This window comes from Oryzias latipes, chromosome 8, assembly GCF_053564925.1.
Source record: "Oryzias latipes strain Hd-rR chromosome 8, Olatipes_Hd-rR_3.1".
Classification (NCBI taxonomy): domain Eukaryota; kingdom Metazoa; phylum Chordata; class Actinopteri; order Beloniformes; family Adrianichthyidae; genus Oryzias; species Oryzias latipes.
Window position 1 is genome coordinate 17,170,470 of NC_136244.1, and position 72,089 is coordinate 17,242,558.

Sequence of the window (72,089 nt, forward strand, 5' to 3'; positions counted from 1 at the left end):
ATAACAAGGAAAGAATTCTTGCTTGTCGTCAATCAGATACTGAAGGAGCCACTCGAGAGAAACTCCTCAGGAAACAGGTGCTGAGTCAGAGAGGAGAGGAATGTCAGGAGAACGGGGAGGGTTGCGTGTCTGGGTGTAAGTTGGTCAGAGACAGAGAGCGTGCTGAACATATGTGAGAGTGTGTGAGTAATGCTGAGTTGGAGTCAAGGAGCTCTGGAGAGAACAAGGGGAGGAGACTCTCTGGGGATTGCGTGCGGACATCAAATATTTACCTGTAACAAAAAGAAAGGGGAAGGTGTAGAAGGCAGAAAGGGAGAGGAAAAAAAAGGCGGTGGTTAACAGGGGTGGGCGGGGAACCAAAGCCTGAAGCATGAGCTTCGCACGCAACTTAACAATACTACCTTTATGAAGACTCTATTGCATTAGTCAGTGAGCACACACACGCATATTCACCTGAGATATCAAACACGAGCACACGTACACACGTGGAATTTAACAGGAACAGATCACTGAATGTCAGGATGATAGATATTAGATATAAGAGATATTTGTGTTAAAAAGGGGTGGGGGGGCTGATAACAGACACTTACACACCCCATACATGCAAGAGCAAGACTTTCTTTTTTGACAGAAGTGGTAAAAGGGGATGTTTACACTCTTAAAACACTTCTATTTTTTTGGTTTCTTTTTGGAGCTAATATTTTAGGTTATAGTGGTTTCATTTTGACCATATCTATAATTTTTCAAATCACCCAGAATAAAGTTTTTAACTTCTTCTGTGTTTGGTTAAAGACAACTCAACTTGGATTATATTTATGTACCATTCCAGATCTTCACAATACTCTCCCTGCTCATTTTTCATTGTAATGAGGCTACATATTCTGAAAAGAAAAAAAAAAATGTGGGTCAGGGGATGTTGTGAAAAACAGCAAAGAGTCCAGATACCTTCTGGATCGCCTTCCAAGTCTCTCTTTTGTGGTCAGCATCTAAATCACCACTTCTCTTCATCTCAAGGCTGGTTTATCTGCACAGAGAATGAAGAGGCTGGAATCACCTGGGCTGGTTCAGAGGTGATTTTTTAAAGGTTTTTTGCTCTCACGTCTGTCTTTTTTCAAACCAACCCTTTCCTGATTTTGAAAAACATTTTAAGCAACTAAACTGTTTTTGAAATAATTTTCTGATAATAATAATAGGCATGTATGCTAAAGAATTATGCGCCCAAACAACCTTATTTGCTTTTACATTCCTCTTTGTAATTTGCTGTATGACCTGTCCATCAAATCTCTGACTGACCTGAAAATGGCAAAGATTTTGGGATTGAACCCAGGACACCTGCGGTCAGCACAAAATGTGTACTATAAATAATCTGGCCGCCCCAACCCTTCTGTTTGTGTGAGTGGGGAGAGAGAGAGTAACACACACGGATGAGGGCTCTTCTTATGCGAGTGTCTGGAGTCAGAGCGCAGGTACAATAGGCTCCATTGTTCAGCTGGCAGGCCCCTGCGTGCCGGCTCTCCCTCCATACCTGAGCTCAGAGACAGGTGTATTTCTCCTAGTCACGCATAGCCCTGCTGCACTCATGGCTCCCAGCACAGTGCTTTCCGCCAAGACTGCAGTCACACAGTCAGAAAAATATCTCAATTATAAAATTAACAGTTTGTGCATTTTTTTTAAGGTTGGCTTCCTTTTTGCACTCTACAATTTTTGCAAGATTGTAAAACAAACAAAAAATAGTTTTAGGTTTTAATGCTTTAAGCAAAAATTATTAATAACTTTATGTTCTATTTTCCGCTCAAAGAGCATCCGTGCATAAGCACTTTTGTCAACCTCATGTCAAGAAGACTTGACTTGAGTATTTAACCATTATTTTTTCTCCTATCCTCCAATTTTAAGTTTGGATTTTAATTTTTGACCTATTACCTAAATCCTCTAAAAAGAGTAATTTACATATTTCTTAACTAAATTAGTATCCTTTCTTAATTTATACAGCAACCGTTTTGATTTTTGTACCAATTACTTTCTTGAAGTCCAATTTTGCTGAGACCTTCACATCTGATGTTCAAAGTGTGAATCCTATAAATGCAAACACTATTTAAGCCAGAGAAATCGATGAGCCTCCCACTATTTCCTTTTTTTAAAAACACATTTTCTCTGTACAACCCGAATAAAAATGAGACAATAAGTTAGTTGCAATGTTATAGAAGTAAAACTCTATTCTATCCATCTTCCAAACCTTCTTAATCCCTTTTGAGGATTGATGGTTTCTGGAGCCTTTCCCAATAAGAAACAACCCCACACACTTACATTCACATATAGGGACAATTTAGAACCATCAATAAACCTATGAAGCATAGTTTTGGACTGTGGGAGGTCGCCCGATTGCCTTGAGAGAACCCCTTCATGCACAAAGAGAAGATCACCAGATTGAAAGTTCCCAACCTGGATTACAAACAGGACCTTCTTGTAATGAGGCGAGTGTGTTAACCATGACTCCACCATGCAGTCCACTAAACTCCTAAGTGAGAAAAATGTTTTGGGTAAGCATGAAACTTTTACATCATCATGCAAGATGAGAAAGAGCAAGAAAGAAAGGAAGATGCCCAAGAAAAATGGAAGACAATTTAGCAAAGTCGTCATGGTTACCACAATTCAAATAGCTAGTTTGAGGGTGGGAGTGATGTAACTGATTACATGGTTTTCTTTGAAAAGTTCACCTCTCCACAGATCTGACTCCCTGAGGTGTTGGAAGTCATCCAGCCCTATCAGCCTTATAGCACAAGAGGATTACCTCTTTATCCCGTGTGCTTTCATAGAAAAGAAGTGCATGCCGCATTATGCCTTATTATGTAAAACAGCTACAAGCCGTTTATCCTGGTTTTCAAATGAGAAATCTTCACCCAAGCCACTCCAAAACCTTGCCCTGACCCCTGTTTAGCTTCACTTAATGGTTCCCACAGCAAAGCCAAAAAAAAAACAGATGGGACTCAGTGTGTTGGCTGTAAATGAAATTACACCTCCTGCCAACACGGACTCTAACCTCAGGTTTCCTGGATCATATTTACCAAATTAATTTGTTGGCGGATGTAGAAGTAATAACACTAATGGAAAGTGGGGAACTGGGAGAATAAGGAGGGGTAACCAGGATCATTGTTCTGGGTAAAATACCAGAGATTCTCGTTGGCTCACCAACTCTTTGTAAAATCAATAAAATCTTGCTCAAAGTCTTAAAATGATCAAGAAATGGTGAATCTGCATTCATGCAACTTTTTTGTATTTTGGTCTTATGGGCTCTTGTTCTTTATCCTGTCACTGAAGCTTGGGCACTCAGACCCACATAAGGAAACATTTGTTCCCAGTCTGGGTGAATGGAGCCTTGTGTTGGATGTAGTCAAAGAGATACAAGGGGATAGGACATCCAAACAGTCCAACACAAGAGCTCTGCTCTGAAACCCCTCTCTGTCTGAGCTGAACCAGTAATGCGCTCTAGCTTTAATCACTCAGAGCACATATTGAAGATATGACTGACTCGATTGTCTGTGTTTTTTTTGTTTTTTTTTCATGTGGCAGTCGTAGATGTCATTCCTTTTCCATAATTGAGTTAAGCAAAAACAACTTTTTTGTTGTTGTCTAATTTGGAGGATATTCTGAAAACCCTGTTACCAAAACTCCTTTGTGGACAATGAACCTTTTTTTTCCCCTGGATTTGGGATGCATTCCTCTTTTACATCCCATCTGTTTAAGCTGCCTTCAGAAAAGTTGCGTGGTCTCTGGATATGATTACGCTCGCAACACCAGTCTGGAAAACATTTGCGTGCACATTAGCACATACCAGCTTGCTCTTTAAGGGTATAAGTGGGCAAACACATTCACATACACACACTCAAATTCCTTATACAAATTACATTTTAAAAAAATCTGACTTTGTCATTTTATTGTTGTGTTTAAGATTGACGGCTGCACATTAAACCATTTATCTCACGGTTTTAGATGAAAAACCACATAATTACACTTATAAGGCAACTCAGTCTGTTGATGTTTTTTTTATTCCAGTCTTTTTTTTTTTAAACCCAACATAATTTATAAACAAGTAAATTGAAGTTTGACACAAAATTTTCTTTCTTGCTTGCTTTTTAGACGTAAACGGAGGAGAAAACCCTTCACACCGCAGTTGTGGCTTAGGAATGCGAGACAGGAATGCTGTTGAGTTACTAGAAAGGGGGTTTGATCACTCAAAACAATGTCTTTGTGTTTTCATTTCCAGCTCTAGTCACGCAATGCCGTGTGCACAAACCTCCAGCAACTTTTCAAGCCCTGCACACGAGAAAAAACAACAAGTAACAGCAATTGACAGCATGACGTGCAAATCAGGTGTGCCCGAACTGGAATTTAGCCAAAGGAAGACTGGGAAAAATAAAGTGGAATTTTTTTTTTCTCCCCCTCATGTGGATGTACTTAAGTGGCTGGATTTATGTTATTATTAAACTTAAAAAACTTTGAAGGTTTATGGAAATCTGTGATCCCATCTTCGATCCCCTGAAAACGTTTCGATAAGGTTTGAATAAGAAAGTTGGATAAAAAAGACAAGAGATTCATTCATGGGAAGCTGATTCAAGACATTGCTATCTCTGTATCTCTGTGCAGCAGCAGATGATTATTACTCATACACCCTGCTCACACACTGCTCACACGCAACCTGAAATCAATCTGACAGATGACAAGCAGTTACCACACCATTACAAATTGTTTATTTCTTGACTAAATAAATTAATGTTTAATGACAATTAAAACCCAAGTCAGCAAACATGGAAAACGCATAAAATAAAATAAAAATTTTAAGGAAGCTTTTTGGGATCAATATAGAATTTAACAAAAAGGCAACAACTCTTTTTTATTTCTCAAGATGAGCAAACAAACTTGTTTATATTGTCTTTTTTTCTTTTTTTCTGTCATTGACTTTATTTTCTGATGAATCGTAATATTTAATAGCCACAACTGAACAGTATGACAAAGAGAAAGTAAAGATTCTTATGTTGGAGTGATAAAGGAAGCAAAGTAAACAACGCAGATGACTAAGGGAGCTGAACCCTGAAATAATCACAAAATTCTTACTGATGAGAATGTAAATGATGGGCCAGATGAAATAAACACTATGGCCACTGTATGTCCGAATTCCCTCCCTATACTGTCTAATCACTAAAAATCATTATAGTGCAGATAGTGTGGATTCTAAAAGCAATTGGACATGCTCTCTACTTTATTATCTATTTATTTATTATTTTATGTGGCAAATATGACATAACCTAAATCCTGAAGTAGTAACTTAAGCTTTTTATGAATGTACTCTGAAGATGAAAACTTGGATGGTTTATAAAAACTAAAATTAAAATAACTTTTTTAACATAAAGAAATTCTTCAATGCAATAATGCAATGTGGTCTGTTTTTGCCAATCAATGCACACTGTTTTTAACAGGGACTTTTGGGTAATTTCTAGGGTAATAGGTTTTATGGATTGTAGATTTGCTCAGCCCTACAAAATGGCAAACACACTTTATAGTGCACTAAGTAGTGAGTAGTGAAATAATTCAAACACAACCAACAGCCCTTTGAGGGTTAAAGATGAGGCTTGCGTGAGTAGTGTCATAATATGGGAATGTTTTGGTTTCTTTGTAGTCAAACATGGATGAATGGGAATGAACTGATAGCCTTTCTTGTTTTATAGTGATGGTATTTATTTATTTATTTGTGTTTTACACTTCTGCACAACTCCATAATTTCTAGCTTGAAATCACTTTTTATGGGAATTAATAATAATGCCATTCCATATTTTTGATACAATTTGAAAATATATATTTTGTTTTTCCTTCATTCAACATCCACAATTTCGCTCTATTGCGTTTTGACTACAACTACCGTCATGCCTTGCGCGCTCGCTTCTGCTGAAGGCAGCATGTGTTTGACTGCCCCGTTCAAAGTATGGCTCAGTGAGGCTGCGGCTCTTCTCCGAGGAGGATCACAGCTGCGGAGGCGTCTGTGGAGCAGCAGCGGAGCTCAAACCGGCATCTCAAACTCCCTCCAGACCGGAAACGTTCACCTTGATGGATCTGCCTAATTAACTCCTCTGGGGATTATTATTGATGCTCATTCAAAGAGTTTCATTAGTTCAAGGTTTTCAGTGCAGACTGCGCGGAGAACAACATATATCTATTTCCCCCTTACTCTAATCAAGATGGCATCAGCTGATGGATTCAAACCTCTATTTAAGGATTGCCGTCTATATAATGAAGGGATTATCAGGTCTGGGAGTATGGATGTCCCACGGGATTCCTGGGATCCACGCGTGGTCAAGCGGTGTCCTGCAGACACAGGGATCATCTCTGTTTTATTAGGCTTCACTTCTGGTGTCTGTGTTCCTGTGGATTTTGGCTCGACAAACGGAAAACCAACATTATTCTGGAATATATTTTCTAAACTGCGCTCCAGTGGATGTCCAGGGATTTAATTCTTTCTAATCTAGCAGGTATGTTTTAAATCTAGTCTTTTTCAGGCTGTAATCATTTATTTGTTCCTAAGTGATGGTCTATTCCAGATTGTGTGTAAAAAAAAAAAAAAAAAAGAGAGATGTTTGTTTTGCCCTAAAGTTTTTAATCTTGACCAAATTGCACTTGACCTTCAATTCAGGCTCCTCACCTGCTCCAACACCTCACTTTTTAGAGTAATCACTGCTCATTCACAGAAGTCGGCTCTGTCTCCTTTTAAATGTACCCTTCATGAACTGCCACCATGCACCTGCAGTGCCAGGTGGCTACAACACATCTCACAGAGCAATGACCTGTCAGGGGTTCTGAAAGACCCCCCCCCCCCCCCCCAAAAAAAAAAGAAAAAAAAAAGAAGGCACAGTGTGGATACAGTCTCCAGAAAAAGCAGCGTGTTGTCCTGCCACCTCCCTTACACTGCCTCTATTCAGCTGGCAGTGAGTAGGTCTGAACTTCTGTGCCCCCTTGGATTCTGCATAGCTCGGTCCTGCAGGCAGATCACATAAAGATAGTTCTGCTTTTACAGGTGCATGACACGGTAACATTTGCAATCTATATATGGTTAGCGGCGGTGACGTCTCTCCCAGGTATGCTGCTTAGTGACATAAACGCATCTCTATTTTTTATTGCTGCCGAACGGAATTCCATCTGTGAGTTGGAGTATGGCTCAGATCATATACGAATCAGAGCAGAGGCTTAAACTCATCTACCCCCCCACCCCCTCTGAACCCTCTATTAAAAATCTTCTCCAAACAAGACCTCCTTTCTCCCCTGAAGAGGGACCCTCTGTCTAATGCCAAGTGACTCTCATGGCCAGCATTGATGGTGGGACACTTGCTTCACAAAAGGAGCTGAAGTGTCAAATAAACTCGGTCAGAGCACCCGACACACAAGAATTCCTTTATCTGGCACCCTGCGAGGCAGACAAAGACAGACTTTGTGTCAGCGAGCAGGCCTTGACTAAACACAGGGGCTTTTTTTTTTCTTCTCACAACTTTTGCCTCATCTTCCTCTTTTTCCTTTGTTGCCTAAATGTCCGAGAAATATCAGGCCTGCTGGTGGGGGTCAGCTCACCTTGCATCTGTCCAGCACGTGGCCTACATCACCATCCGGATGGACTATCCATCGGGATGAATGACAATGGTGAGGCAGGAGGGAGCTCCTTGACAGATTTGAGTGTGTGGCCCTGCTGTCATGTGATCCGCCTGTTCTGAACCGCAGCAGAAGCGTGCGCACACCGGGGTCAATGCTTGCAACTGCGGTTTCATTTCGGTTTTGGAAAACCTGTCTCCTCCATCATTGTACCTTAGATTCTGAACTTTTACATTTAATTTTGTCATCTGCACATGGCAGACATTGCTTTTTTTGTTTGTTTTTCTCATCACACACATTTGTAAAATGTATTGTCATACATTTTTTTTTAAATATTGGTGACTCCTGTGACCTGAAGCAGGCGTGCTCAGACAGCATTTGTCCCCGCCACAGTGCTTTGGATAAACAGATAAAGTTGCAGTGGTCAAGTGTGTTAATGATGTGTTTATGAGCTTAAGCTGAGTGGTGATTTATTTTATCTTAGTCAAAAGCGCAGACCGTGCCCCTGACTTTGATGGAGCTCGTGGGGTGAGAGCGCCGTGACCCCGTGGTGAACCAAACTTTTTCACGATTATTTCTGACCGCTGAAAAATGGTCCATTAACAATGCCAATTTTTTTTTTTTTGGGTTGAAAATGCCTCTTGCATTACCTCATCTCTGGTAAAGAGCTCAAGTTGCAAGAAATGCCCCTCCATCATTCCTGTTCGGCATCTAACGACCTCCTTTTAGAAATATCAGACCTAATGAAAAATAAATGTCTCCTGCACATGCTTGCATGTAGAACACCATTTACACTCAGCTTGAGACTGTTTAGAGTGGGCTCTAAAGTTTGCCTAAACAGGAGAACTGTCATTTATTAGTAGTGCAGGAACAATGGGGAGCTTGTCTCCAGGGTGGTGGGGGCCAGAGGGGGCCGATGGAGCCAGGGGAGGGTGGCCTGAGATTGGGCAGCAGCCTCTGACCAAGAACAAGCCCCTGTCTGATGAAGAGAACTGCTGACCCTTCCTGAGTAAAATGGCACCTTTGTTTCGAGGTGTATGTGTTTGTGCCTCCAGTGTGTTTTGCGTGTGAGAAAGCGGGAAGGAGAACAGTTCTCAAATGTTCTCCTTCAACTTGTGATTTCTCTCAACGTTGTGCTTTCTTCACACATCATCCAGATCATCCAAGTCAAATGCAATATGAGTTTAACCCTTTTTTAAAAAATTTTATTTGACATTTTAAGCAACGTAAATATCGTAAAGTGCATGCTTTTTTTTTTTAAAGTGATGCTGTGCCAGTGATGCACAAAACCTCAGTCTTCTCTGAAGCTGGGATGCCAGGCTCCTGCTTTAGACTAATTAGCCTTTTAGTGCAGCTTTCTGGCTTGTTGCCATGGTTGTAGCAGTGTGGTTCAATCTTCCTGCAGGTCTGCAAACAGTTGGCTCTTTTCTAAAGATACCCACAAGGGAGAGATGCTTTGTTAAACTGATTGGTGAGGACACCGAAAAAAAAAAGAAAAAAGAAAAAAGGTGGGGGTGGGGATTGGGGCAAATGCGTGTGAGTAATAGAAGCAGATTGCTGATTTCCTACTGAGAAACCACATCATAAGAGGGTGAGTGTGTATATTTGGATCGAGGGGGGGGGTCTTACCCTGCTTTGGGAGCCATAAGGAAACAGGAGGCACATGGCCTGGGTTTCAGGGAGTTTTGAAGGAAGTTGTGAACATGCGTGAACGTTTTTAGGCTAAGTCCTGTGGGTCGAACTCTCAAAACGAGTCCACTTCTGTAAAGCTTTCCCTTGAAGCATGCATTCAGAAACACTCGGCCCATTATTATTTTATTAAAAAACCTGAAAAAGTCTGTAGCTTGATTATTGTGTCCATCTATAAGCCATCACATGTGAAGACATTAAAAGAGTTCCTTGACATTCACCAGAAACCCAAAACTCCCAATATTTGTGCATTCAGAATTTTCTTCAGCTTCCTCATGCTTCCTCCGACAGCACAATCACTCTGCAAAACTGAATAGATGTGATGCAAAAAATATTCCAACAAAACAGATTAAAAAAAACCTTTTGTGCAGGAAAACTACTAGCTTTTTATAGAATTATATCAGAACACAAAGAGAATGCATCTCACTGATCATGTGTTGTTAAAGCGACTAGGAGGGCAAAGGCAAAGCCTAGATTTTGCTTTAAATTCCACCCATCTTTTAAAATTTCCTTTCAACCTGATCTTACTTTGTCTCTCCTTGCTCCTATTTGGAGGGAAAATTCCTCCCTTTTGTGCCGGGCTTCCAACTAACGTCACTTTCCTCCAATACTGTCAGGCATTGGGCCATTACTTTGACGAGTTTGGGTCATTATGGGAACCTCCCTGCATTTCAGCTACTTACACCTACATAAGTAAGCCATCCTCATTCACTTCACCCTGCAATTCATCCTCCCTTTTATTTTGCTCTTAGTGGGGAGGATAAAGAAGACATTTTCCGTGTGTAGAGGAGCATGAAATTTCCAATGCGACCTCCCTGGGACACGGCGGACCACCAAGCTTCTCATACCTCCGTTTATGTGCGTTAAATCTTTTCCTTACAACGGACAGCTGTTCTTTTCTAAAAGTACTTTTTCTAGTGCTTGTCTGTTTTTAATTTGTTTGTTTAGATGGGGTTTCACACATAAAAATGGTGATGGAGGTTGATTGTTTACAATCAGGGCTTGTTCCTGCTTTCTGAACGGTACAATAAAAGGATCATGTTACATTAAACCTTTAAAGTAGGGAACTGGGAGGGAGGTGCTGGTCCTAAACAAGCCTTTGTGTTCTGCTGTCAAGCTTTATTTTAGATGAGCACATACAACACACTACCACCATGTTTTCAAATGAAATTTAGCAAGGATTTGATCTATCTTCTATGTCTTTTATATAATTCTATAGAAATATTTAGGGGCAAAAGTAGAAGATCTCCTTTTTCTTTGGCTGCACAAAACTCTTTCTAACTCATTTCTTAAGCTCTGCTGCCCCTTAGTGGAAAACCAGATGTAGCAGCAGTGTGACACTTGATCTGCACTTCCCTTCTTGGCCTTTCGAGAAGGGGAGGCGCTGTTGAGAAGTTTAGAGGAGGTCAATATGTAGTCAACAGAGGAGATTCACTGTCGTTAAAGAATCCAAGAAAAAATGAATTTGTGATGGATTTTTTTTATTCTTTGAAAGAAAGTTGTACTTTTAATTCCAGAATGGTCGAGTTGAATGTTTTTGATTAAAATTAAAAGATACTTTATGATAAACTGTTTAAGAATTATTATAAAAAATGAAAAACACCAAACTCTTTAAAATAAATTACCCTATTAATTTATTATTTTACCCTATTAATTTATTATTAGGCTGCACAGTGGCGCAGTGGTTAGCGCTCTTGCCTCACAGCAAGAAGGACCCCAGTTCAAGTCCCAGCTGGGGGACCTGAAAATCCCAACATCAATAGGGGACCTTGCTGTGTGGAGTTTGCATGTTCTCCCCGTGCATGCGTGGGTTCTCTCCGGGATCTCCAGCCTCTTCCCACCATCCAAAAACATGCTTCATAGGTTAATTGGCAACTCTAAATTGTCCATAGGTGTGAGTGTGAGAGTGAATGGGGACATTCTACCCTAGGACAGACTGGCGACCTGTCCAGGGCATCCCCTGCCTTTGCCCACAAGTGGCCGGGATAGGCTCCGGCGGCCCCGTGACCCCCGAAAGGGACTAAACGGAATAGGAAATGAATGAATTTATTATTTGTTTCTAAATTAAAATAAACCCCATATAGTGCATCATTTTGTCATGGAGGAACATAATATTACTATGACCCCAATAACAGGAAATACAAACATAAACTCTAGCATTAGTACTTAATGACCACTAAATGGATAAATTCTAATATTGTAGATGTATTTTCATCACATTATATTATAGCAAAGTGGCTGATAGTGTAAAGGTGTGTAAGTTTAGTCCTTCCTTTCAGCAAAAACAACAACAACAATAACATAAGTTTTAACATAGGTTTTAAGTAAGGCAGATAACAAAGTTTTAAAGATTATCCTATCTCTTAAAGCTGTGATTTACTTTTGCCTTCATTTAAAAATCAAGAATTCTTGAAACTGAAAAATCTAACTGATTTGGCTGGTCAGTTCATGTCACACAGTTTGTGTTTTCAAACTTGAGCTTGGGGCGGTCATGGTGCAGCGGTAGGGCGGTCGACCCAAGATCGTAATATTGCAGGTTCAAGTCCCGCCTTGCATGCCCATGAGTCGATGCGTCCTTGGGAAAGAAACTGAACCCCACCTTGCCTCTGGCAGCGGAGCCGCCACCAGTGTGTGAATGTGTGTGTGACTGGGCAAATGGGTCTGTGACTGTAAAGTGCTTTGGCCCTTGTAGGTAGAAAAGCACTATAGAAGTATACGCCATTTACCATTTACGCCATTTATTCAACTCAACACTAGAGACCGCAGTGGAATTCCTTTGAAGGAGCTTACTTGACTTCTTCAATATCGCCACCCAGTGCAAGGAAAAAAAATAAACAAAATCATTTCCCCTGTGTTAGGCGTTCACTTGCTTAATAGATTCCTAAATAATCCCTGAAAAAACTGTAGCGTCTGCAAAATAAACACTTTCATGTCTTGAAGAACTAATGTAGACAAAACTGACTGAGTCTGCAGCATAAAAAACAGACCGTATGTGTGTATGTATTTTTTTATATATATATATATATATATATATATATATATATATATATATATATATATATATATATATATATATATATATATATATATATATATATATATATATATATATATATATATAAGGGATCTGTTGTAGCCACTCCTACAGCTTGCGCATTACTGCTCAGAGTGCTCCAATTACCACAGGCACCACTGTCGCCTTCACTTTCCAGGCTTTCTCCAGTTCTTCTCTGAGTTCCTGGTATTTCTCCAGTTCCTCATGTTCCTTCTTCCTGATGTTCCCATCGCTTGGCACTGCCACATCCACCACAACGGCTTTCTTCTGTTCTTTAATGGACTATATAAATGGACTATATATTTATATGTATATCATTGTCTCAATTTGTAGTTCTTTGAAGGAGCGTCTTTTACTGAAGCCAAAGTTATTGGCTGTTCAAGCAATAACAAAACCAGGAAAGATCACTTGAATTTAGGTCCTGTAGTTGTCACACACACCCCTAGGGGAAGACAGTGAGCAGCTGCCACAGTCAGGCTCTGCAACATGTTTGTAGTTAAACCCCCAAACCAACCCATCATGTCAAACAGGGAGGCTTTAGGTCCAATTTGTCTTTGGAATGACCTAACCGTGGTTTCAATCTCACAATCTCCAAGTCTTAGGGCAGACACTCTGCCACTATACCATTGAGCTGTTCAAGGTGTCAAAGGTCATTTTAATTAAAGTTAGTAAGTTTAAGGATGTGTTATTGTTCACGGAGAAAGTTCATTCATTCAAATAATAAAAAAGCAGATATTTTAAAACCAGTATTTCACATAATTGACTTGATCTTCAGGGTTTATAAAATATATTTTTTTAGGTTTATATAATCTTTTAGGAACATTTTAAGTATTTATTTTACTTTACTTTTAGTTTTAATTGTGTGATGAGCATTGAACAACTGAATTTCTCCCAAGGCTGATGAAAAAAATATCCTCAAGTAGGCATGTATTTTTCGATATTGACCACTAGATGGCAATGTGGTAACACGAACCATGGCCTTCCCCGATGGCTTTCTCCTCATGGAACTGAAGGCACCCTTACAGTAAACCTGTGATCTATGGACAAATGGATGTAGATTGATATTATTACCTTCTTATTGCCCCTCATTCTAGCTCATCTCCCTTTGAAGATCAAAGTGTGTTCCGACACTGATAAACCTGAGTGAACTTCAATAAAACCAACTGCTCATTTTGCACGTTTTTTTAATTTTTTTATTAGACCTTTTTGATCAGTGTTTCTGGTAAAGTAGCAGAGCAAAGTTGTGACACATTTTTAGATTAAACTACAAAAATAAATTCATCTTTGGACAATGTTGTAGATGTAAATTCATGTTTAAAAGCAGAATCAACTCACGGCAGCAGTCAGACTGGTAGTTGTTTGGCTGATTCATGAAACAGATATGCAACTACCGAATGTTTTTTCTTTTTAATGGCTTTGAGACTTTGTTAGCTTTTTTCCATGTCTGTGCGTTCATTGAATGACAGAAACATAGATAAAGCTGGCTGGGCAAAGGCACGGGTGTGGCAGCAAATGATTGGATGACGGCAAAAGAACCAGCAGAATGCTCTTTAAACGTATAAATTCCCACAGGTGATCTTTTTAATTTTTATTCCAGAAATATTATTGACACTTTAGGGAAGAACTGAGGTCTAATCCTTTATTTCCTCAGGGATTGTACACACTCCACCTTTCAAAATAAATCTTTTTCCTTTCAGCAACTCTGTCAGGGTAGGATGCAGTTATTCAGGTTTCTGCCAGTTGAGATTAGAAAAGAAACGAACTTTGTGAAAAGACGTTTCATTTGAGTCAGTCTGTAACTTCTTGAAAACCCAATGTCAGTTCACACACATTTCTAAAATGCACGTACTGAGGCCTTCATTGTTCTAGTTGTGCTACATTCATGCACCACCGTGGGACACATTTTTTACTTTTGCAAATGTAGGTAATTTATTTCACTTTAGTGTATTGACAACTATGTTTAGCCAGTCACAGAGGTTTATTTTGTAAAAAAAAAAAAAAAAAAGGCATCTCTGACCTATTTTCTGTTTTTTACTGAATATTTTATGTAAGTCTATGATTGCCAAATGGCAGATTGTGCTCATCAGACTAACTCACTGCTCCAACTGCTTCTGGTCACTTCAAAACTACACATTGGATCAGTAAAACCCCTTTTAGTTTCCTTGAGAGGCTGCTGTCAGTTAACTGAGTTAAATCTGACCAGGCCTTTTCCTGGCAGCCAGGCTGGAACTGTAATGGCTCACACAATCCCTGTTTTTCCTCGGATTGTTTATTGCAGACATTTTTTTGGAGACAACCCTAGCTGCAGCTTTAGTGCAGATAGGCAGAAGAAAGTCTTTAGTTTTTTGAGTGCATACATGTCCCGTCAATGGCACAGGTAAGCCTCTGTCTACTACTCTAGTTAATCATTGATGCTGCTTGATTCTGTACTTTTAAGTTGAGCAAGATTTAAAGAAAAAAATGTGTTGATTAGTTATTATTTTTGCAGTGGTGGTCTGTACTTTAATAACCTCTTTGCAGGTGTGCACTTAATACAGCAAGTCTTTCTCTGAAACTATCCCTGCAGCTGAAATGAACAGGGTGCTGCTTTCAACAGCAATTCCTTTACAAGCCATTCTTACAGGACACTTTTTCATCTTTACAACAGGCCACCTTCACAGTAACCAGGTAGCTTAGGCAACAGTCCAATTGCAAAACAGTGAATACTCATCTACTCGCTGTTCATCTGCTGCTAGGAGCAGCTGCAGTTTAAAGATGCAAAGAGGTCATTTGCAGTGTGAAATGTAAGGTTTTTTTTAGGCATACATGTTCGTCCACAAACAGCTGGACGAGCTGTGTGTTTTTTTTCTTCATTTATCCCTACAGTAAATATGAACCTTTCTATTTACCTTATTACTTTTTTGGCTTCTTTCAACCAAATCCTTGCATCCATCGTAGGGTTGATGATGCATCTGTTCCACTCTGCATTTATGACTAATAAAGTCAAAGCCATGTTTTCTAATACCTTATGTCACTCTGATGCTGGAGAAAGCCATGTGCCCTCAGTGACAAGAAACACAGGTGAGACTAGGCCTTTCCAGCCCTCCCACATCTGTGGCGCCATGTAGCAGACCTACTGGCCTGAGCTCTGGTTTGGTCTGTGCGGAGAACAGATTGCAAAGCCATTTTGGAAAATGTGAGTGAGGTGGTCTGGGACCCTGGTGGCTACAGATGGCAAACTCTCCTCCAACTAGCTTATCGACTTTAATGACGTGAGAGCAATGGCTGGTGCCCGTGCCCCCTGGGTTTCTGCGTCCTTCATACCCCGCAAGGGTCGCAGGAACAACAGCAAACCAATAAAGTTCCACATGGCAGGGATGAATTGAACTCCCATTCTACCTACTCACTAACCTACAGGCGGATCAAAGCGAGCGCCTCTGCTTTATCAAAACATTATGCCTTAAAGCTGTTTGTGGTATTTAGGGACAGTTTTAAGAAGGCCGCGGGTTTCAAGCACTAAAGAGGAGACACTTGACAGGTACATTTAATGCATTCAATTCTAATTAAAAGTAAACTCCATGTTTGGAGGACACATTGGAATTATAGAAGCAGTCTTGTTCTGGTAAAAGAAGACAGATTTTGAGTGTAGTTGTGTAATATTTCTCTTCAGTGGAGTGACTGAAGGCTGTCAGGTCATCATGATAAACACCTAACCTTAGTTTTATTGCTCCCTGCAGTGTTGCAACGATGCTGGTTTCAGACAAACAGGGAGGATTTGCTGAGAGGTGAAAAAAAAGGCAGACGCCAGTCAGTGACATTAATGACTGCTATCAACGCGGCATTTATAAAGGAAGCTGCTTTAAATGATGCGCCAACATGCTGAAAAAACTTCCTTCGGCCTGGAGCAAAAGAGCAATTATGACAATTCTAGTTTAGCACTCTAAGGTAATTGTGAAACCAACCTATGTGTTTTGGTCTCCTAATTTATCCATAGTGTACCTGTTGCTCTACACTGAACCAATGACACTTGGCCAGGCCACAAAGGTTCCACAGAAGTCATAAAAAAACACCTTATGATGTCTAGGTTTCTGTAGTCAGGCTATTAAGTTGTAAAGCCCTCTCATAAAAATGGTGATCGGACCGATATGGTGGAGTACAGTGCAGCAAAGATGAAAAGGAAGTCGCTCTGCCATACTTTCATAATCCTATGGGCTTGGTTTATATCAGTAAGCACACAGGAAAATTCTTTGAATTCCCCGGCCTCACACCCTCATTCTACTTTTGCCGCCTGCCAGCCAGTACTCCTGGCTACGTGGGCCTGTTTGTGGCATGTTTGACGTCACCGGCAGTTCAATTAGCTTTTCAAATGAGAGAGCTGTTGCTTTTCCTAGTTTAGTTGAAAAACATATTTTGCTTTGTGGCTCGTAGATTGAACTGGACTTCCTGATAAGGAGGGATTCTTTGTGTAAATGCACACCTTTAACTGTCCGCGCGTAGACGAGTATTAACATGAGCTTCTGTGTAGGCGGGCCAGATGAGGCTGTCTGACCACACTGGAAGCAATCCACAGGTTCCCTGTTTTTTTTCCTTTGTCCTTCATCTCCTCTATCTATCTTTTTATAATTGTGTTCCAGACCCAGACACGTCCATAAATAAACTGGGTCTCTCCATTCTCAACCAGGCCCAGGCCATGTTTATGTTCAGGCCTGGGTTAGGGGGAGGTAGGGCATCTGGACCACTGGGCTTACCTCGCCACCTCTTTCCACACTCAGGTGGAATCAAGATGTCCAACAAGCAGCTGCTTTAGTGGAGCTGTTTGACACACTGCAGTGTTTTGGAACAAAAAGAGAATGATCCAGATGCATTTAGGAGAGTCTGTATCACTCGTTAAATTAACTGATTTGATTGCTTTTTTTTAATAGGTTTTCCACCATCCTTTTAGTATGACCAAAGACCAACGCGTAATCATCTTCTTCAAGAAGGCGACAGAGATTTGTCAAGACAGACAGTGGAAGGGATTTTTGGTTTATTTACATTAGCTGGATGTGGTCTCTTGTCTTCATTTCATTTGGTCCAGGAGCCAGGCTATTAAAACTAATGAACACTTATTACCCTGAGTTGGATTCTGAGCTCTTTGCTAAACATCCCTTCTGTAGCTGTTTGTTTTACTTGTTCCTGATTATTCAAACTGAGCAGTAAAACATGTGGCTGAGCCCTTTGCCTCTGCTCTTTACAGGTAGTCCCATAAACAGTCGGATCTATGATATGTGATTGGACAGCCTGGGTTTTTATGTGTGCAGACACGGGTGGGCTTGAATTTTCTTCACTAATCATCTTGGACCAAACCCAGCAATTTTAATGCATGCACCACAAAGTCTGGTGTCCTGAGTGTTGAATTATGTAAGGAGCATGCAGGAGCCCACACACTGTCAAAACAGTTTCATTGCCAGCACAGTTTGTGTTACTGTAAACCATGTTGCTCAGATATGGTATAATCAATACTTCCTTAACATTTGGATGCATTGAGATGTTTAAGACTCCTGACAAGTGGGATATTTAACTGTAATTGCACTTTGAAAAGTATTGACTTCATCGACATAGCACAGACCCCCTTTTAACCATAAGATTGTTTATTTTACAAGTTTGTATTCTACTCTAACGGCTCTGCTTCATGTTTGGGCCAGATGTCCTGCCATGGCTCCTGCCTTATGACTCTTTTTGAAGGATTTAACACTCAGAATATTTGGCTACTCGATGATTTTATAATAGTTTGCTGATCACCAGGTGTCAAAAGCAGCGATAACTCACGAATTCAACGGAGTCGCCGCCCAAAACCATCCTGCGGGCTTCGTCCACATGACAAACAGAGTTGTGACACATCAAAGTGTGTATTTTTTGCCATCTCTGTGCGACTATAGTGCTGCATAAATCAGTCTGTGCAGCTTTGTTAATATGAAGGGAAGGAAGTAGCCTTCTCTCCAGACTCCCATCCCTCTACTTTGGCGTTTTAATACGATACGTGCATACAGACGGCACGGTCAAACAAACAAAGTTTAAAGTTTCATGTCTGTGCCAATCCACCAAAAAAAAAAAAAAAAAAAAAGGAACTCGATTTTCATAAACTCGTCTCTCTTTCCCCTTCTGTCTTCACACTGCTACCCCTCCCACTGCACTGCAGTCCCTGCCATCCCTAGCTGGAATTTTCCTAAAGTGAGAGTCAGCCATTTCTATTCGTTTAAACCCAATTAAATACTGTGAGAAGATTTGACATCAAAATGGCTCCTCTGTTTGTTAAGTGAGACTTTTAAAAAGTTTTTTTTATTTTATTTTTTTATTAAAGTATAAAAAAGAAAAAGTACAAGAAAGGACATAAATAGAGAGGAGCATGAAAACGAGAAGCAGATTGGGAGGAAAGAAAATCTCCGCTGTCTGCGTTTCTGTCAGGGACATTACCTGCGCACCCCTGAGCAGGAAGCGTATCAGCCTTCTCTGCTGAAACTTTATACAGTAAAAATTAAAAGGCTGAGCTGTGTTCTGCTGTGTTTGAGTCAGAAGCAAAAACAGTTCTAACACTCTTGTATTACATTTCACTTAACTCGCTATCTTTGTACAAATCTGTAATTAAATATAGAACTGCAGGCACCACACCTAAAAATCCAGCCTTATTATAAAGACCCATCTTGGCTTGGTATTTGGACTCCACCTACAAAAGTGGTGCAGCTGGCTTCATATCACTGAGGTTTTTTAAGGTCTGTAGACTTTGAACCTGTTTCATGGGAGGCAAAACTTAAAGTGGTAAATACGCCTAAGAATGTGGTAAATAATCACATAAACAAATAGGAATTAGGTGAATTGTGTGACAAAGAGACTGGGAACACAAGACATGCAAAGGTAATACTTTGGATGGATTTTAAGGAGGCACTCGTATACAAAATGTGTTTTTAGTTTTTCTCGTAGTATTTATCTCATGACGGAGGACATATACAAAGAAAAATAATTTTTAAGATTGTGTTTTTGAGTATTTCTTTATTCAAATTGGTGTGAATCAGGATCAGACAAAAAAAAAACTGTTGGAAAAAGCCTGTAGCTCCAAGCTCCCTGCTCCGCTCCATTCTGATCCATCCACTTGTTGATGACCAGTTCCACATATGTCTTCGTTTTCCTCATCCAAGCTGGCATCTTGCTCAAAACTGTACGGCTAGAAAGCTTTAATACTGCTCACCATTTTCTTTTTTGCACTGGTAATGTTAGTTTAGGGTTTTAGCTTTAAGCTGGAAAGAGCCTGTGTAAACAAATTGATGATGGGAAATATAGATGGACTTATTACCCCATAAGTCCCACCCACAACACAGAGGTGAATTTCTAATGAACTCCAGTCCCTCTTAACAAACCATGTCCTAAAAAATGACACAGTTTTTTTTGATTTTGGCTAAAAATAGCAAAATTAGAATAAAAAGACCACTGGGGACGCTTTAACAATAGATCAAAAGATCAGCGGAGCGGGACTCTCAGGTGTTCAGACAGCGCTCACTGTACTTGTGCAAATCCTGAATCTTCACCACAGGTATCTTCCTATGTCCTCGCTCAGAAAGAGGTTACCTCCCAACTTCCTGATAGTGAACGTTTGTCTTGGACGTCCAACAAAGTGCCCCCATTCTCCCCGCACATCTGAAGATGTATTTTTATCCCTGGACAGATGACAGGGGTAATCCGGTGGTGTCCTGCTACCCTCAAATGACCGTTTACTTCCTCTTTGTGTTTTGCTTTCCCTTACTCCCTTTTCCCCCCTTCTTATCAGCTAATCCCTCACTGCATAGAGCAGTCAATTAAGAGGCTTAGCTGATAGAAAACGAGACCATTTTAGATGCATGGAATGTGTGAAAATGTAGTGAAAAGGGGGCTGTGACTGGCCCTCCAAGTAAGAGAAAAGAGGGAAATTGAGCTTTTTTGATGGGAATGGTTTCCTCAAGGACGGTCTTTGTCGCAGCTGAGGGGTTGGACACAACTCCTTGAATAGTAGGGAGAAAACTGAGTCAAGAAATCCCACACCCTCGGCTTGTTTTGTTACACAAGTGGTTTAGATCGGCCGTCTTAGACGTCACAATCGGAGACTTTTGTAAGTGTAACATTTCGTGTGTTGACCTTAACATTCCTGGGCAAATAACGTGGCAGTGTCCCGCGCAGAAAACGCTCAAGTACACAGACAGTTTCTGATCTGCTTAGTAAGATTGCACTCAAATGGCCTGGATTGTGACTTTGCAAAAATGTTAATAATCCTCAGACCTGTGGTTTAACAGCTTAGGACATTTACTTTTGTGTAATTCCGGAAACATGTTTCCCAACTTTGAGTAGAGGCCTCATATAATTAAACTACTGCAGCAAAGTTCAAGGCACATGTATGCACAGGTTAGCCGGGATCCAAAGTAAGTCATGAATGTCCTGGCTTCACTATCAGGCAAGCAAACATTCAGAGAAAGAAATGACAGATTGACTATCCCGGATATTTTTCTTATCCCTTTTAAAACCAAGGAATTCATACTTTTTTTTCGCACAAGCTTTAGCTGTATATCTAATCCTCTCAGAGTCGAAAGTGCGCAGAACTTTTATGCTGTGAAGTTTGAGATTCAGCTGGGGGTGAAAGAAATGCATTCTGTGTACAAAACATAAACCAATGAGATGTGCTTTGGAACAGACTCCACGCTGTGCTGCTTGGGGAGACGAGCCAAAGCGACGAGGAGGGAAGGGTGGGGGTAATTGCCACATTAAGGGAAAGGAATTCAAAATAAATTTAATCTCCCAATCCCTTTTGCACCCCCCCCCCCCCCCCTCCAAGAGGTTTACCGTGAGCATGCTCTATCTTGTTATAAAACAAGGAACGCACACAGTCAGGGAGAGAAAAAGTGCAAGAAAAGGCAAAAAAGTCTTCAAGATGTGGGCCAAAAATTAAAGTTAGCTGCAAATGTTCTTGGTTAGACTGGAAAACTTGGATATTCTGAGATCAGACAAGATGACGGTGCAGAAATTCTCCCTTGTGACAACCCTTTTTTATGCCAGCCTGGGGAAAATTGGTGCAGGTGAGCCGCAGTGAGGCTGTGTCAGCTCTCGAGGAGCACATTTGAAGGCCTGCTGGACTTGACTTGGTGTCATTGTGTGGTTCAGGCTCTCTGTAGGACATATGGTGCGCTGTACTTTTTTTTTTTTTATAATGTAATCATTCTTCCTCCTGCAACAACATTGTTAAAACTTTCTGCATGCTGAGGCAGGAATTCAGTCATGGGTTCTGCTGGCCCAGACACAGCAGAGTATAAACAGTTATGCCTTGGCAGCACCTGGCACACATGCAGCTACACAGATCTATTGTGAGAAAAATGACTTATTCCACACAAATTGTGCAGAATTTCACCGTAGAATTTCTTAGTTTGTCTTATTGTCTTTTCCCTGTAAGGGTTTAAATCCATTATGCAGTTACTGTTTCTTTACACCAATGATTAGTTTTGGTCCAATCGTTAGGCCAAAACAGCCTTAAACTGTGCTGCCCTTTTCCTGTGCTTTTTATACTTGTTTACTTGATCTAGTGTAACCTGTGGCTTTCAGAAATGATTCATCTCCCTCTGTAAAGGAGGGACCAAAAGGTCAACAAGAGTGTAACAATACAGGAAAGGTTGGAGCAACACAGATCTTGCTTTTAGATAGTTAAGGTAATTAAGAGAGTTGCACAAGCCTATAATTATGGCCCTTCTATGCATCACATATAGATCCTGTCTTTTCAAGAGAGAAACTGATGCACAAAATAGAGGAAGTCACTCTATTATTGCCTATTTAAGCCTGAGGTAATATAACTATCGTTCATTAAAAAAACAATTTTTAGAAATGAAGAATTTTCGCCTAACTAGAAGCTGTGACACACAAGGGCTTGACAGCATCTTTGCTGTGTCCCTACCATCTCATTAGGAAAACAGCGCCGTAGATTTCAGGGTGCTGACAGGCTGATTCTGTGTGATCTGTTGCCCTATGCGTTGACATTCCATCCCTTCGGCTGCTGGGTGAACACTGCGCTCTGTGTTGATGGGGATGGCAGGAAAACGGATCACCTTCCAGCAGAAGCAGGAAGTGAGAATTGGAGGGTTCCTGCTACTAGGCCCCTTCTTTCCTCCAAGTCGTACACGGAGCAAACTGAAACCATGTGTTCTCACCCTGCGGACCTCTGCACACAGCCCGACTGGCTGCTCTGCTGCCTGGTTGGCAAGTCATGTGGTCTTCTTAACAACATGTGATCCCAGAAAACACCCGGGCCCTCCCACTTACCAAGTATTATTTGAATCCCCCCTCTATGAAACTACGCTGAAGTCTCTTGGGGGAAGTGGGAAGTGATTCTGGTCTGTGTGCGGACCCTTGAGAGACGCCCTCCTCTCCCTTTTTTTGTAAAGCTTTCAGTCAAAGTTAAGCACACGATGGATGTGATTGGAGGAGTACAGTAGTCTGTCCCCAGGCCCACAGGTCATTTCCTGCTGCCACAGGTTAAGTAGGAGAAGATTAAGAAAAATGTCTTAAACTCACAGTGACAATAGTGGAATTAAGCCACTGTTAATTATGCAAAGTACTACAATGTGAGATCAACGGTGGGTTTTGTCACAGGTTCACAAAAAGGATAAACGTTGATATTTTAAATCTGTAACTTTGATGCTTCCCTGCAGTAAAGTTGCTTCTAAGCCTTGAACTAGAGTAGTGTGTCATCAATCACAATGCGTTCATTGTGACAAGAGCAGGCATGGGAATACCCCTGGATTCAGGTTTTTATGCTGATGGAAAATAATGCTGGATGAGGCTGATTAGGTAAATACCCGTCTCTTCTTTCAATCTTTTGAATTCAAAATGAGTGTTTACACAAAAACACGGCTGGAAGAAAACAAAATCTGTTAAAGAAAAAAAAAAGGTCATCTCGCTTTTACTCCTTTCTCATAATGTGTTTATTAAAGTTAAAGCTCATCAGACTCCTGTGAAATTGCATGACTAATAGAGCTTGGAAAGCAAAATAAGTTGGAGGGATACACTTCTCAGGTCTCATGTGAAAGTCAGCTCCATCTCACCTCACCTCTTTTTTTCCCCCCTCCCATTGAGGCATGCATTGTGGGGACACCTGTGGGCCGCCATTTCTATGGAAGGGTGGGAGTTGAGGGATGGGGGCGTGGCAGCGCTGTGAGCTTTTAATCGAGACGCGTTGACTAATCGCCCAAGGATTAGCCTCTTAGACAAGGCCTCTTTCATTCTGATACTCCAGAAAGTGAATCGCCGCCATGGAGAGGCGGGAGGGAATCTGGATTTTTTTTAGGGTGAAGGGGAGGGGTGGGGGGTACAGATGGCATACTGTACCTGGGTGTGCTTTGTTTGATCATGTCTGAGCCTTATGTGTTTACACACAACAAATGCACACATACACACACATTGTTGCACTGCATATCCTTAGGCTGGATCTTTTCCTAGTTTCCTAACTGGAGACAGCTCTGCATACTTCTCAGAGAAGTCATTAATGTGTCTGTACCATCTGCAAAGTATAACATTTGAATAGGTTAAAAATAAAAATAGATCTTACAACTATTAGTGAGGTAAAAGTTTTCTTAATTGGAGAAATGGCATTCAGTACTTGTATTTAAGGGAAGACGCATATTGCCTTTCCAATTTTATTCCTGCATGACTAATCCAACTGTTGCAGTAATTATAGTTTGTGTTTTATTTTATTGGCTCTTTTTAAATTCAGCTCCAGTAGAAACGTTTTTCATTTGCATTTGGGAAGCAAATACCGACACAATAAAAAAAAAAAAAAAACCCTGTCAGTCTTTAGACTTGTTGCTAACTTTGGTTTGGGGATGTTGAGCGATGTGAGAAGAAGTTATACTTTAAAGTCAAAGAGTTGAGCTGCTCCTCATTCTTCAGCCTACGCACTGGGACCCAGCGTGTACTGAGTCCGAACAATACAGACATCCACAGATGGGATTTTTGGGATTTGCTGATTGCTCATCATCATTGAACTAAGTAGAGATGATCTTCACGATGATATTCATGAGAGTCAGGTCTTCAACGACACAATGATCAGTCATATTTTTAAAAGCAAATAAAACAAATATTTAAAGTCCCACTCTTTTGATCAATCTTAAAAGTGTTCCCAGTGGTCTTTTAATTAGGAGTATGCCATTTTTGGGCAAAATTTTAAAAACTGTGTTGTTTTCAAGGACATAGTGTCTTGGATGAGGAAAACAAAGAACTACATGGATCTAGTCGTCCACAAGTGGATGCATCGAAGTGGAGTGCAGCTTGTTACACCTACGGCACTGCTTCTGGCTTTTTTCAAGAGCATCTTTCCGTCTGCTTGTGATTCATAATGATTTAAATAAAGGAATACTCAGAAATGCAATTTTAAGCTTAATCTTCTTTATATATGTCCTCCATCATCAGAAAATTACTGCAAAAACATGTTAAAAACACTAAAAACACTATTTTCATTGGAGTGGGTCTTTAACTCTTTTATCCAAGGGGGGGTCATTTGACCTCCAGGGTTTAAGTGCAAATATTTAAGGTGACTAAAACACAAGCTGAACCTAAACTGTATGTCCTGAAAATCTTCAGAATTTCCCAAATGGCTGCTTGCATTCTTACACCATTCATTTATAAATATCATGGCAACTCTAAAAATGGCATATAAAAAAGACTGTAAAAATAATAAAGAGGGAGAAAACATTTATGTTTAAAAGGTTTTGGGTTGCGTCGTTGCACTCTGCTCCTAAAAGGAACATGCTTCTTGTACTATCAGGTTATGTTTTTATGATATTTTTCATGAAAAAATTACCTAAAAATAGAATGACAATGTTTCTCCTAGAGGAAAAATCAACTTGTTGGACCAGAACTTGCACTCTGCTTATATCCTAACCCTAGCACTCTTTGACGAGGATGAAGTTTAGCGTGCAGTGAATTGTTTAAGTCTTTTTAAGAGTGGCCTGTGGACTTGTATATTATTGTATGTAAATGAATGATGGGGGCACCGCTGAAGCTAAATTTATAACTGATGCTACCCAGACCCTTCTGTGGTGGATGTAAGGCTTTGATGAGATCACTTCTAACAGATATCACCTGCATGCACATGTGCAGCACACAAGTAAGGGGTTGCAGACAAAATGAAAATGCTACAGAGAGCAGTTTTGGCTGCATGATCTGCATCACCCATCAAAGAAAAAAGCGTCAAAGGTAACGCATTTTGTGTCATTGATAATTTTTCATTTGCTGAGTTTGCAGAGCAGCTTGCTGTACACTAAGCCATCTCTTTTTAGAACATATCCAGAACAAGCAAAGTCCCAAAACGACTCTTATAATGTAACACAGGACAAATGAGGGCAAACATTGCAATGATTCATGCCTTTTTTAAAGGCTTCTGTTGGGGTAGCACCTTCCTGAAGTCTTCTTTTGTTCCTTTGATTGAGTCTGACTGAAGGCTGTGTTTGCACTGAGCCCCCTCCAACTAGAAGCCTGTCAAATGTTTTCCTTGTCGGATTTTTCATTGTGACACTTTTGTGAAAGTATCAGGTGAGTGGGGTAAGGTGTGCAATGTCTGCTGTGTTTATTTAGTGGTTTTAATTGAGCACCCTCTCAAGTCTCTGAAGTTCAAGCAAACATGGTCAAAGAGGTGTGGAGGAGGAAGAAATCATCCATAATTTACCACATCTTAGAATAGAAAGTGGATTAGAGAGCTCTGCTGCTTTGCAGAGGTGCTTCAATTTGCTTATCAGATGCTGTGCTGTGTTTGAATGCACACAGTGGCCTGCTGTTTGTCTTGCAGCGAGAGCTGCCAGGAAGTGTCAGTTATGCACAATTTTGCCCAGCAAAGTTGGAAACGATGACAAAGAAGAGGTAAATTAAACAACAATAAATATTTGCGGTCTGTGAGATGGAAAGGTGAGATGTACTTTACAGAGACATGGCTTTGCAAGGTAGAAGCTTACGCTGCAGGATATGAATAGGTGTGTGTGTCTGTTTATATACATGTGTGTCTGTTAACAGGTTGTGTTTATGAAGCGCAGCGCTGGGAACTAAGTGTTTGGCCCTCCAGGTGTGTGTGCTGGTGGTTGTCGAGGCTTGCGAGGCCTGCTGCGGTGGCGGCTACGTGACAGCGGTAATGATAGGTTGTGGCGGGTGAAGACATGAGTGTGTGTTGCTGAAGGCAAGTGTTAGCTTGGTTCCTGATGACACACACACAATTTTCTGCATACAGTCAACAATGTACCTTGTATTAAACATTGCATCCCACACAGTGCAAGCAATTAGACGCCTGACATTGGGGCGTGTGCGCACTTGCCAAGTGAGGAGGGCGAAATCCTACAAGTAGGGGTCAGAAAATCCTCAACTAACCAGTTCTGGGGAAAAACTAGGTTCTCCAGTGGGGTGACAGAGGGGTCAAGTGCAGTCTGAGCTGTAATTTGGCAGAGAGTGAAGTACCTCCTGTCTGTCTTTGTCCTGTTCACTTACCTAGGTAATCAACGTTTTTAGCCAGTCAGGGCACACTTGTCCCATGGGGAAAATTTAAATCCATCCTGAATATTTATTATTATTCCAATTCACAAAGACAGACAAGGGTACTCGATGTGCCTCTAAGTTTGAACTTTTAGTCTTGACTACACAAACTGATGAATAATTCTGTTTGCTATCTTCAGTAAGAAGATAGCAAACCGAAATATTAAATTCTTAAAATTCAGAATTATTAAATTATTAAATCTCAAAGATTTTTTTTTGTGCCAGAAAAATAGCTTTTTGTCACCATTATTTAAGGGGAATTTAATTCAGTTTAATGCTGTCTGCTTTTTAGAATTGCTGATTTGACTTTCAAAATGTAATTAGGCCTAAATGGTTTGTTTAGTAAAAAAATGCAAATGGCATACAAGACAAAAACAAATGTATAACCCTATATATTAGGAGAATTTGATTCTGGCAGGGAGAGAAATGATAACTGTAAAGATGTGTGTTGGTATGCTAAGTCCAATGTATCAAAAATGACGCATTTTTGTTGTGGAAGTAGCTTTTTGAATGTAAATTTGCATTTGCTGGACTTTGTTTTCCCTTTAAAATTCATGGTTGTCTTTTTTTAAAAGATATTATAGATATTATGTTACAAAAAAAACATTACTTTTGTTAGTTGAAGATCCACTCCGATGAAAATCGGGTTTTTGGTGTTTTTAAATATATTGTAGCGACTAACGTTGTTGGGGCTCTGTTATATGTGTTAATGTGTTCTGTGTTACATTGTTGCTCCAGTGTGATTGGATGAGTGTTAGAGTGGGCGGAGGAGCAGACAATAAAAGGGGGGTCGTTGGTGCATGAGGGGTGTTCGGAGGATGGACGAGGAATGGAGAGTTTGCATTATCGTTGGTGCTGTATTTGGCGTGGTTACGGCCGACAGTAACTGTTCCTAAGTCATTAAAAGCTTCACGGTTGGAAACGGTCGCCTCCGCTTCCTTATTGCGTTCAGCAGGACGCTACAATATCCTTGTGATAGTTTTTCTGATGATGGAAGACATGTTAATGAAATTAAGCTCATATTTGCATTTCTTAGTTTTTCTTTATTCAAATTGTTGTGAATCAGGAGCAGACGAAATCATGCCACGTGAAAAAGAGCTTATTTGTGACATGGAAAATACGATGGGTGGCTACAGCTCCACTCTATTCTGATGCATCGACTCGATCCATAATCATCTTTTACTTCATTACTTCATTTACTTCATCTTATTTTAGGATTAGTGGTAGGTATGATTGGCAAGTCTAAGCTGTAGCCTATTCCTTTTCATAGTCAATGTGGATTGTTGTATTTAAGTTTTTTTGTGTTGGTTCGATGACTGAAGAAAAACCACTGCTAATCCTTTTTACTGATAATCTTTAGTTGCAACACCAAAACAATCTCCATCAAATTGTAGAAAAACACCCAAGTTCAGACTCCTTGACCGGTGACTCATCTTATTGTGTTCTGACAGCTGCATACCTGGAGCTCATTAAAGAAGACATTAACATCAAACTTTTCCGTCATTTACAGTAATGGGTGGTGGTAGTATTGCAGTTGAACAAAGATGCTCTTTGTTGTATTTTGCAGTATGGTCCTTTATCTCTGGGAAGTGGATCTGGCTGCGGCTTGTCACCCCAGACAATAAAGCTTCAAGAAGAAGTTTTTCTGTACCGCTGAACTCCGTCGTGGTCTTACCAGTCTTGCCGCATCCTTTCGGCACTATCTGTGTTTGTTTGTTGTTCAGTACCACAATGGGTTTGTTAAAAGACACAGACTAAAAGCTATTGTCTGGCCTCACAAGCTATGGAAACCAAAAACTACTCCTGTCTACTAGTCTGATTCTAATCTTTGATTTGTGGTTTTGGACTTTTCAGCTGCAGGTATCTGAAGGCAAATATTTAAACATAACAAAAAAATCCTTGAAAACATAAACATATTTCTAGGAAACTGTTTGAATATTTGATGTTTTAATGAAAGTACATATCCCTCTTATGGTTTTAAACCTTTATTTTGACATGTAATTGTTGTATTACCTTTAATTTAACAAAATGCACCCATTTATTCATATTCAACTGCCGTGAATTGAACGTTCTCAAACTCTTTTCTCAAAATTGGGTTTTCTTCTTTCCATCAAGACATATTCAAGCTCATTGGATCTCTGGTTTGGGGTATTAGCCAATGAGCATTGCTTTTTTTTTATAATTTGAGGATTTACTAGTTTGTTGTTTGGATTATTTAATGTCAAGAAGGGGAGTTAAAACCTGCACATTTGTTTGGTTGAGGTAAGAAAACAAAAGCCGGGTGAGATTTTAGCATTGCACATTTGGTCAGGAAGGATTTCAAGGAGAATAGTACAATAGTATAATAGTGAAATATCCTTTTCTTTTACATACAAAATATGTTCTTTATTAAATATAGTCGTACACTTTGGACAATCCCTCCCTCATCCTAAAGATGGTAACTTGCTGTGCTCAATGATAGAGGAACAGTTGGAAACCAATGGTTTGGTTAGAGACATTTTTATCCACACAGATCATATATATATATTTTTTTTTCAGATCCATGCAAGATTATTTTTCTAATAAATTTTGTACTTTGAATAAGTCTGTAATGGACAGAGATCAAAGATGTCAAGAGGATATTTCCCGCTGTCTTAGAGCTTAGTTCTATTTCAAAGAAATCCTACTGTTGACAGCAGCTGGGCTTCTCAGGAGCTCTGACTTTGTCTTACAGAAGCTGCAGCTTTTGTCAATCCCCAACCGTACATCATTATACCCCCACCTTTGTAGACTGCATTAAGCCCTCTGGATAGATATCAAGGCATATTCTGTCCATTCTTGACTTTCGATGCTGCATGTGAGACTTTTTTTGTATTTTTTTTGCCCATCCCGGATGCGACAAAGCAACAAAATATGTGGGTATTTCTGACTTTGATGCATATATTTATTTTGGCTGAGGAACAATGCTTCAGTTTAGGCATTCCTGATTACTGACACAGTGTGGTATGGAGAAGGATTAGCAGAGGCCTTGGTCTTCTGATTCTTTAGCCTTGGCTTGTGAGCAACACCTGGGTGTATCCATAGCAACTGCCATCACAATGAACAATGATTTCACCACCAACCGGTTCAACAGAGAGTCTCTGGGAGCACTGGTCGAAGGAGGATTTCACATGACGAGAAAGGGAAAAGTTTGTTTGACAGCATCAGACTTGGATTCTATTTAAAGCCTTTCTAAGCTGTTTCTGCCTGACCTTCCAGCAGAACTAGTTATATAAGGTGGTGGTTTAATGGTCTTACCTGTGTGAGTCAATTAAATGTGGTCTGCTCTGTGGTGACTAAGATTTAAGGATAAATCCTGGTTGGATCAGTAAAATCAATCCAAGCTTATCAATCTAGAAAAAAATTCAACTTTTATGACGGATTTAGGGATCATTTTAAATTAATCGAATTCATTGCTCTTTTGTGTTGTTTTCAATCAGTGACCTTAAACACTGACATACCTTGTCGATGATGAAAATAAGCATTTTATAGACAAGTGTCTGCAGCTCATCTCATTTTGTTTGGCACTTACAGATTATTTTGCTTGGCAGGCCAGACAGACAAATATTCCCAGTGTGGGGAAGCCCAGCAGTTTAGAGCCCATCTGAGTCACTGAATGTTCCCGGCCGATTCACTATTAGCTCACCTGGTGTTTATCAAAAAGCAATGCAAAGTGTGCACAGCTGGCACAACCTCTAATAATTTCACGAGTGATCGCATTCCCTTACATTTTCCCCCCCAATAATTTTATTGTCTTGACAAAATAAAAGCGGGAATAATGTGGTAAAAATTCCATTTTAAGCCTTTTACAAATAAATTCTAAATACATTAGCACTGTGGCCTCAATTTTTAGCCAACATTAGTCAGCAAACACCAATTATTGATGAGTTCTCTTTTAAAATCAACTTAAACTGAGTAACGAGTCCCTGGGAAAGTACAAAACCAGTGCTCATACTAAAAAAAAAAAAAAAAAATCACTGCTTTGACTGCTTTGTTATTACTTTTAAGCAGGTAATCAATGCTTCTCTAAGGATAAGCATGAAAATAGATTTAAAAAAACAACAAATCCAGATCAGACTGAAGGTAGTGCCAGTGATTTGAAAGTGCTCTACATTTCAACAGCTTGATGTATGCAAAGAATTTCAACTGCAGAGGCGGTTATGGGACAGTAGCACGTACCACACAAAAAAGAAAAACAAACGTGGCTTCCTGGCTGATGAGAAGCCAGATAGAAATTACTTGAGTGAAAATGACAGCTGAGTGGAATTTTGTGGAACAGAGTCTGATCAGAAACCAGTCTGATCAGCTGGTTTTGCTTGACTCCCTTTATTAAAGTTTTATCATTTTTCATGACAAAATGACCTCAAAAGGCCTGAGCAGCATTGATTTTCAATCAATATATGTGTTAATTTTCTTTTTTTGGAATGTTAATTGATAAAGTAGGAAATATTTGTGTAAATGATTAAATGCTCAAACGTTGATCTGGAATTGATTTTTTGTTGTCTTTCTTTCATTTTCTGTTTCAATTATTAAGAAGCTGACAGTATCACGAGGAAGCTCTTTTTAGCTTAGTATGCAGGCTTCCATGTAAGCTTTTTTTGGAATTAAAATTCCCTCTTCTGCGTTACAAACTATGACCATAGTTGTATGCAGAATACTCTGCAGCGTGGGAATTTTTGTAAACATCCTGACCCCACGCACCTCTACAGCGCATTGTCCCTCATGACGAATTAAAAGGAATGTTCTCAATCTTTTGTTTTAGCACCAACGGCACTCATGGAGTTGAGAGCAATTTTGTATACTATAGAAAGATCAGTAGCTTGGCATCTTGCCTCTTCATTCTTCTCCTGTTATTCTCAGACAGGATTTGTGGACAGCTCTTTCCTGCATCTTTTAAATCACTTCAAGCACTACTGAACCCCCTTTTTTTTGTTTTTCAACAGAGCGGGCACCAATCTAATGGCATCATTTGGGCCTGCACACATCCCTGGAATCAAGCCCCTTTTTTTTTTTCATGTGCTTACGTTTTTGTGAACAGGGGCAAAACAAAAGGCCGGCCCAGTGAAGCGCATCTCAGCTAGCGAGCTGAATAGAAGGGCCCCTTTCATGGCAATTTATGAGCACGCCTCTTCAAAAACACACATACAAATCACATCCAGTTCTCCCAGTTGAACCTCTGATAAAAGGATGATGATCGGGATAAGAGATGGAACTTTTTTCACTGTGTTTTCTCTCTAAAAACAATCCATATTTCTACTTTTGCCAAATACCATATTGCTGATCAAACACAGTAATCCTTTATAACCTGTATAAGTGAGCAGCCAGAGATGCTGCATGGCTCTATCTTTATTTTGAAAACAAGAAGGATAGTTCTCACCTTTCAAAGACTGTAAAGTTCCTTTCATTTATAAAGAAATTTGAAAGATTATATTCTCCAGTCTCCACCTCATGAGCTATTTTTCCTCAATTTAGCTTAAATCAGGGCCCCAAAAACTATTTAAAATACTGAAACATAGGTAATTATGCACCTCTATAAGTATGACATTGTTTTGCTGAATCATAGGACAGTCCGACTAGCACATAAATCCAGTGAGACTAACAGATGCATGTCTGCTTCATTGTGTAACTGAAGGTTAAAGGGCTGACAGCCTCTTAACAAATTACAAGTCATTTTACCCCGAAAGTATCTCTTCTCGGAACCACCTTTTCCGTTCTGTGTCATACCTTGTTCAGCAGGTAGGGTTTGATGGACAGGAGGAATGCGAGCTGAGAGATTTGTTTTGTAATGGCAGTCCTTTCTTTGGGTGTTCTTAAGCAAACGGAGCGGTGCTATGTCCTGTTTTTACGGGTTTCTCACGTCACTGTTCAAACTCTCAAACAGGCTGGTCCCCAAGAGTACATGAAGGAGAGCAAACAGTGGTCTAATGCTTCACTACTCTGACCTTCTGCTAACTTGTTACGCACAAATAGAAAAACACACATGCACACACACAAATCCTTTGCTATGTCAGTACAAGCGGACGCGCAAAATGCTTGTTTTGTTCTGGAAATTAGATACAGCTAAACAAAATAGTGCAACATTGGCCTTGTATCCAGGAAATTTTACTCTTTTATGGTAAATCATATAAGCTTAAGGTTAAATAATTGTGGAAAAAAGATCTTAACACATTTTTTTTCCTGCTTTTTATGAATAACATTGTTTTTTTAATGAAACAGAGCTCTTGTAAAGATTGGCTGTGGGTGCTAGATGCCATGTTTGACTAGCATACGAGTGCCCCATTTTGGCTCCATATGCGGGCCTAATTGAGTGCTACACTAATGCATATGGGACACATGTTTGGAAAATTGGTGGAAATACTGTGGGAACTTTTAAAAGTGCACAAAATGATGGATATCTAAGTGCTCCCTTAAATCCAACAAAACCTAATGAAACAGTACAATATGAATTTTTATTAATAGCATGGAAAATGATTGAGAAAGTGTGCAGTGCTCCTATGCACGCTGCTGTGCAGCTTTTATGTGAGAATTAGTAAGGGTGTATGTATCTGGATTTGCTTAAAGTTGGTCTTTATGATGCTCCCTGCCAAGTTTTCTTTAAACAATTTTAATAGAATGATACACATCAATCCCATCCACTCCTCTGCTTATCCCCCTGATAAATGAGGCATTCCTTTGCATTGTGTAACATTGGAGTGGGTGGGGGCTTTGCCTTGCAGATTGCTATGTCCCACATCACACTCAGATTTCTTGGCCTGCGTCTCAGGTGGTGGGCCTTTGGCTTATCATCAACCTCCTCAGTTCTTTCTGTCATGCGTGGCCTAGTTTAATCTCTCCTGTGTACTGTAAACTTCACCTAACAACCTGCATTAAAGCAAACCTCTTAATAGCAGGCAGCCTCATTATCGGCTCACATTGGGGGACATGAGTCCTGCAGCTTGAACTCTGCCTACCCCTTAGAGGTCAAAGAAAATAACAAATATCCTATTTTATAAAAATTAAAAAGGTAACATAATTGTTAGTGCAAATAAGTAAGTTGTGCAAATCTGAGTGGAGTGTGCTGCTCTAGAGGGTGCTGTTCACTGAGAAGATGTTCTCTCAACCCCCCTTTATGCTAAACACTGTTTTTTTAGTTTTAGGTACAAAATATGCTAAAAACTATTATTATATTATATTATTATTACTAAAATCTATTACCATAGCTATAATATTCAGCTGTGCATCTATTGTTGATGTCGTTTTTTTCACAATAGTCTGCAAGGAAAAGGCAGTCAGTTTAGATGAAAGTAAGATTACTGCAAAGAAGTTATTTTTTTATTTAAATTTGAGTAATTTGCAGTAAGACGTTTTTGACATCGCACTAGTTTTAAACTCACTATGTGTGTTTCACCCTCAGCTGCATAGAAACATACACACAAAAGCATACACATGTTTACACAGCTTTTACACAGCTGTCGAGAGCAGATGATGATCCGCCAGTCACAACTCAACTGTCAGAGGGAAGATGAAGAAGAATGTGTGTGAGGGATGGTTACACCTGCGCTGTCTGTGATTTCCTGCGGCGCTGCTGCAGTGTGTAATCCTTAACATCCCCTGTGTTTATGCTTGTGTTGTAGTTACAGACCTGTCTCCCGCATGTCTTTTTAGCTAAAACAGGACTTCAATTTGCCTTGCTCTTCATCTCGACCTGAGGGCATTCTCCCCAGCAAGCTTGACTACAGTCATTTCACCCTGTTACCTCATCCTTCTGTCCTGAATCCTCTTGCTGTTTACTTGTTTTTAATTTGAATATAAATGCTGTGATTTTCCATTTTTCCCCCTCTATACATGTATGTAAAATGTTATATTTAGAAAACTGAAAAGACTTTTCCGCCCCCTAGTCTTCGGTCATTAACAGGATACTTTCGGGAAATATCAATTTCCTTCTGCGTACTTGAGTAGGTCCTTTTTGTGTGTTATATGGTTTGTGTTTCGTCACGAGTGACGCCCGCTTCGCCGCTGAGGTTAGGAATTGGAAGGAGAAACCTTTAACGCCAGAAGCTGAGCTCATTTTTTTTCTCAACTGGCCTAAATTTAGAAATCGTCTGGAGCCAAAACTTTGTCCCAAACTCTCTGAATGACACACCTTTCGAGAAGTGACTCTCAACATCTGCTATATTTATCACAATCCTGTTATTTTTTTCCCTGTCTCACTTTTTTTAAAAATCTTTTTCTATATGCACTGCAAATGTTCTGTTTTGAATATATTTGATTTGAAGGGTGATTTTGAGAATTACTATTCCCTGGGTAAGGGCTGATGTTGTGTTTATTATAGCACTGCTCTGACGTGGGTAGAAGTGGAGAACCAGTAAGACGCCCTCTCTGCCTACACACCCTCTTCACAACTGGTCCAGTAACTGTGAAAACTCTGGCATTTCAGCCTCTCAAAACTCAGCTTTCTAGTTGTGCAATGGAACAGGGGTTGCCACATTTGTGAGCAAACCATACTGTGATCGTGCATAAATATATAAACTAGACCTAATGATTGAGACTTCACATAACTGGCAAAGAAATGATGAAGTAACTCTTCATATGCACGGTGCACTTTATCCATGATAGTCTGTTTTTACAGTTTTTCCTAAAACTGCTCTACAATGAAAGTGGTACCTCCTTACGTAACAGAGATCTGTGAGACACTCTGAACTGTATTTTGAACCCAAAGTAAAACTCAGAAAGCTGTGAAATGCCGCAGTGTGAAGTAACATGTGTCATCTGTTTCTTTTTTACAGTAGAAGAATCCAATTATGGATAAAGATATCAGCCTGTAATCATCTCCCTTGGACATTCTGGTAGGTTGATGTGTTTCTACTGTAAAGATGCTGCTGATCATCTCAGCATGCTGTTTCAGCTATAAAGCTGTCCCCGTAAACTTTCTCTGTGTGGAACATGTGCTAACCAGAGCATCTTTATGGGGCAGTCTTAGATGTAATGGGATGATGTTATGCCTTCTTACAGGTTTTTTTGTCTTCGGTGACTAGTGTTCTGCTCTGTAGCTTTTGTGGCTCACCCAGATGTATTAAATATCCTGTAACAAAGTGAGTATTTGCCTGAGACACATATTGTGTTACTATAGTTTGGGCTTATAAAGCTGACGCAACTTCTACTTTGCTGTTGGCACAAATGCAAGCCAGCTCTTGTTAACTATTTAACTCACAACTGGAAGAAAATTTACTGGAGATCTTTGCTGTGGTGAATTTAAGATAAATTTTGTCCTTAAGATAATAGCCTTGCACAAATCGTTCAAACACTCTGTTTTTCCATAGCGCAGCTGCAGTGGCTCTACTGTACAGTGCTGCATGATGGGTTATATTCCCACATTCCACTGGGTTCCGTCTTTTTTACATCCATGAACACATATCCTTTCTACCTCTACAAGCGTATGAGTGTCTGTCAGCGCATCACCCCAGAGTGAAGCCCTTCTCTCAACCCCTAAGGGGCCCTTTTATCTTTCCAATACTGCTTGTTTGCTCAGTCATTTGGGATTTGGATAAATTGTTACCTACAGCAGGTCAGCCACTGCCCCCTCCTCCTCCAGCCGTAGCTGCTTTCCCTGAGCCTGTGGTTGACTTATCCCCTATGGAAATTGATTTTTTTTCTCATGTAATCAGTGCCAACCAACTTCCCTGCCATCAACACTTCCTCTTCATGACCTATCAAAAGGCAGCCAACGGGAGCCTCATGGCCAGGAAGCGTTGACGGCGCACCCCACAGAGTAGACTTGTGCCCGCTAAAGGGGGTTTGTGGGAAATGTGACCTTGGGGAAAAGAAAAACAAAGAAAAATGAATCACAATGATTTAGTGAGATAATCTATTCATTAATTACTTGCTGCCAATAGTTGAGCAGCCCCTCATCACTTTTTTGATCAGATGTGTGGTTGAGCAAACAGGTTTTAAGGAAGATAAGTGTCAGGGAAGTTGCATGTGATTTGTTGTGTCTTTGGCTCATTTAATGTATCATTTTATGTAGCCAAAATGTATTGACTAGTCTAAAGTATGTGTGTGTGTTGGTGTGTGTGTTGGTTTGTGTGCGTGCCCCATGTCTTATTAGCTCAGGGCAGGTGAGTGTTTGCTTCCCTGTCTACCTTTTATGACATCAGTGTTTGCTTAAGGACTGCACAACGTCCGATTTGTCATTGACTGTTATTGTTCAGTTCATCCAACTGGTGCCTTGAGGTTGACTTTTGTTTTGTCCCTGCAAATGAGAAATGTGTTATTTTCTTTAACTTTTCCTCTTTGGCTCAGTGTGTTTGACAAGTGTTCTTGACAAGAGCAATGACTTATAGTTGAGAGTTAACGACGGGTTTCCGACTGACTGTAACTGCAAACTCAGGATCTGCACTGAAACAGGGAAAGAGTCAAATCCTAACAAGTTAAGCAAAAAAAATAGTCTTGTCCATCCTTAACTGCAGGCAGTTTCTTGTATCACTTGAGAGAGTCAGGTCATCCGTCTTTAATTCTCCATTATGCAAACTGATGTGAGAAAAAATAAACCGTGAGACGTGCTGGAGCAGAAATGGTTCCTAACTAGGCACATCTTGTGTAAGCAGATCAGCTCTGATGATCAAAGTTGCCTCATTTGCTTTGAGTTTTAAGGAAGCTCCAGCAAATGAATTCCTCCTACTGCACTTGAGTGGTTAAGAACCATTACACTCAGCATGTGCAGCTTTACATGCTTAATTTCCTGAACGTTTTATTTAGGCTTTTGCTTCTCCTCAGTGAAAACATTTACTTTGATTTGACTAAACCAATGCTCTCTATTTCTAGATATGTGGGTAAACATTTTCTCATCAGTTATGGTCTGATATATGAATATGCACATGTGTGTTTGTGCGGCTGTTGTCCTCTGCCACCATCTGGGTGGTCCTCATGGATGGTTTGATCGTAATCCCCCTGTCCCATAAATCAGTGTCCGGGCTCTGGCCGAGAGCTGTTGCTGTGTGCTTCAGTGAATCGAGGGGCTTGAGGCACTAAGCCTAGACCCCAGCTGCTGGCCTGCCCTGTCCTGGCCACACGTCAGCTCTCCACACCACCTTTGAAATAACTCGTCACACATTACTGCCTTTGGGAAATGGCTCCAGCTCCACACTCTGATGTTAGAAGCCACAGAAGGACCAGAAAATATAACTTTATGACTGCAATGACTGTTTCCAAAAGTTCAAACGTTCCTTTAATGATAATGCAAATATATTTATTAGTAAGGGAATTGTTTTATATTGACTTGTGGCTTACGAAAAGTGACTTTGTAGCCCTTTGGGAGAGCTGCACTCAGCTCTAATGTTTCCATCTGATTGAAAGAGCTAAGATTAAAGTCATATCGTCCTCTTTGTAGGGCCTCTAGCATGAGGAGTAAGGATGAAGGCCTGTCCGAGCTGTTTGGCTTGCATACAGCTCTCCACTGAGCTTTTATCTAGGGAGATTGGCTGCAGCTCTGCCAAGACCCGACTCCTAGGGAGTGCTCCGTCCTGAGACCTGTGGCATTAATAAAGATAATGCTGTTTGGAATAATAACAGTCAATTCTATGTAATAGAAGAGACAAGAGACACGAATGTAGGCGAATACAAAGAAACCAAGATGAAAGGCTCAAAGAAGGGTCTGTGCACCTCTCTGGCTCTCATGTGGGAACCTATATCAATATTTCAACATACAAACAATGCTGAGTGGGACCCCATGCCAATTTTGACCCTACGAGCCATAAAGCAGACTTACAATTTGTTCTTTTGTCTGCTGAGATAACAGAAGCAGAGTATGACTTGTCTTTTCTATTACTGTTTCCACTTTTTTTCTCCTTCCTTCTTTCTTTTCACTCTTCTTGTTGCCCATTGCACTGTGAGTACAATTTAGTTTGATGAGCAGGTGGTCTATTTTTACGTCTGACAGTGCTTTTGGCTCCCGCCTCTGGCGTGTGGGGATCTCAGATGGAGTCAGTCATGTAGGCCAGGAGAGCAAGAGGTTTTTTCTTTTCTTTTTTGGTAGTAGCAACCTCAACGCCTTGTAGTCAGACCCATGCAGAGTGCTTCCTGAAAGACTTTTGTTGCTTAAGCTCTAAGCCGCACCCCAGATGGCTTTTGTGCAGGCTATGGACAGCCAGCAGAGTTCGTCAAGCCTGGTAAGTCTGTGGGCTCGGCAGGTAAAGCATTGCTGTTGAGACAGTCCAAGAAAGCAAAACGTTGCCATCGCTGCACCTTTTCACCTTGAATCTGAAAAGAAAACAAAGAAGAACAAAAAAAAAACTGTTGGATCAGAGCAAAGCGGCCCATACAAACAACACAGAGGCACTGAATATCAACCAGGATGGATCAAGAACAGGAGTGGGGGGCTTTTTACTCTTCTTCATCGAAAAAATGCAACAACCTGCTTTGGCTGCTTCACTGTTAATCTGAAATGTATCACATGGTGCTAATTAGGTTACCCTGATCCTCCTTGAGAGAATTAATGGCTCATTACATTATTTGCTCAACATTCCTTTGCATTAACTCAATGGTGACGCCCAAACTAACAGTCAATATTTTACAACACAAGACCATTTCTGTTTCTAAGATGCTGCCCTTTCAAAATAAAAGATAAGTACAGACAGTTCTGCAGTTGGCTAAATATTATATTTGAGTCCAACCCCCCCAAAAAAATAAAAAAATAACAAAATCTGCATTGACTACAGCAATCTGTTTCATTTGCTTAGTTTATCACCTGAAAAGTTAAAGCATGAGTCAGCCACTGGAAGCAATAAAGTCAAAATTATCATCTTTCACAGTTACAGGAAAAAAAAAAAAAAGCAGAAAGGAGCCTCTGGGTGAAAAATGGAGTGGTAACAACATGGTCAGAATGTCAGCTTGTGGTCTCTGGGCTCTGATCTATAAATCAAACTAGGAGTTAGACATTTTGCATCTTTCCCCCAAGTGTTTATGGTGGAGGTTTCACAAGTGGCTACTTCTGCTTGAACTGATAAACATGAAGGATTGGATCCAGACCCTGATGGGATCTTGCTGGAGCCCTTGGGGCTTTCAGTCACACAGAATGGGAATGTTGGTCATTTGTTTAGTAATGCTGATATTTGTCTGCTTCTAATCCAGGATTAGCTAGATTAGATGAGTTCCTTGTCGTACCCGTTTTCTGTAGTTTCAGTCTTTCACGTTTGCCCTGAAGAATTTTTCAGTGAGGTGGCATGCTTTTACTTGTGTCTGTTCTATTCAAGTTCAAGTTATTTTATGCGTTGCCTTTGGATCAACGTAAGGAATTACAGATGTATCCACTCACACAATCATGTGGATTACTATAAATAAGAGTCAATAAGAAAAACTACAAAACAGTGACTAAAATGTTTACCAACAACATTTATACTGGCAAATCCCAGGGTGCGTTTCTTGATTAGAATAAAAATAATTAAATAAATGGAAGTTTTTTAAAAACCTGCCAGGAACAAATCCACCAAAGAAAGTGAGTGTCAGTAGAATGTTAGTGGAATCAGACATAACAGAGCTTTGAGTGGTGCTGTTGTGTCAGACCTGTTTGTTAAAAAGATATAATTGAAGCTATGAATTAAAGAGGAATTTGAAACTTATTTTTCTCCTGTTTTTTTTTTTTTTTTTTTGGTTTTCCAATCTCTATCAATCAATTCCTAGTTTCCCGATGTGTTCATTAAGGGGCTACTCTTTCACACAAACATGAACAAAAGAAGATAAACCAGTACTGTGAGTCCTATAGGTGCGAAGGGTGTTATTATCTGAGTTTATGTGAGGCTAAAAGGTTAAGATTTACCGTTCCAAAATGTTTCATTTTAACATGAATGGGATGGAAATCCCAGTTCACAAACTTAGAACAAAAACTTGGCTATGCTTTTTAGAGATGCATTTTGTTCATGTCATTAAAAATAATTTGTTGGGACTTATTTTTCATAAAGATTTGTTAATTTTTAAATGTAGCATACAAAGACTTAGATTCTGCAAATATTCCCAGATATTCCCATTTTTGGCATTGGTGACAATCCTTTTATTTTACCAGTTTAACTTAAGTTCAGTAAACTGTCAAATACCTTAAAGCCTCTAACTACTCAGTGGTAATTCTAACGTTGGGTGTGACTGGAAGTTCAGCCCCTCCTCGCTCTGGACGGAAACGTTTTACTTGCTGCACATGTCTTCGCTTCAGCCACAGCATTCACTGCTGAACTTCATGCGGTGTTGTTAATTGGCAGTTTTTGGTGAGTCCAGATATGCTTCATTATGCATATCTTCCCCTGTGTCCTTCACACTGTTTGCCTTTTTTAAACATGTATTTAATTGGCTGCACAGTCACAGTCCCCTGTGGTACCTGAATGTGACCTCTTCTGACTCTGGAGGGGTGAAGGCCAAGTATTTTGCCAGTTTATAGTCTTACCCCTATATTGCTCTTCTCACACCTTTTTTATTTTATTTATTTTTTACCATGGATGGCTTTTTGCATGGAGGCTTAAATGAGGTTTTTTGTTTATTTGGGAAAATATTAAGCCTCTGAAAGTTGAAGTTTCTTGCACCATTCTGGGCTGTGTGTTTATATGAACCTCCAGCAGCTTCTAACAGGCAGTTCTGTCAACATTGTAACATGCCTGCCTCCACAGGCCCAAAGAAAGGCCACAAATTTAAGCATCAGAGGACTGGCACATTTAAAAGACCTCTCCTTGCCTGCTCCCTATTCTCCAAATACTTCAAATCAGGCTGCATCAGCGTTGCTCAAAGACTGAACAGTACTGTGATCCCACCATGGGGTGTATAGCTGTGTCTCCAGCTCTGCTACGCGTTAATCCCCATCTCTTTTAACCACAATGGGAAACATGTGCTTACCCTGTGTAGGGTACAGGCCACCAGGGGAGCGCATGTTTACCTTTGCTCTAAAACCAACATTTCACAGCTCTTGTGAGCACTCACTTCTACAGAGTTGAAAAAGGTGACACGCTGATCTCTTTGTGACGTTTTTATTTGAGAGGAGCTGATTCACAACCAGAGTGGCTTCTGTTTTTAACCTACCTCACATTTCAATTGTTTTTGTTCAATGAGCAGCAAACAAAAGTTAATATTACCCTTCCAAATTTTTTATTTTGGGAGGGTAATATTACCCAATATTACCCACTCCTGACCTCTACAGCGTCAAGGGCAAAAGCAACACAATGAGCAACACATCTGCTTCACTTTGACAAAAAAAGTTCCTTTATGAATTTTAAAGCTGTATTCACACCAAACGTGATTGGACATCAAATTTGCGGCTGGATATTTGTGCAAAAATGTGTTCATAAACTTGAGGCTTCAGACGCGTGTGCAAGGAGCCATCGCCTAAAGTTTTCATCTCTACAAAGGAGCTTTAAATATACATCTCATTTACAATCCATGGAAGACATGCATGATGCTGAGATCAGGTTTATTTATTTTGAAGAGCTCAACAAAAGCACTGGTAATCATGTCTCCATGTTTGGGTTCATGAGATCATTAAGAGACTCTCCCAGTACGTGAGTTCACCATCTACTGCAGGAGCTGCGTCTGAATCACGGCTGCTTTCACCAGTATTTCCGTGTCTCTATGACCCAGTTTGACGAATTACTGCATTAGTCCGAGGAGGGAAAAAATAAAAAAACAAGAGCAAAATTAGACAATCTTTCTATTGTTGTCTCTATGGAAAAAAGAAAAATATTATGAAGTTACGGAGTAGAACGATCAGATTCTCCTCCATGTTGGTTTTGGACTCCATCCGCTGATCGTCATCAAAATGTTATGGGCCAAAGCTGAGTCTCCGATTGGTTGACACAACATGCCTTCTTTGCCAATGTTCAGATTTTTTAACTATTGACATACCACGCCGCCCAAAATGCACCACAGGACCTCTGATCATATCCGTACATTGACTTAACATTGAAAATGGAAACCTCTGATGCACTAATCGCATTTGGTGTGAACACAGCTTAAATTATAAAAAATCAGACATGCATTCTTTTGTTGTTATGTTTACATGCCTACATTTACACAAATTAGATTATAACCAACAATAAATGAACCTAAATTGTATTTTGATGCAAACTGCCATTGCACAAACCAAATCTTTTTTTTTTCTAAAGATGATAACAAGAGCTCTGTCCTCTTGTTTGAGTATCAACACAGCTCAGGACCAGACAGGGAACATTTCAAGATGGTTGAAAAAGGAAATGCTGTGTACTGAATTGTGCTCTGCTAGTCCAACTTGGCCAGCACTTTCATCAGACATAAAGATTTGGATCAGAACACAGCTATATTAGTTTCATGCCATAGGTGGCAGTATGTTCTGCTTGACTCAACATTCACCAATAAAATATGACAAACACATACATATTTAGATTTATGTGACATTAAAAAAGCCTGCAGTCTATCACTGAATCATTACCTCAGTCATCAGTTTTACCCTCTCCAGCACACATTTTGGTATTAAAGAGGACACAACCAACAAGTGTATCTGTTATTTCTCTTGCTATCATTGGGGCTCTAATGTCAGGTGTGTTATGTGACACAGTCTGATCTTGGCCTCATCAGCTTTGACAGGTGATCTTGGGGGATGAGTGAGCTCTTCCGTGTGTAGGGATTTCCCATGTTGCCCTTCCCAATTCTGTCCTTTCCTGTCATCTTATCTGTGCATCCACTGCAATCTAACCTGGACTTCGTGCCTCTGCTCCTCTTTCTTCGTGCCGACCCTCTCCATTCCTGGCCTTCTCAGATGTCATTGGGAAAATAGAATGACCCTGGTTGAGCCAAACTGGGCTTGGCAGAGTCCTGTGTGACAGAGTCCTGACACCCCATTGTGGGCACAACATCTCAGTTTTCAAACATCCATACTTTCCCAACCCCTGACCTCTACAGCGTCAAGGGCAAAAGCAACACATCTGAAAAAAGAAAAAAACTGTTGAAGGACACTGACACTAAGGTAATATTTTCCCCTAAGTTTAATTGTATTGAATCAATTTCCCCTCTAAGTTTGGCCCACATAGACATTGATGTAGGCGATGGACTTTCCAAATGTCAGAATAAGGATGTAGATCCTGCTGTGGAGGAATGTACTAACCTCCACTGTCTGGGTCCGATTAAGCTGACCAGTCTGTCAACAAAAAAGTGACTTGAAAAGATGCAGACGGTATGGAAAAATGTGCACACTCATTGTGTTCAATTGGTCTGTTGCCTTGAGCTGCTTTTGAAGCATTGAATAAGTCAGCAATATACTTTGTTTTTAACTAGAAGTCACTGACTGAAACAAATTAGAATTTAATTAAAGCAGAACAAATGACTGGGATTTTCTTGTTTTTAATCAATCAGTGCTCGGTAACCTGAACGGGATTTGAATCATTTGTGAATCATCTATCATTTACATTCCAACTACAAGCACTGTAAACATGTTCCCACATGTGCTCATTCCACAGCAGAGCTCCCAAATGGCAGTCAGAAAATACAACAACAGAGAATAAACTTTTTGCATCTTTTTATAACTTCTTCTTAACTTAGACAGTCACACAGTCAATTCAAGTATGTTTTCTTTATGTTTTTTGACTGTGTTCATTCTTGGTGCAGGAGGTTTGGGAATACACACAAGCAAAATGGTTCCTTCAGTAAAATCTGATTAAGCCGATTGTGTGTGTGTGTGTGTGTGTGTTTGCACGTGTGTGCGTTAGGTTGGTGCATGGACATGAGCTTTAAATGTGAGTGTTTACTTGCAGACCCCAGCTCAGCTCGAAGACGTAATCTGATTTGCAGAGAGGAATGGGTCGTTTCACATGACTGGTTTAAAGGACCGCTGGCGCAAGGCTGTGCCAGCGTCCCTGCTCAGTTTGTGCGTTAATATCCATGTGTGCTCGCATGCTTGACTCTGTGCAGAATTTATTTGTTTTCAAAGAATGCGCTGCAGAAGTACGAGTGTTTGTTGGTACAGGGTCCCTCACGGTAGAAAAAGAAGAGGTGTTGAAGTTTGTGGTGTGGTTGAGCAAAACCACATCAGCAAAACGACATTCATTCCGTTCTCCTCGCTTTTGAACAAAATTTGTTTGAGGAAAAGCAACGTGAAGTAAGACCACTGCTAATAAACAGTTAATTACGGTACATATCTGGAAAAATGCGCTTTTTTTCCTTTTTGTTTGCTACTGTCTGGTTGAATAATTTTAAGCTTTATGTATGGACTAAACGACGATCAAAATCTTCTAGTAGCTTCAAGACTTAAAAAAAAAAAAACCTTGAAAAAAAAGCAACTTAAGGATCAAATTCCCAAACCTTTCTCTCTTCTAAAGTTAATGTCTAAGTAAAAAGATTTTCTGTCTGTGGTGCATGTGGTTCATCATGTGATTATCATCGGTGATTGGCCGGAGGAAATGACCACAATAAATGTGTGTCATCTGGCCTTGTTAATGAATTCAGGTTGATTTCCATCTTGGGGTCATTAGTTGTGGTCATCCTATACACAAGCAGAAGTGATGAAGGGCTTGAGGTGATTATGTGTGCAACCCCACGCAGAATTTTTGGTGTTTTCAACTACAAGCTAATTAAAAATGTTAGCAGATATTGTTTGTGTGAGCGTCCATCTGTCTGTGTTCATGCCACTTTGTGTGAAAGGTTCAAGAGTGTTTGTCTGGTGTTTGTGGCCGTGGAGAGTCTATAAGCAGAACGATGCAGCGAGCAGGAAGCTCTGATCCCATCAGGCATGTCAGCAGGGGCAGTTTTTCATAAGGTAGTAATCTTGCCACACAAAGGGGCGTCCAATATTAGACAGAGCCCCTACCCCTGAGCTAATCAAGACCTGACCCACCCTTCTCTTGGCTCACCAACTCTCCAAACATTACCTCATCAAGAGGCTAAGCCTAGCCACATGAAACTCCAGCTTTCTGGCGTACAAGATAACTCACTTAGCACAGCATGATGGTTTGAAAAAATTCGAAATGCAAGAAAGAGAATAAAAGAAGCAAGAACTGCCTGTAACTACCTATGGTGTCTGGTGCCAGAGAAAGGTATTTTAAAAGGCAAAGGAAAGAAAGAATCATTTTACCATGTCTTCCAGAAACTCTGTGAAGCAATTTCGCTGTATTGAATTTCCCTCCCCATCGTCCCGTTATTGCTGCTTTCCCCTCAACTCTTGGAGACTTCAATTTGAAAGGAGTTTTTTTTTATTTTTTTTATTTTGGTCCAGGCTTTGTGTCACTCGGAAACACTGCATTTGTTTCCAAGGAAACAGGTCTGGGACAGAGAAACTCGAAGGCAGGGAGCACTTTTGTTTGTGAACGGATGAAGGGCAACCCGAATTGTCACTGAGCCAGAGATTACAGTTTCAGTCCTAAAACAAGTTAATAGAGGCGCAGATTGTTGATTCAGTATCTGTGTGAACCCTTTCTGTTAGGAAAAGCAAAACAGCCTGAAAAAAGTTTAATCAGTACAAGTGAAAAATAATTTTGGTAGCTCACCTTGTCCTAATTTACTAAGTTTCCCTGAATCCTGATTTACCCGTATTTTCACGACCTTAGGGTGCACTGGGTTATTGGGCGCAGTTTCAGTTATGGTTGATTTTTCGGTATTTGACACATACAAAAGGTGCACCGGCTTTTCAGGCGTGGGCACGTTAACACATACTGGTGAAAAATGCATGCTAGTGTGTGTTTAAAAAAGCCAGCGGGAGCGAAACGGAGTTGGTTGAGATTTATTTTTTTATTTTTTCAGTCATCAATCAGCATCCAAAAATCCATCAAAGTCCTCATCTTCTAGGTCTGAAATGAACAGCTGGGCTAAATTTCTATCAAACACGGCAGGTTCTCTTTCGTCATAGTCAGAGTTCGTCTCGTTGCTGTGCGGGTCCTCATGAATGATGCCGGCTTTTCCGCACTTCGAAAGCACTGCAAGCAGACACGTTAGCCCAAGCTCCAGCAATTCATTCACAAATTGTGGCGTAACTCGCCCGGCGCTGCCTTCCACAATAATAAAAGCTGTGTCCCGTTGTGCGTATCGCTACCGCGCTGCTCCGGTTCATTTTGACATCTTACTGGGATGTCTAAAGTCAGCGGCACCTCGTCCATGTTGGTGATGTAGTTGGGCTGGAGATGTTTGTCGGCGATCTTTTTACTGCAGAATGAGCGGAAGATCAATAGCTGTTCGTTTTTAATCCACTGGAAGTTGCTGCAGCATCGTAATCCTCGCCCGCATGGAAAGATGACTGCTTTTATAAAGTGAAAGTGAAAGCTATCAAACTCGGCTGCGTCTTCTTGACTTGTCGGAGTTCGTTTTCCAGCTTCCTCCACTTGTGAACCATGGATTCATTCAGCATGAATTCTCTCGCAGCTGCTCCAATGTTCCTCTGCGTAGCTAATAGCTTGCAATTTAAACTGTGCTTCAGCAATGTTGTAAACAATTTTGTTATGTTGTTCACTCCCACACTTCCATTCCACGTTCTCATGCCGTCTTCTTCTTCTACGTCCCACAACAACACATTAGGTGCACTCATAGGGCACCCCTACATTTTGGAGAAAATTTAAGACCTTTAAGGACGCCTTATGGTCGTGAAAATACGGTACATAAGTGGAGATAATTCAACAAAATACAAAAAAATCTTTATTTGTTAAAGACTATGATTCATCATAGAGGTAATTTTACGGCGGCCGTGGTGCAGCGGGAGGGCGGTCGACCCATGATCGTAATATTGCAGGTTCGATTCCTGCCTTGCACACCCATACGTTGAAGTGTCCTTGGGCAAGATACTGAACTAGAGTTCCGGAGCCACCACCAGTGTGTGAATGTGTGTGTGAATGACTGGATGAATGGGTCTGTGATTGTAAAGCACTTTGGGCCTTGTAGGTAGAAGGTATACGCCATTTACGCCAACTTGGACAAGGCCTGAATGGCATGTTTAACAAAAAATTACCTGAATTTGATTAAGCTCAACTTTGGGTGTCTAAATTGACTAAGAATTCAGAAATTCATTTAAAAAAAAGCACAAGACTCATTTGTTTGTTAAAAAGAATCCACGATGAAAATTAGGGCAGAGTTTTATTTATTTGTTGTTGTTGCTGTAAAAAGTCTAAACAATTAATTGGCACAAAATGTTCTTGAGTGAAAAATGAAAAAACTGACTGATTAAAGTTTGCAGCTGAGGCAAAACAAATTTTTTGTGCACTGGTAGGAGTTTCAGTCAACTTATCACTAAATGGAAATTAGTAATTGGTTTAAAAAAGTAGAAAATAAAAAAATCAAGAATGAAGTTATCTGAGATTGCTGAGTTTAGTTTGAACTTTGAGTTTGTTCAGTTCTGTTGTCCTAATTCTTGAAATCACAAACATATCACACAAAATCTGATTCTAAAACTAGGAAACAGTATTAGATAAATTTCAAATTCAGGAGGTAGCAATGTGATTATACAAAGCTACTTAAAGTGAGGCCAGAGTTAAGGATGACAAATGTCCTGCATTGATTGATGACCTTAGACATTCTAGAGCAGATTGGAGCAAACTGTTCACAAAATAGCAAAATATACTATGCCACTTAATTTCTTATTATGCTGTATAATTTATGACTACAAACTGCAGTCAATGGATAGCTCCATTGATTTGTGATAATGCAAAGTGGTGAGCTAATTAGTTAAAAAACAAATTCACTAAAAAATCTAAGCTCATATCTAGAAAAGGCAACCATTTTTGATTTTTTTTTAACTTTAACATTTTCCTTGGATTGGTTCATATCTATTGTCTTTTTGTTTTTCTTTCTTGTTAATCCACATGCAAAAGTTTCCTCAATTTTACTTTTTTTATTTACATGTGATTATTATGACTATTTCTGAGCGGTCCTATTTCCTTTTATCTTTTACAGAAGGTCCCATTTCTGTACCATGGAGAGACTGAGTAATGGAAAGATGATCTCAACGGGTTTAACCAGGTAAGGATGACTGATTCTCTAATGCCTTCGTGAATTTTATGATCACATTGTTGTCTTAGGAAAGGAAAGAAATGGAGGAAGAAAGTGATTCCTAAATAAAGATAAGATCATGGTGGTTGCACCGAACTTATGCCCATGTTTTTTTTTCTTCCTTTTTTCCCTACAACATTGTGTAACCCAAGTTGTGATAGTTAAGTTAAGAATGCAGGGGCACAGACGTATCACTTCCGTCAGGAGCCTCAGATCCCTTCAGTGGAGCTGAATGAAGATATGCTTTGATGGCCCACCACAGAGTCGGTGGCTTTCAAAGAAACCTGTTGATGGGACAGCAGGGCAGCCGTCAGACTACATGAGAGGTACTGTATTGGTGGACCTCTCAGGGTGGTCGTGGCTACTCTTAGTGGAGGTCAAACTAGCTTAACCTTAACGCGAGTAGTCATTTTCTTCAGATTTGAGTCGAACATTATCTTCTTTTTCCCTATCTGCTTGGTGTTTTTCTTAAAGGGCAGAAAACTGTGTGGGGATGGCAGGGCGCCAGCAGACAGGTACAGAAGATGTGCTGATGAGGAGGGTGATAAAGGCTGGCCAAGTTTTCAGCCTAAGGCACAGAAAGGTGTTCATGGGCAGGCTAAGACTTCAAGGCAAGTTGGGGCCTGGTTTAGTGTGCTGATGGTGCTCTGGCTTGGCTCCAAGGTGAAGAAACGTGGGAAGGGAAAAACCAGCTTGAAGGCCAAATGGAGGCCAAAAAATAAGGGAAAGGAGTACTGTCAAGAAACCGAAGAAGCAGATGTGTAAAAAAGAGGATTGATAAATGGCAGAGTTGGTAAGATGTGCTCTACAAAAAGTTAGAGAAGGGGGCACAAAGGAGGAATGGAAAACTGAGGTCATGTGTTGTAAGCTGATGGAACGTGACTTCTCACAGGTAAAACACCTCAGATGTGCAGGCAAGCAGAAAGAAGATGAGACTTGATGATTGATGACTACTTATCCTGTGACACATTGCTTCTTCCCGGGGCAAAGAATAGGCGAGACAGGCCGGTCCCACCACTTTGCTGGCATTACAACAGCAGGGTTAAATGGTTGGTGTGCGTGGGTGGACAATGCATTTTCAGTTTTTTGGAAGGCTGCAGTTGCAAGCCCAGGTACTGCACAGTCTGGGTTGTCAAGAGGCCACCTACCTGCATTACCTCATAGGGAGACATGCTCCAAAGGAAAAGAAGACTTTCTACAGTCAACACCTAGATACCAAACCTATTTGTGTGTATTTTTGTGTATTTTTATACACAGTCAACTGTTTTTATTTAGAAACTTCAAATTAGTAATGCTCTCAGGATGAGAAATTTCATTTATAATGTTGTGTGTTGGTCAGCATTGTATTTTAGGCTTTGAAATGTCCAATCTCTAAATGCCAAATTTAAAGTCCTTAGAGTGGATCTCCCAACCTGAGAAAAAGTGTTTGCATAAAAAATCAATACCTTCAAGTTTTCTTTTTTTAGGATGTAGGAGATGTGCTGATGTATAAGCAAGTTGTTTTAAACCTTGGTCAGTCATTATTATTATTATTAATATTATTATTTTTATTATGTTTTTAGGACTCCACTAAGTCCTGATTTGGACTGTAGACCAACATCTACATCTGCAAATGTTTCCTCCTGGCATGAGGTCCATCACTGGGACTCTGGTCCTAAGAATCGATTCAACCTGTGGAACTACAAAAGCAAGGATACAAACCCAGCAGAATTTTTAATTTTATTCGAACACTATGGAGCAGCAAAGGTAATATCTAGAAAGAAGCATTCTTTAGAAAAGAGAGCATCATCATCTACAAATTGATTTACTTTTTTCTTTGTATCTGAAATAGTCTTGGTATTATTCTTATTTATTTAAAATGTTTGTGTACATATAAAATTTTCTTATGTGCAATAAATCTACTTGCAATAAAGGGTCCACAGGAAAATTGCTCCAAATGTGAAAATTTGTCTTCAATCTCCTTCACAAAGAAGTCATTGTCATCACAGTAAATGTAAACCAAAAACTCTCCTAATCCAGCTGCATATTTTTGTGACACATTGTCAGCTTTCATTAATGCTGGATAAAGTTCTTGCCAAGTTTTGCATTGTGATTTACTGCTGTCTGTAAAACCTTAACGGAAATAAAAAAAATGTAAAAAGTTATCAACCGCTTCTAGTTTGTTGACTAATTGCAGCAGGGAATTTATGGAAGTTACTGTGGAAATACTTTAATTTCTGTCATGTTTTTTTTTATTTTTGTATTTCTTCTATTACATTGTTTTTTGAGGAGTGGTTCTTGTACTGGATGGTATGGTGGCCCTGAAGTGCAAATCACTCTACACAAAAGCAAATTGAAGATCACGACAATCAAAAAAGCAAAATAAAATAATTATAAACAACGTTACTGTTTAGGAATTTGAACAAAATTTCATAAACCAAAAATTCTAACTGGAAAAGGTAGGTATTATAGGACATTACTTATTGGATGGTGACTTGACTTTTAAAGAAGAGGAAAAGCAGAGGGAACTGTGGTAAAGAGTTGATTGAGCAATATAATCTTTTGCTGTGGCTGTGGTCAAAATGCTTACATAAATATTTTCTGTTGGAAGATACTCCCAAATAATTTCCTGTTGAAAAGATGGACAAACGTCATCATCTCGCTGATGTTTTTATTTTTATTTTGTTTCATTCATTCGTCTTCCAAGTCCGCTTCCTGAACAGATCGCCAGTCTATCGCAGGGCCACACAAAACACACACCCATGCACACTCGCACTTATGGACAATTTAGAGTGACCAATTAACCTATGAAGCATGTTTCTGGACAGTGGGAGGAAGCCAGAGTCCCCCGGAGAAAACCCACACATGCATGGAGAGGACATGCAAACGCAACACAGAAAGGTCCCCCATTGATGTTCTGTTTCAAGTCCCCCCAACCAGGACTGGAACTGGAGGCCTCCTTCCTGTGAGGCAAGAGCGCTAATCACTGCACCACCGTGTTTCATTTATTGACATTTCATGTTGATTTGTGGAAAATACTTTTGTTTTCTGAAATGTTTACTTTATATTTAGTGGGGTTTTTTTTGTTTTTGTTTTTTTGGAATTACACTTGGTTTCTGGAATTTTGTTTTGTTTTCTAAAATGTAGTGTTATTTATTTATGACTTTTTGATTTGAGTTTTTGTGTTCAGTGATTCATTGATGTAAAATTGTTCTTCAGGGCCATCGCAGGTTTGATTGTTGTGTCACGATTATCCGTTAACTCAGAATGTTGTACGCAATGTTGGTCCATGATAGAACCTAAGTTAAAACAACCAAACATTCTTTAGTATACATTCTTTCGTGATCTGAAGCAATATTAAGAAATTATGCTTGTTTTTTTTCTAAATGTTTGCATACTTGTGATTCCCATCAATTCAAATCAACACCAAAATTTAATTGATGCCACCTAGTGCCTTTAAAGTGGAACTAATTGAAACTTGTTCACTTTCACTTTATCAAATTAGGAGAAGTTCAACGTAAATATGGAAACTTGTGACATTTAAATGTTAGTTTTGTAATGGTACTACAAAACTACGCAATGTTCTTGACCCTTTAATTTGCTGATGTGGTATTTTTTTGTGATGTCATTTTTATTGTTCCTAAACAGTTAACCACTAGGACTTTTTTATTCTTCTCATTTTTGAGATGGTAACAAATAATGATTCCAGAGAAAACCTGTGTTTCCCTGCTGATTTACTTTTCCTACACTCTAAAATATGTTAGAGAAGTGTTGAATGTCACAGTGTAGATCAACATGACTCAAACCATGGGGAGTTTTCAACCATTCCAAGAATAAAAATCCCCACAGTGCTTTGTTTTCTGTAGAAAGCTACTCCAGAGTACATTGTAAATGCATATGTTGTTTTCTATTTTGTCTGAAAAAGTTCAGCGGTGGTTCCCATTCAAACGCTGTTTACTGTCAATTTACATTGGTGGGAGCTATGGACGCAGTGGGGGATGGGATGTGGGTGCAGGAGTGTAATGGGTTGCTAAGGGTGTAATTATTCCTTGAGGGGTTGAATATTGATGTCTTTCTGGGATAAAACAAAGAAGAACGAGTTGGCCTTTACTGCAGTTTGTTCAGGCTTTTATACTCATGCTTGACAATCTTCTGACAAGCTGGTCAAAGCATCAGAGGGATCATATTAAGACTCAGATTTTAAGGGGAAAGGGTCAGTAGAAATTGAAAGAGGTATAGGGCAGTGAAGGCCCCCGCGTGATGTTCTGGAACTTGAGCTTCATGACATCTTTATGGCCCTGATTATGGTCAACAACATTAGCATGTCCACAATGCACTTCTTTGCTTGTCTGCCTGCCTTGCTTTTATAACCCCCCCCCCCCCCCCCCACTCACACACACACATACACGTACACACAACTATTTTTTTTGGGGGGGGGTGACCTCACTGCAGCTCTCAATTCACCGCACTTCTATAGCTTTGAATGGACCGGCTCAACAAAAGGTGACATAATTTTCTCAGGGTTTGATTGGCCCCCTCCATGCCACAAGATGACATCATTCAACCCCCGCCGCAACACATTAACACAAGCACTGGCAAACAATTGCCCCCCATCCCCTATGTTCTTGGATGCTGGGTTGTCAAGACAGCAGGCCTGGATGGCAGGGCAGGACTTGGCAGCGTTCTGAAACGTTGCAGTGAGTCAGGCAGCGTGTGGTAAACAGGCTTGAGAAATGACACAGGCTTGTCAAAGGGAGGAATGAAAAATTATTTCCTTTATAAATTATGGTTATTACTTGTATATGCATTTTTCTTTCATATTATTACATTGGAAACGTATAACAATAAGTCTCTAAATTCAAATTAAAAAAGAATTTAGATCAATTTTTCTATCGAACATTGGTAAAACTCCAACTGTTTTACAAACAAAAGAGTTGCCACTTGCTCCCTACAACCTGTAACCCTGATTAATAAATGCCTTGTTTTATCCTGGTGTGTCTCCAGGAGCATTACACATCCTCTGCACCAGAGTATCACACACGTACAAATGACCACTTCCTCTTGGAACTGTCATTAATGAGGATAATTTGAAGTGAGGTTAAAATACAGTTTGGAGCCAAACCTTGTTGGTTACAAACACTCTTGCAGCATAGACGCCTTTGAGCGCGCTCCAAACCATTTTCTCAAACTGGAGCTTTAACCAAAGTGGGGGGAAAGAAATGAAAGAATTCCCACTTGGTTTTGGAGTTATTCCATGATTTCTGAGATTGTGTCCAATTACGTTAAAAAGTCACATTTAATGAGTGGTGCTGCATTACATTTCGCTTGTTTTAAGAACACATGATAACTTCCGACGTCTCCACAACTGTTTTGTGTCCAGAGCTCTCCCCTGTTCAGGTTTCAGGCCCTGTTCTTGCTATTCTTTGTGGTGTGATGTAATTTACTGTGGTGTTGCGGTGAGGCCACTCCTCGGACTTCCTTTGAAGGAAGCATAGCTTTTAGTGGGTTCTTCATCTTCATTGAGGTTTCACTGCGTATTGGTTACGTCTGGCACACCGTGGATGCATAGGCTCACAGTGTCCATGACGTTAATCAAGAGAATAGTGAGAATAGCTAACTTTTATTTATACTTTATGACTTTTTCTAATTTTAATGTGATTTTCTTTCTTAAACAGAACTATCTATGCACAATTGCTGCACTAAACCAACAGTTGGCATTCATGGCTTATTTATGGTCACACTGTTGATTGGCATGGGTATATGGAAAAGGATGTGCATGGCAAGGTACCCCTGGGTGTCACCCTCTCCATCTCTCGTTTCTGTAATTCTCTCTTAATCCTCATTGAGAGGGAGAAGAGGAGACTGTGGAAGTGGGGCGGGTTGAGGAGGAGGGGAGCAACACAGCAGGCCAAAGGCTCCACTGACATCCATGGGAATCTGCAGATCTATTCAGCAGCAATTATCAGCATCAATGCAGAGAGGCGCAGTGGCAAGGCAAGAGGTGGGGGCCAGGGGGTGTGGGACAGCTCTGGGGGCAGCGCCTTAGCAAGAGAAATGGAAAATACAGGGAACGAAGAGAGCCAATAGGTTGTGGGGAGTGAAAGTGAAAGAGGTGGTGATGTACAGAGAGACGTGGGTTCTCTTTTTTAGGATGGCAAAGATGATGTTATCTTGACCTCATGAGCAAGCAGATTGTTTTTACCCTCCCCTCCCCTCCCCTCCTTCACTGAGCAGAATTTCCCTTTTTTCTGTGTCTGGTCTCTGAGGAAGTGATTACAAGAAGAGACATTTTGACACATGAAATTACAGCCAACAATCAAAAGTGCAGCTTTTAATCAAAGCTTCCATTTTTATTAATTACAAAAATAAACTCACTTTAATTTCCATAAAATGACATTGGTTTTGTTTGATCAATAAATGATCATTTGAAAACCAATGCACTGAAGTCTTTTCATGTGAAATAATGTGCAACTGTAGACCTTCTCAAGTCTATGCTGCCAGCTCTCTGCTTTCCCCACCCCCCCACATCATACATCACTCTGACAGGCCATTTCACTCCTGGATTCAGAATTCAGGCTGAAAGACCACTTTAAACACTCAGAGTTGTCCCCGTTTGGTGAGAACGTCACTCCCATCCCGCCGAACACCAGGTTTGAACTTTAGCCAAGTAGGAGAGCCAGATCTGTCTGACAGGGGGAAATTATGACAAATGATGCATTTTCTCTCCATCTTTACTCATTTTTTCTTTCTTCACATGAAAATCTGAAATTTTCCAGCTGAGGGGGATTTGCTGCAGCAGCTTTAGTGGGCTGACCTTTTACTGCTAGTTAAAGAGGAACGGCTGCATTTAGATGGAAGGCCGAAACTTTTAGAGGTGTGTTTTCTTCATGAGTGTGGCTCAATTCTTTCTCTGACAGAAAAAAAAGGTCAAGTCAAAGGTTACGTTTACACTTGTCCTTTTCGTTAGAAGAGCTGGTGATACTCTGGAGTTTACCTCGGAAACACTGTCAGATGTCTCATTATGTGTTTGGTGAATTTAGATAGATGGTGTCAAGTTGTCAGCTGCAGGGATAAATGATGCCTTGATGTAAAACTGTCAAAACGAAATCTCCCAGCAAGTTGTTTTTTATAGTCTGCAAGTTGGATGAATTTTTTTTTCTTATGTATCTTTTCAGTAATTGTTTTTTGCATTTCTACCAAATCGTGGTGTTATTAATGTAAAATCAGTTTGCTAATTTTCAAAAAAAATAAAAAAAAGATATTTTAAGTAAGGAGTAAGAAATCCATTAAGACCAAGAAAAAAATTCATTCATTAAATACATTCACTAAAGATTACCTGCTGTATATGAATATTTTAATATGCAAAATTATTTTTGTCTAAAAAAACACTTGTTTTCCATTACTTTACACTCATAGATTTCTATAGAAAAAAATACATCAGACCACACATCCTAAAAGAGCAATCATGGATGATAACCTTATCCTCTAGGATTTAAAAATGGACAGTTTTTGCTTAATGTGAAAAGACAAAAAAAATTGATTTCAACATTGATGTGACAGAGCAACAATCTTAACTTAAATGTCACTTTTTGTCATAAGTACAAGTCCTAAATTTGGAAATATTCAAGTAAAGGGAGCTTTTTTTCTATAAATGGAAAGAAAGTTGGTAACGATGAAAACAACCAGGTTAAGTTAATGTACTTCAAATTCCACCCCCCAAGTACAGCGTTTAGATTACCATCCATACCATGTGTTTACATACATGACATTCAAACCGCTTGTCACATTAAATAAACACCAGTTTCTTTTAAAAGTGTCCCATTCTGCACCTTTGGAAATGTTTATTTCATTGCAATTGCACCATGTAGATAAAACCCATTTTCAAACAACTTTCAATACTTACATCCAATGCAAAAAAAGACTGTATACTGTATATGCATGGGCAATGACCCCCCGTCTGCTGTAACTGACACCATCACATGTGATGGCAGCAAAAAAGAAAAAAAAACTAAATATAGAAATACTACAAAAAAACACAAACAACTAAAAATAAGAGACAAACAAAACCTAAGGATGGACAGTCAAACAGACAAATAGACATAAAAAGGGCACAAATGAGTATTCTGCTTGTAAATGCCAGGTAAATGCAGAAGATAGCATCAGAAAGAGCAATCTATAAAAACTCGTAAGATATGTCAAAAAGATCAAAGGAAAAGAAAGATGAACTGTTCCGATGTTTCTTTTTTTAATGCATTCTAGGGGCACAGAAGGATTTGACACTGTAAACTTTCAGCTCAACCAGACTCAGCCCCCTTGATTTTCTACCTTTGCCCCAAAGTAGGGCTGGCTATTTCCAGGCCTTCAGCAAAAATCTCATAGCCCTTATTGTATCTCATACAATCATGGATTGCTGTGTTTGATAAAAGAGAGAGTTATAATTGATTGTTTTCTTTAAATGAACTCAAAGAAACAATATCTGAAAATGTCCAAAATTTATGGAAGCATTCTTGCTCCATACAATGTTCAGTAACTTAAAGAAATGGAAGACCTTGGGGGAAATTTCAGGCAGGCAGCTCAGCAGTGCATTTACCTGTTTACACTTCCACGTGGACGGTTCAGCCAATTAACTCACCTGTTCCGAGACCTATTTAAAGAACCAGGTGTGCGCTCTACGCCTTCAGTCATCCATTTGTGCGTACGTTGCGTTTGTCGCCCCACCCTCCTCCCCGGCTTCCACCTGTGAGCTCCGTGGGGGTTAGTTTTATACCCAAAGTTTTCAATGGAGATCTTGTTTTATCGGATCTGAACGGAGCCTTGTGCCAAACTAAAATCTGGAAAATAAAGCTTTTTCTACTGAACAAGTTGTCTGACCGAAATTAAGCTTTTTTTTCCTGTTGCCAAACAAATGATTTAAGCACCTTATTAAGTATTTTGTAGTTGTGAAGGGTGATTTGAAAGTGCCGCATGGTTGTATTTTCTTGCCTTTACCGCTGTGACAGCATGCAGCTACCCACCCAGCAGGAATTCAATGGTCAGGGAAAGCAGTGACCCTTTGACATGCACACACAAAGTTCCTCTTTACACGCAGCGCTTGAATTTCGTTTCCTGATGTGTAAAGCTTGCAGAAGGGTGAGGAACAACAAGAACTAACACATCCATCTATCACAATGATAGCCCCAACGAGAAGGTGCTGCAGTGCCACTCACGTTGAGGGGACGGCAGGTGACTTGGGTTCTCATGACATCTTGCAGTGAGTCTAAACTAATCCCAAATTCTGATTCCACATCTCACATTTAATGATAAACACGGTTCTCAGATAACCAGTCAGTGAGCCCGATAAGGCCTGTCATTCCTGTATCTGGTCGGGTCGATAGCTGTCGGGTTTGGTGGTAGTTAAGCCTTTGTTTACACAGCCAGTGAGGCTCTCAGTACAAACAGTGAATCAATCGCTTCATTCAGTTAGAAATTCACAGGCGTGTTTTCACACAGCTAAATATTTTGCATTCACGACAAGGGCAGGTTTATTAAAGCATCTATTAGAATTCGATTTAATGTGTCTCACTAAAAAAAGACACTTCACTGCTTTCCACTTCACTGACTTGTTTCTCAACTCATTAAAACTAACTACATCCTTTATTGTGTTTTAGATTATTAGATGCAAATAAGTATTTAGTGTCCAAATTTATTCAAATTTGAACAAATTAAAAGCATGAAACCTTTTGAGTGAGTTACATTTGTTCTACTAACAGTTCCAGACCTCAAAGCTGTTTAAATGCATGCAGAAGTAACTTGGGCTTGGTTTGTTAAACACATATTTACAGCACGGATTTCAAACAAGAGATTAGTATGTAAAATAATTCAGATGTTTTTGACCTATTTAGGTTTTCTGTTAAATGTTTAAACATCTTTGTTTTTGTTGTTTATGACCCGCATACTTTTTTTTTTGTGGTGTTCAAGTCTTTTTTTGACTACAGCTGGATAACATTTCTAGACATTCAGAAATTAAAAGGATTTTAAAGATCAAACCTAACTTTTCAGAAACTTCAAAAACAAAAATGTGTTGATAAAACTTTAAAAATAATTCTAAAAAATCCCTTGCCTACCTTTTTAATAAAAAATAGCTCGTATTACGTTGAACAACTTCAAAGAACTTCTAGGAATTTACTTTCTCATGACAAATAGCAAAAAAACTCTCCAATTGAGGCTGAAAGTTGAAATCTACTTGCATCCTGTGTGCAGAGATATCAACGTAATCTGTCACTGATATGGCCCTTCTTTACTTTTTATCTTGAAACAGAAGATGATCAAAATACAACAAAGTCAACTTTTTGGTTCCCTTGTGTTTTTTTTAGCTTTGTTCATCAAGACTGAAATGCAGTTCAGAGGGTTGATGTTGCACGATCTTATCAGAGGAGCCCAGAATGTCCGTTGCCAGAAATTTAGAATACTTCCTCCTTCATCCAAAGCTGCTGAAAACTATTCATGCTTCTCTGTAGAAAATCATTTGTATAAACAAAAAAAGTAGCTTGTTTGTGTGTGTTTTTTTCATTTAAGAAATGCAACATGAAACGCACACAATGTAACCATTTCTCAAAATGTTCCAATAAATTATTATTATAATTTTTAAATGTAAACATTTTACTTGAACAAAATTAATTCTCAATAAACCGATGTTATTTAAACCTTTCTGGAGGCAACACAGCGAGCCCATTAATGAAGCCATTGCAGTAATTGAGGCAAGCTGCTCCACAGTATTTACCTTCAGTCTGCTCTGATATAAGCATCAGCTCAAAAGAATATTATTTTAGTTTTGAGAAAGGCATATTTGCCATCCACGGGGGAACTGGATTGAAATGCAGCAGTCCGGTAGCATACAGTCTGTCAGTGTTCAAGTGCTGCGTGTGTTTGAGAGGAAAACTGAGGGCTGTGTGTCTCCAACTCTGCTCTGAAACTCTAATTGCAAGAGTCTTGGCCAACAAATGTTCCTGCAGGGGCTGTCGTGTTGTGTATTGCTCAGCTTGACAAAATGCAGGAACTGCTAAGTGTGCATCCAAAGCTTTGTTTGTGTGCTTTTGTCAGGTGTGTTATAATTGACTTTTTTTCATACACCATGAATCAGCTCCTTCTGTGAGGTGTCATTGTTCTAACTAGTGGAATAAAAGCATTCTCATGATGAATCCTCCTGAGAATGAGAAAAGTAAATACTCCCAATGCTCACTTCAAACAGCTTGAATGACTGTCGTTTTTTTGTAATCTGGCACCTGATTCTTATGGGACATCTCACAAATAAGATCTTTACTTTGTACTTTTTCTGTTTTTTGTTGTTGTTGAGCAACTTCTGTCCAACAACTTTTAAAGAATACCTGGATTTGCCAAGTCCAACTAAACAGCTATTACATAAAAAAAGAAAATATGTATTTTTTAATGTATATCAAAAACAAAAGAGGTTTATACAAATATGCACCTTGGCTATCAGAAGATGCCTTACCCTTACTGTAATATTAAAATCTGTCCATCACAAAAGGGCTTCAACTCGTATCTGTTTGCTCAGTTGTTGGACAGGACAAGTTTAAAACATGTATTAAAAAAATAAACAGCTATTACATAAGGCTGTTTTTCTGGCTTTGATACAATCTTCTAAAAATTCCACGCCCTGCATCAACCCAAAGCACCTGGAAACTCCCCATTGAAAGACTGCAATATTTCAATACAAGAATGGCAAAAAGAAAATATGATGTAGGCCTCAGGGTGTATGTTGGGTAAATATTCCAATTAGCTTTCTGCAGAAACCAGTAAAAGTTCTTGTTTATGTGTTTACAAGTAGGAAATATTGGAGAGACAGAAAAATACAGCGTGAAGCCACAGCATTACCGCTGGAGCCAAACAATGCATATCGAATGATTGGTGTAATGGCCATAATGACAGCAGTGGTTCTAGGGGGTTATCGAGAGGTTAGGTTGAGGAGGAGCTGCAGTTTAAAACGAGAGGAATTTAAGTCTTTAAATCTTCCAAACATTGAATATTTTTTTAAATTCCAGACACTTTTTAGTGTTTTGTTTAGATCTTGAATGGAAGACAGAGAATGTGGGATGGATGGGAGTGAAAGAGTGTCTTGGGACGAGTGCACATCCTGTCAGCTGAGTTTCTTTCTACCTCTCCCACCCTCCTTCCTTTTTCTGCTCTTCCCAACAGCTGGCGCTTCCCAACTGCATGCAGGGTGATGTGTGGGTTGAAGAGGTCTCTCCTCAGAGTCTCCAGCTGAATCAGGGCTCGGCATGGAGTGGCTCTCTGGGGCTAACTGACCTTTCTGCCCTGAGGTTAACCTCTTAGCTTCATTTTTCCCCTGGGCCAAAACCATTGCCATACTGAACACATTAACCCACTGACCTCATGTGTCCTGCTCACTGATACAGGGAACACCTCTCTGTCACTCTGTAGTAGTGATGAGCAATAAAGATGGCTCGGGGTAAGTGTTTTAAAGTTAAGCATAAACTGTATTTGTATTGTCATCATCATAGTTTATGGCTTTTAAGACTTTTTGCTTTTAACAAAAATAGGATATATTTAATTTTGATTCCAGAGCATATTTTGGGACAAATTTTTCGAAACAAGTTGCTAAAAACGTGTTTTTTATAGTCTGCACAGTTTACATGACGCAACCTTCTTACATTTGTAAGCCATCAAATGACTAAAGAGCAGGGTTGCTCACTTTAGACTTGTGCTATTGATTTAAACACAGTCCATCTCCAGATAAAAAAGATCCCTGGGTCCTTTTTGTTAGACTATGTAATGAAGCAAACAAAAATAAATGCTTCATCCTCAAACAGAAAACAAACATTTTTTTTTCAGTAGTTTGCAAAACTTACTCCTGGATTGCAGTTATGCTAATAATCTTTTCACTTTAAGTTGTAATGAATTTAAGGGATACATTCTGAATGTAACCTTCTGCACGTAAGCAAAGCAAAATTATCAAATACAGGAAGTTCAGGACTCTCTCACACTATAAGGGAGCTCTAAGTCTGATAAGCTGCAGTTAGTTGTATGAGTTCAGCAGATTTAGATTGAGGTTGAAGGTTGAGTTTCTAAGGCGGCAGGCTGCAGGGCTGCCAGGATGGTCAGGTGGGGGGCTCAAGGCTGGGAGACTGTCGCAAGGTAGCACAACTCCTCCCTACACCCTTGAGCTGCCCAGCATGCGCAGGACTTAAGGGCAAAAGCTGGGGATTATCTCCGCTGCACTTCCACCTCTACCACCCACTGCCTCCTTGCAGTATTTTACGTCCTCTCATGCTTTTAACCTGCAGCTGCAGACGGGACGGCCACGTGCACACACCCATTTTATGTCAATTCTCAATATATTAATTCATTTCGTGCTTTTTGCCATATGCCAATTCAGAGCACCTGATCAGCCTTTAATTCCTACTATAATACTTAACTTCCTCTGGTGCTTAAACAATCAGGATTTATTATTTTGTTTCTTGAAGCTCGAATTGCCAGACAAGAAACAATACTTGTATTCTTTCCAATTCCTCCTGAGCTTTTCACCCACACAGTTGTCCTTAACTGATCAACTCCGAAAGCTGCAAAGGAGAGATACTTTGGAACTTAAATAATTAGAAGGTCCATCTGAGAATTTATCAAATGCTACAAATTTGTATGAATTCTATTAGATATAAGTACTTTTATATCAAAGGTTATAGCAAAATTTATCTTTCAAACTATGTCAAAGAAAGTGTCTCTTCCTCATCGTTTTTTGGGATTCTTTTCATGAAGCGCTTCTTTAAAAGACAGCTTACATTTCATTTCCTCCTAACACATGGCCTACTGTGTTTGTTGATTTTGTGTCATGATTATCTTTGTATCCTGTTTGCCAAAAGAACTTACTCTAACCTCTTCAAAAACCTAAGAGACCTGTCTGATGAGCAGCTTGTCTCCCATGATGTCATGTATAAGTGCTGCGAAGCATCTAGACTCTGTGTGGGTTGAAAAGCAAACAGTAGCTTTGTGTGATAGCAACTATAGATACAGTGCAATAAATCACTTTTCACAATCGGATGACGTCTGCCAGTGGCTGATCCTACAACTCTACAAGAAAGGTTGTGGAGATCAAAAGGCAGATGACTCACCAAACCTATGAGATCTAATCATATCGTTCTCCTTGGTAAAGAAAGAATTGAACAAAGATTTACAGAAATGACCTAATAGCCTGGGAATAGAGACACATCTCCTGTTTGTTTGTCATTAAGTGGTTTGAACAGCTCTGTCTTTGGCACAAAATATAATCTTTAAAAGTCTGAGCTGCAGTCGGATATGTGTCTTCCACTGTTTTGTTAATGTAAACTGTTAGAGAACAGATTTCTGCCAACGTGAAAAATGTAGCGCAGTTTTGTACTGTTCCCTCCGTTCAGGTTTAGACAGGCTCAGTGAGTCAAAATGGGCTCTTAGAAAGTGGATGTGTGTTGACATGTTCTCACAGTGCACCTTAGCCCAGTCTCCAGGGTAGAGGTTGCAACCAACCTGTATGTATGTGCACGCTAATCTGTCTCAATAGAGGATGAAGGCATGGAGCGCTGTCACTAAATAATGGTGCTGATATGAGATGACAAAAATCTATGTGATGACAGGAGTTGGCGAAACAATGAGGTTGTTATTTTGTCTGCTACCTTAAACTGCAAACGTAAACAAATGTTGTCACTTTAGTTTGAAGGGAGCGCAAGAAGGGTGTGGATGAGGGAAAACATTTCGAAGGCACTCGAAGAGCTAGTAGGGGAGGTGATGGATGTGATTGGGATCGTGTGCTTACGCTTTGCTTTTGGTGTGCAGTTCTGGATAGAATTTATCCAGGTTGGTGCGAGGCTGCACAGTTTTTGCACAGTGTGGAATTCTTATCAAAATGCATCCTCCACACCTTATCTCCTCCTGTTTCCCTCATCCCCTTAGCATGGCCTCTGTAAACCATTTTGCAGGCACGTAGCCTCAGAACTCCTCCCTTCACCTGCCCAAGTTCTCAAGCACATTGCCCTCACACACTGCTGGCAAATGGCCAATCAAGAGTGAGGAGAGACTAGATTTGCTGGCATTACTGAATACCCACACCTGACAGATTGTTAAACCACAATGCCAGTACAGAATCAAAGCATCAAAGTTGCAGCTGCAGAGTATCATTCACTCTGTTAGAAACCAAAGATCTGCAGACCGTTTAGAACGCCAAGTCAAATAAAAGGTGAAGTAAGTTATCCCTCCTAAATTCTACTTTTTTTTTATCAAGAACATATGAACAGAAGTCCTCAAACAGAATCAGGTACCCACAAGTGCTGTGGCTATTACAGGAAGTTTGAGCAAACAAAGATAATCTACTGCTTTGGTAAGACCAGGATTTATGAAAGACAAATTAAACTATAAACCTGGCATTCACTGTCATACTAATCTTGAACTGCCATTGTGATCATTGTTGTACGTTTGAAATACTTTTTGGAAGACATCCAAAGAAAATCTGCTGAAAAACGTCTAGAGCATGATTGACACCTTGTATTCCAAATATGGTGGACATTTAGCCTTATACCCTTAGAAGCATTGCTTGTGTCATAAAGTTTGAATCTTTCATGGAGGGATCCCTACAGTTTTTGGTGAAACTTTGCAGTTTAGGTGGGCCTGCTGTGTTAGCTTAAGTCTGACAGCACCTGGGACTGTTCAGTGTCCTGGCTAGATAGAATGCTGGAGAAAATTCAACTCAGTGAGAGAGCAGTTCTATTTTCAGAGAGAAAAAGTGTTTTGTAATGTAAGCATGGCGGTAATGCTGCCACATGTCTCATGTCAAACCGACAAATCAATTCACACATGATGTCTCACTTTGAAAACATGATGCAAAATGTCAAAGGCATGTTCAGCGAATGATTGAAAGTCACAAATGGACAGTTTGTCAACAAAATGATGAAACTAATAAAAAGTATATTTAAAATACCTATGATACAGCTATCAGAGTATATGCTTGGTCCTGCCACACATTGGATAAGGATCTAAGATTAAAGCAAACCATAGACCTTACTTTTTAAATATTCTTCCAAGTTTTTTTATTGGTCTTTCAGCAGGATGCCACTTCAATTATCCATAAAGACTATGAGTCCTTAATCCCTAAACAGTCCTTCCACTTGCCCTCCCATGCAGTCTCTTTTTTTTCCTGTCAGTGCAGTGGATCTACCTCAGGAGCCAGTTGGCTGCTTTTCTTTATCCAGCTCTAGTTTCAGGACTAGTGTTGCAGCCCAACATTTTGGTACTTTCACAGCCTAAGGGTCTGGGTCACAAATGAGTTTCTCTTTTCTGGTGCATGACAGAGGCCAGGACAAGCTCTCTTCTCTGGGTAGGGCAATGTTCTGGATAGGGCAATGTTCTGCTTCGCTCAGTGTTGACCTGACAAGACAACCACAAGAGTTTGGCTGGCTCTGACTCATTTTTTTGGGCTTCCATCCTACCTCAATGTTCTGCTCTCCATTTCGGTTTTCTTGATCGGTCCCTTACAAAACCACAAAGGAGGAGGGGCCGATGCAGGGAGACTGCCGAACAGCTCGTAGTGAGGTCATAGACTGTGTGCCCCAGCCTAATACTTGGCATGCTGCATGGGAACTGTTTTTGAATCTCTCTTAGCACTGTTACCTCCTATTCCCTCATCTTCTCCTGTTTCCCTTCGCCCACTCCATAATCCAGCTTTCTTTCAGGAATCTGACATCTTAACACCTCATCATCCTTCAACCTACTAGTCTGGAGAAGAGGCAGAGAAACATATGGTATCTATATCATGCTTATACATTACTCATCTTGAGATCTCATCCACGCATGCAGCACCAGCTTTCCCACATGCAAAAATTATTGGTGTGGCTGCATTTTGGCATTACAGGATGGTGCCATGACGTGACGAATTAGCATAAAGGCATCAGTGCCAAATTGACTATATGTAACAGCTTTTCTCCTTGGATAGCATTACATGAAAAAAAGAAAGCTATCCACTTTTAAGACAAACCTTTAACTGTCTAAGAAGACATGAAATCCACATAATTCCTTTTTTTGGATTAAATTTGAAACAGACATAGAGACAGAGATTTAAGGTGTTGATTTACATATGAAGGCGCTCTCGTGAATAAAACAAAGCAAATGCAACACAAAAATGTGCAAAATGAGATGGTTTGGATCTAACTTCATTTTGTAGATTAAGTTAAACAAAAAAAAATAATGTACTAGTTTAGATTTTCTGTGGCACCACTCCAGTGACTTGCACACTTGTCACACTTCAACAGCTCAGTTACCATCTCCGCAAGCTTTGAGGGCAATTTTCTTGAATCATACCGCGCTCGATAGCAATATTTCTCTGTTGTTCAAACTCTGCTGAACTTTAATGCATGATAAGACATGCAAGTCTTGGGAACATATCAGCTGTCAGTCATACATTACCTTGTTCCAACACCTTTGTAGACACAAAGGTGCCAGCATTGTTTCTATAATGCTCTCTTTCTCTCCGCTAAGGATTTGCTTTTTTTTTTCGTTTTTACAGTGAGAGAAAGAGAACGGGGGAAAATACTCACTTCCTGCATTAGAACGTGTCATGTTTCTGTCTCGCACAAACAGCCCCTTGTCTCCCGGTGCAATTTACCTGTCCTATAACCATAAGGGCTGTTGTTCCCCCTTTGCTTCGTCAGGGAACAGAGCACAGTTCACTGGGAGGACAGGCTAAACTATTTGCTGCTGTAGTGCTCCATAATTACTCAGAAGGACACAGGATGTGAGGGATGTCGCAAAGAAAACGTGTACACAAAAAATAGATGAGACAAACTGTTAACATTTTAGCCACTGACACATATTAATATGTATCTGTATGTAGAACTTTTCCTAGTGCCTCACCGAGCTCTCGGTGCCTTTTTATCAAAGGCTTCAGGCCAGGTGTTACGAAAAAGTGAATTAATACACAGAACACTGCTCAGACTCGTTAAGCTTGTCCCTGCAGATACGCATTGCTTTAATCCAATTGACTACAAATTCAGATTTGGTCGTCATTTTAGCTTTATTTTTCAAAATAGATTGAGTGATATTTTATTCAGTGTTTTAGTTGCTTACCACTAAATGTCAGACGTAACAATCAACTAAACAACGCCTAATCTAATTTGGACGTCTTCTCAAAATTCAGAAGATTCTTAGCAGTTTTAGTGACTTGATTTCAAATTTCTGATTTTTTTAAAGAAAAATTAGAACTCTGCGTTGACTTCACTGGCAAGATGGTCAAATTTTTATTACACATTGTTTTAAACCATGCAGGTATTATTTGTTATTCGTTTATTAATATTTTTATGAGGAGGTGGTAAAAAAAATCATGCCGCCATCGAAGACTGGCTGTTAGAAATTTGAAAAATTGATTTAAAAAAAATAATGAAATGGGATAAACTCAAAAAATGGCAAGTCGTGAAATATTGGAGACTGCACATCACATGACATGAAGCAATAACTTATTTAACATTTGTATGTATTAAGGGGACTAATTGACTAAAACTTAAACTGCTTTTCTAAAAAAAGTAGGATAAAAAGCCAGAAAACCTGACAGAACCTGAACATGACATTTAATACATTCGACCTAACTGAAATGAAATAAACAGCGAAAAAAAAATTAAATAAACAGCAAAACTATGAAAATCAACAATCCATTTGAATTTACACAGTGGAGCCAGTAAGTAAGCCTTTCTAATCTGTTAGAAAGCCTAAGCAAGATTGGGATCTCTGCTTCATAAAAGTTTTACTAATGTTCTGGACCCATAAAACAAATACACAGATAACTTTTCAGGAACCCCCATTGCTGATTATTTTGTATCGGAAGCCAAGCAGTGGAATGCTGATTGATCTGCATCATAACAGATACACAGCTTACAGCCTGGTAAGATGCATTGTCTTGTGATTCTATCTTGTCAACCCTGCAAGAATCAGCCTGCCTGTTATGAGTTTAAATTTCCCATTTAGATTTAACCTTTATGGTTGATTGGATGAATTTTGTTAAAAAAACGGAATCAGAGATAGAAAAAGAGAATTCAATTATTAAGATGCATTACTGATCCGCTAAATTACTTAGGACTATTGCACTTTCTTTGTAAAAATGTAGGCTTCCAGCTTTCTTTCTACATCTTACTTAAGGCTTTTGTGTATCAAAAAAGTCACAGCCATGTGGCGGTTTAAAGACAACAACCTAAGATTATCATTGTGTTTAATCTGTGTGAATTTCCTGAAAAACTTGAACAGCAAACGATAAATTCTTAGCATCCAGCCTAAACAAATTGTGTAACAACTCTTTGTCTGTGAGTATGAGGAAGAAAACTGAGGGAACCATTGAAAAATATTCTGCTTCTTATCGACAAGACAATTGAGTTTTTGGCGAAAAACCAAAAACTTGGGAAAATTCCAACCAAGTTTTTAGTTAGAGATTTTTCGGGTGCCCTGTCACGTTGTGTGTCTTTGTCTGCTGACCTTTTGACACAGAAACTAATGGTTGATAACCTATTTGCCCAAAAGCTGTGAGACATGGCTACGCTCACACCGCAGGCTGAAACAACCCAATTCTGATTTTTTGCCCCTATGTGACCTGTATCTGATCTTTTCATGACAGTCTGAACTACACAGATCCAATCTTTTCAAATGTGACCCAGGCCACTTGGGTATGTGGTCCTGAATCCGATACGTATCCGACCTTTTGAAATGCGACCTCCGTCTGAACAGCCAGGCCACATGTATCCGACCCGTACGTCATCGATACGCTACAAACGTCATCAGTCTGCGTTGAAGTAGGCGGGAACGAGAACATAAACATCAACCATGGCGGACGATGCTGCTTAGACCAGTCAGTGGAAGGGAAGCGAGGTCACCGATTGGATTAATATTTGAGGTGACAGCTCTGTCCAGGCCAAACTCCAGGGCTCTTTTCGCAACCGGGCGGTTTTTGAAAAGATTTCCCGTGAAATGGCCGAGCGTGGTGTTGAACCTTTCCCGCAATTACTTTTTTTCCTTTCCAGCCGTGGTCAGAAGCGTGGGGGAAATTAAAAAAAAGAAAAAAAAAAAAAAAAAAGAAGCGTGGGGGAGACCTTCTCCAGGGCCAGAGGCGGATCCTCCTTCGGGGTTCACTTCCCTGTTTGGACACTTAGATTCTCCAGAGCGGGTTAATAAAGAGTCAATAGCCTTCTTTTATAGTCGTTCTCCTTCCTCCATAACACACAACATGAATGCGCGCCCCCACTGCCCCTCTCACTCCCTCCTGCTCTGCACGCGCTCTCTCCTCTCTCTCTTACACACATACACGCGGTCCCAACACATACACATCTCCATTCCACAACAGTGGGTACAGACGATCCCGCTCCAATGCCTTCTTAAAATGAGAAAATTGTAATTGTGCTGGTTCCTTTATGAAAAAAAATTAAAAAATGAAAAAAGAGCTCCACTGTTGACAACACTGTTGTTGACATCCATTGCTAACGTTAGTTACTTCCGCAAACGAGTGACGTTGTTCACCGTTGAGTACTCTTCTGCGCATGCGGGTCACTTCTGGGTCATTTCACGTTCACACAGGAGATCACAAAAGCTCGTTTTTAATTGGAAATGTGAACGGCCTTGCAAAAAAAAAAATCACATTTTTTCAAAAAAATCGGAATTGAGCATTAAGCCCCACAGTGTGAACGTAGCTATAGTTTACTTGTAGGAAAAAAACAGTTTTTATAAACTGCGTCAGTCAGAATGACTTAATTTCATTCTTCAGAAGCATCTGTCCACAATACTTAACTTAACTTCAAGTTGATTTCAAGTGTTCAGTTGTTCAAGAATTTGGCAATGATGACTTGGAATCTAATAGTTTTTCTAAATAAAATCAAGTATTTTATTTTAAACATCTTGTTATTGACATACCCTAGTAACCAACGGTATGAACAGGTCTTGCTCATTTCAAAAATAAATTGGTTTTTGTAAACCTTTAATTGGAGCTACATTTCCATAAAAAGCATAGTCCTCAGGTAAAACTCAATTTCAAAGCAATTGAGGAAAAATACATTTTTAAGATTAGAGAAACATTAAAATTTGATTGGCAAAGATGTTTTCTATAAACCTTTATTAAAACGCAGCATGGTAAATGTGTCTATCAAAAGTTCGCACATTCCAAAATATTCTACCAATGTTCCCCTAGACTGAGCTAAACACAAAGCAAAGTCAATGCTCAGACCTTGGCATGATTGCCACATTAAACCATTTTAAAAGCGTTCCCAGATGTCTTTTAAGTATGATTATGCCATTTTAGCCAGATTCAAAAACCCTGTGTTGCTCTCTAAGACATAGTAGTTTCTGCAGCGCAGCAGTGGTTCATCAAAAATTTGCCCCTGAGTTGTGGGCAGGACTGCTGGCATGAAGTAAGCCTCCGCTGATTTTCCATCATCCCTTTGTTTACAGGGTACAACAAAAATGGCGAGCAATATTGGAATTATCCAGCCATGCAGTTTTGAGCCATATGCCAGCTCAGACGAGGAAAACGAAGGCATACATGGATCTATTTGTCTATGAGTGGATAGATAAATCCAAATAGAATGGAGGAGACAGCTTGTGGCTTGCTGACTGTAGCATATACGTCACAGCTCCAGGCTTTTTCCAATGGCATGTATTTGTCTGCTCCTGATTCACAACAATTTGAAGAAAGAAATACTCAGAATTGCAACTTTGATCTTAATTTTTCTCTAAATATATGTCTTCCGTCATCAGAAAAATGCCACAAGAACATGTTAAAAAAAAACAAAGCACGATTTTCATTGGAGTGGGTCTTTAAGCTTAACATTAAGAGGAAAAGCTTCTTTAAAAACACCCTATACCTGTCAGTTTCACCACTTAAAACTGTTACACAGCAAAGTCACTCCTTTCTTTCAAAAGGTTTTCCTTTGCCACACTTGTTTTTTGTTGTGTCGTATCTAAGCAAGCCGGCAGCCACTAACGAGAAAATCTGAGTCATGCAGAGCCCATAAGCTGACAGCTTGTACCCAGTAAACTGTGCCGGGTGGGTAACACACATGAACCGGTATGTGCAACTTTATGCCACACTCACACAGTCTTTATCCCCCATTATTTGCTTTGACTTTACAGTGAGTGACAGTGTTAATAGTGGGCTGAACCGCTGTGGCTTAACTGAAAAAGGAAATTCAACATATGCTCTGTATTCTTATTTGTAGAATACTTACGGCCCTTTTTTCCCTTTAAAATGAGTTTAAGGTTAGATTAAAGTCTAACACTGGAAATATTGAGTTCAGAATAACCCAGAAACTTCAAAGTATGTGTGTATAGGAGTAGTATCTGTGTAAACATCCATCCATCTCTTTCTTTCTTAGTTTAACATATTCTGTTCATAAAGGTGGGGCCTATCCTAGATATTGTCGGGTGAGAGGCAGGGTACATCCTGGACAGGTGGTCAGTCCATCACAGGGCCACACAGAGATAAATAAGCATGCTCACGGGCAATTGAGATTAACTCAACAACTTAACAGCCTGCATTTGTTTGACTGTGGGAAGCTGGAGGAAAAACATGAAGGGAGAACGTGCAAACTTCGTGAAATCCGCAGTCTGGATCCTAACCTTCTTGTCATCATATAGTTAAAATATAACAAGTAAAGAATATATAGTATAAATGAAATCAAGAAATCCAAACCATTCTTGTGTTTTACATTCTTTTTAATGTAGGAGTGAATCAAGGATACAAAAGTGGCATCAGAGGGCGCTTAGGGGGTTTAACAAAAGAAATGAAAATAAGGGTGTTGAGACAAAGTGATGTTAAACAGCTTGTTGAATCTTCTGCTCTGACACAGGCCTGTCAGCACTCCCAGCAGCCATGTCAAAGCATCACTATGGTGATGGCAGAATGTTTTCTTTAATAATAGTCAACTATAAGCCTGCAAGCACCTCTGCGCATATACTTTGTTCTCGGACTTCACCTGTCATTGAGGCTGTCTCATCCAAATTAGATGATCTCAGCAGCTGCCTATAAAAAATGCATAGGCTTACGTTTGATAAAACACACAGACATGCACGTATCCATGCAGATTGCAAGAGTGCAGTCAATAGTATAATCTCATTCTACCATTATGACAAGTAATCTGCCCGTCTGTTTTTACTTGACAGAACAAAAGCCTACGTATTCTCAGAGGAACTCACTGGAAGAGAGTGAGAGGAACAAATTAGCAATATTGTACATGGAGGATTGTTT

The 72,089-nt window shown here is 39.8% G+C and overlaps 1 long non-coding RNA gene across 1 annotated transcript; it reads left to right on the plus strand.

The window, feature by feature from the left end:
* The first annotated feature begins 5,957 nt into the window (after positions 1 to 5,957).
* Positions 5,958 to 51,009, plus strand: LOC105354559 (uncharacterized). The gene is made up of 4 exons (XR_909154.4): positions 5,958 to 6,518; positions 35,689 to 35,748; positions 48,770 to 48,835; positions 50,428 to 51,009. It is a non-coding gene; the product is annotated as an uncharacterized LOC105354559 (long non-coding RNA).
* Positions 51,010 to 72,089: the final 21,080 nt, after the last annotated feature.